The sequence below is a fragment of the Dipodomys merriami genome, unplaced genomic scaffold (assembly GCF_024711535.1).
Source record: "Dipodomys merriami isolate MVZ:Mamm:240054 unplaced genomic scaffold, mDipMer1.0.p SCAF_494, whole genome shotgun sequence".
Classification (NCBI taxonomy): Eukaryota; Metazoa; Chordata; class Mammalia; order Rodentia; family Heteromyidae; genus Dipodomys; species Dipodomys merriami.
The window spans coordinates 14,009-86,097 of record NW_027206062.1 but is presented as its reverse complement, the minus strand read 5'-3'; the positions used below and the strand labels follow the sequence as shown (position 1 = coordinate 86,097).

The following is a 72,089-nucleotide window of genomic DNA, read 5'->3' as shown; positions in this document are numbered from 1 at the left end:
TAATCTTCTTTTCTTTCCTTGTTGTTGGTTTTTTTTTTTTTTTTGTCCATCGTGGGTCTTGAACTCTGGGCCTAGGTATTTTCCCTCAGCGCTTCAGCTAAAGGCTAGTGCTCTACCGCTTGAGCCACAGTGCAACTTCCTCCCTTATCTTCTTGTTTTCTCTGTCTACACTCATAGCATCTCAACATCTATTTTCCAATCAACTAGCAATATATTTTCACAGCATAGACTAAAAGGGAAGGTAGTCAAATATACTTGTACAAATCAAACTAAGCATGAATCTAACAAATATTCTTGATTGATTCACTTAAAACTCTTGACTGGGATAAATAGTTCTAGTTGCAATTGTGGCATAAATTTCTTTTTTTCTGAAATCAAATGATGGAAGAGACATTTCAGCAAAGGGAAGTGAGGAAAGTGCTCACACCTAAGGAAGAAAGAGGGACCTCTCTAAGCTTATGCAGTACCATAGGAAAAATATTGAAAAAGGAACAGCTAACTTTGAAATTTATGACAGGTATGATATCAAGTACCCACTCCTCGTTAAAGTAAGCCTGGATTAACAGCATTAATAATTTTAAGCTAGTTTTCAGTGTTTCACACCTGAAATATCTAACCACACTTGAGGGTAAGATCTGGAGAACTGAGGACTGAGGCCAGCTTTGGCAGAAATTTCCTGCCAAAAATTATGAATTTTCACTATATTGATTATTCTCATTTTTTAGTTTCTCATCTGAAAACAAGACTAGTCAGTGTGATTTTCACATTAGTAGAAATATCACTGTCATATCATAATTAGAAATTCTATGAGAAGAACCAGGTATTTAAGATTATACCTTGTCAAAAGAGTCTATCCTTCTCATTCGCAGTCTTGGCCTTCACTTGTATCTTTGTTCCCCACTATGACCTTTCAACAATAATACTGTTCTATCATGGCTTTAAATGCCTAAGATTCTGACAACATCACAAAGAAAATATTTCTGAATTCAGGATAGATTTCTAGATAAAGGCTTTTAACAAAATAAAAATTAGATATTTTTGCTTTTCATATTATCTTTTCTTTTTAAAGTGTTTGTGATTGACACATAACAATTCTATACACATTAGAGGTAAAATGAGCTGTTTTATTTTTGCTTTGCTTTGCTTTCTGCATTTCTGAGATTAAACTCTGAGCCTCACACTCTCATTCTGGGGGCTCACCTGGATATAATATGTTTTGACTTGTGCCATCATTAGACAATTGAATCTGAGCAATCAGCATATTGATCTTTAAAGTTAAACATTTCAAAGTCAATGGGGATGTTACAAGTTCTTTTTCTAAATTTGAAATTTCTTAGCAACATAGAAAATAAATAAACATCAGATAACAATTCAACAGGTTGAAATACAGAGAAATATACTATATAAAGTTTTTCACAAAAGCCCACGTGAATAGATGAAATTCTAAAGAAAACAGTTTGAATTTACCCTGAAAATATATTCTATGACGCAACAATGCTTGATAAGAAATGTACTCATTACCTTGCTCATGTAATTGTAATGCCTCTGTACAGTATTTTCACAATAAAATAAGTAAAATAAAAATATTCTTTAAAAAAAAGAGTAAGGGAAGAAGTGACATTGTCAAAAAAAAATGAACTCTTTACCTGACTTATGTAATTGTAACCGCCCCCCCATATACATCCCTTATAACAATAAAAACTTTAAAAAAATCTATCAATTGTACTCAATATAAAGCAAACATAAAAACATATATTCACTAGCTCTTCTTAACCTTCCTGAAATTTAATGTGTCCTTTTTCCATGATATAGCAGTAAATATATATTGACTATAAATGTATTGATCACCAGGTGTAAGTGGCTCACAACATAATCATAATAATGAAGTGTGCTGAGATCAGAAGATTGTGATTTAAAGCCAACAGGCAAAAAAACCATCTATGAGACTCTTACCTCCAAATTAACCATCAAAACGTGTAAAGTGGAGACAGAACATTAGACTTGAGAAAGAATAAATAAATAAACAATAAATAAATGAATAGATAGATAACTCAAGGACAACATACCAGGATATTAGTTCAAGACCCATGATCAACACACACACACACACACACACACACACACACACACACACACACACATACACACACACTGCTTTCTGCTCTTCCATTTGTGTTGAAAATATTATTTAATGTGAGAAGCATTTAACATACTTTTTAAATTTACAAATTAAAACAGTATCCATTTTATAAAAAAAAACAGGTATTCTAGGCACTTGCTATCTGCTAGGAGACATTAATACCTTGATATAGTTAATGCCTTAATTAATTTTCCTAAATCTGACAGGTAGACATATATTATTATTATTTCTCCTCAACAAATATGGAAAAACTTGGAAGAAAATGTCATAATAGTGGAATTTCATAAAATTTATGTTTCATAAGAGGTAGTAATCATTGCAACTCCTAAACATGGCTTAAAATCAATAATGCAGTGACATTGAATTTCTCTGTAGTTTATATAGTGTGCAAAAAACATCATTGATTCTATAAAATGTTACCTTTACATTTCCTGGGAAGAAGCTAAATAATAATATATACAACTTAAAATCATAAAATGACATTTTGGTTATACTAATGAAATGCCCACATTCAAAATCATTAATAAGTTTATGCAAATATTACAGCTCTTAAATATTCAAATTTTGAAAGTTTTGAAACAAGTCATTCCAAAGTTAAAAACTATAATAAAAACAATCATTTTAATCAAACTAAGCATATCCTTGATTGGAACATCCACTTTCATAGGAATAGATAAATCTAGATAAATATTATCCTTGAGCATGTATGTGTTGTGTTTGCACAGGTATACAAGTACTTGTGGCTCTTTGATATTTATATTGCATTCTTCTCTTTGGTGTGTATTGATTTACGTTAATACTAGTTTTGCATAATTCATCATGCATTTAAAAACATGAAAGACCAAGGTATCCAAAGGTAGCCCTCTGTAGAAAAATGGTGGCATGTGAAGAGCCCATCACTTTGAAATCAAGCAGTGTGTCATTATTTATTATTCATTAGGACCATGTTGACACACAGCTTCAAACATCTCCTCAGTGTTTATATTGGAGAAGGGAAAAATGCATAGATGCATGCACAGACACATGTTGTTACCTAATATATCTCCTCATGCTTTTAACTGGCAGTATAAGTACCTGACCTCGGAAGCGACCTCTCATCTACAGTCTTTATATAGAGATGTAGGAACAGCTTTGACAAGCAAAATGAACTCTTGATACTCTCTGACACTGTTAGCATGGCTTAAGCCACACAGCCTTTCCTTCAATTTTACAAACATATTTCAATTTTACAACATACTTTTTAAAACTCTTAAATAGAACCATGCTGTAGAGGACTAAAAATGCTAGGCACACAAGAAGAACTAACTAGTCCAATAATAAAAGAATAATAATAATAAGCCACAGGAAAGACAATTTTAAATCCACACAAAATTGCAAGAGGGAAAGATTAGAGTGGCGATATCAAACCCATGAAATTATAAAGAATGAGGCAATAAAAGTAAAGCACTGAGATGAAAAGTAATGTTATTAATTGTCCAGTAGTTTTTCTCCCCACTGGATCTCATTTATTTTTGGAAGAAGTTTAAAGAAAAATCACAGACACTGCATAAACTTTGTTTTTCCACTGTCAGGTGTATCAGCAACATCTTGTATTTACAGCTGTCTTCACAAATCACAGGCAATTATGTATGTGTCTTTTCATTTACAACAAGTATCATCTTTGCAAAACTCTAAACTTTATTTTTAAATAAAGTTTTAAATAAAAGCCTGTGATTTATTAGCCTATGGTTTAAGAAACAATTTAGAAGACATTGAAGAGTTCATTGTTGCCACACCATGACAGGTTCTATTACTTAAAAAACAGAGTAGATTCCATGCTAATGTTCATATGGCCAAATTGTATATATTAAAGAAAATATTCTCAGTACATCTTAAAACTTTTGATGATACTTGGCTCTTTACTTATTACATTTCTTTATGATTTGTTAAACTATCGTTAAGAGAGTTATTATTTCTTTCCCAAATGCAAAGAAGAAATAAATATTTTTACTTAATGATATATCAGACATCAACTCATATTCTAAGTTGATTTGAGCAGAAAATTGATATTTCATTTCTCATTATGACAAAAAATGAACAGTTCATTCTTAGATGTACTTTGTTTTAAATATATATAATCACTAATGATTAAGTTTACCTGAAAATAATGGCGATCCAAAATAAAACTGACAAGAATAAGTAAAAAACATAATATTTTGTCGGAAATTTTGAAAGAAAGCATTCTGTTTGATTTTATTAATGCCTTAAAATCTGCAAATGAGTATCATGGTTCATCCTCTCTGAATTTCAATAGTCCAATCTAGAAACAATGGAACCTTTCCTCATTTCTAATCCATAAAAAATCCTCTTGGCTGTTTTTTCAAACTGTACACTAAGTCTAATTACTTCTTTCACCTTTAGTGCTACATTTATGTTGAAGCCAGAACCTCACTTACTTGAATTATTGCAATAGACTTCAATAAGTTCTTTGTATTGTTTCTCATACTTTTATAAATTCAACATAACAAACTGATACTTCTAAATTGTAATTCTGCTAATTTTTCCCTTCTACTCGAAACGATTCTGTGACTTCTCATACATGTAGAATTATAGGTAAGTTGGTCTTACATAAGTTTCACAACCATCCCTACTTCTTTGACATGTTTTCTCTTATTCTTATATTTTATAACTTCAAAAACTTTAACTTGCATATTGTTTACTGAACAAGACTGACTCCTTTACTGTCTTCCAGCCCATCTTTTTAGAATATTCTTATCCTAGCTATCAATTTGGTAGTAATGGGGCTTGCATGGCCTTACCATTGGTAGGGTAGACTTCTACCACTTAGCAGCAACTCCCAGGCTGGCTACTAATTTTGATTCTTCAATTCCTTGCTTAGGTCTCACTTTCTCAATGAGGACTGCCTTGAGAATGGTATCTCCCACTGAAACTTCATCCTCACTGGACCTCAAAATTTAAACACCACATTTATTCCATACCATAATTTATTTCAAGTATGCTATATGTTTTACTGATTTCATAGATATTTGTTTAAGAACAGTCTTTTTGTCTAGAGTCGTTTCTACTTTTGTCTATTATTTAGTGATTTTTTTGTGTGCCCTAGATCAATTCAGAGCACTTGCTTTATGTCCCATATTCAAGTGGTTTTGTTGATTGAAGACTTTTATTAGAATGGAAGAATAAAACTAGGGTTGGTGATAAGTAACCACTTATGACCACCAAATCTATAGTATGCTCAATTGATTAAATCTCTTTTCCTTGGCAACATTTAGCAGTGAGTTGGATAGAAGTAATATCCATTTCTGGATTCATGGAATTTTTTACAAATGAAGTTAAATTTGTCTTCACATATTTGATTAAGTCATTATTACCACTATTTCTTGATCAGTATGACTGAGACTTATGAGTCAGCCATTTTCCTAGATCAGAGAATAAAATCTAAAATTAGGTATTGAAATGTGATTTATAGATATGAGTAAATATACATTTTTCTATGTATATTTAATAATCAATGGCTATTGTCATGCATTCTTGCTCACTTTCTCGCTCTCTCTATTTCTCTGTTTGCCTGTATATAATTATCACTCTATTCTTTTATAATTTACCCTTTTCCTGTCAGTCATTGGGCTTGAACTCAGGGCCTACGCACCGGGCTAACCCTCTACAAATTAACTACAGTGCCACTTCTGGGTTTCGGTGGTTAAAGGGAGGTAAGAGTCTCATGGACTTTTCTGCACTGGAAGGCTTCCAACCACAATGCTTATATCTCAGCCTCCATAGTAGCTAGGATTACAAGCATAATCCACAGGTGCCCAGCTTGTATATTTCTGTTTTATTCTCTGCATCTAATAGAGAGGATAAGTAGGTTTGAGAGCCTTTGTGGAACCAGAGAGAGATCCAATCTACAGAAACATCTTACACTGTTCAGGAAATTTTACCCTGGACCATTCTCCATTATCCACAACAAAATCCCAAGTTAGGGTACTGGAGCTGTGGCTCAAGTGGTAAAGTGACAAATGGATTGAAAATGAGAGTGTGAGGCCCTGACTTCAAGACTTCAAGAAGCTCTACTACTGGCATGAACAAACAAACAATTAGTTAACTAACTAATTACCTGGTTAAATAATACCATAAATAATTACTTAAATTTTGAAACCTTATAAAATTGAAGCTAGAATGTAGCTCTTTCAAAACATTTAAGACCAGTTTGTTTAAAAATTTGAATATCTATAAGTTTTAAAAAGCAAAGTAAATAAGAAATGTTTTAGGTTTTAGAAATGTTTCATTTTAAGATGCAGAGTTGTACGATAGGGTCAAGTTGTACAACAGTTGTTCAAAGCTTATAATTATCTCCATGTTGAAAACAGTGTGATCTCATTGTTAAATGCAAATAAATATTGGAGAAATGTGGTATGGATTCTAATGTGTGTAGCTTAAATTGCATAATCTATGTGCTTCAAAGCAAATTAATTATCATGATTCATTTTTCACATTGGAAATAAATCAGTTGACAAAGGCTTTGCTTCTTTGGTTATAATTGTAAAAGAAAATAACTGGCAATTCTTGGTTTATAAAGATTGGAAGCTTAGAGCACCAATTACTCTAAGATAAAGCAGAAATATATATGCTAAAATAGTGCAGAGAATGTTCAATTAGATACATGGACTTTGTCAGACTATTGGCTTTTCAACAATTCATGTAAAGCTCTCTGACTATAAAATATACAGATTCGTAAGTATACCCTGCTGTGACTGGAGAGGGATAAGCCATTGTGAAGGCTGCTTGAGAAACATAAATCATTTCAAAATAAATTTTCTTACATTCTACTAGACAGCACTAATAAAATATGTTTATGATTAAGGACATTTGTCTTAGCTGAAAAAAGGGCTGAACTATACAATATAGACACGTTCACATAGATGTATGGACACATTATCTTAGATTATCTATCCATTCTGATATATGATGTTTCCTATTGATTTGAGGCCATAATTAAAATTCCCTATATGATTTCTGAATAACTAAATGTAACATTACATTAAAAACATGTATAAATTTCAACAATTTATTGAGAAGCATGCTTGCTTCATTTAATATTTGGGTCTATTTTATTGTCTCGAGTTTTGGAAGTTGTGTCGATGTCTTAAAACTTTAAATATATTTTCAGCTTCCAAACACATTGTGACCATTAATGTATACAATTAATCTTCCTTTAAATTTAATCTCTTACTTGCCTTTTCTTCCCTTCTCTGATTTATGCGTGGATAACTTTGCTCCTGTCTCCTTAACTACTTTTACTAACATTTGGCTAGTGATTGTTTCTCTATGTTTTACCTGATAAGAACATGTATTTTAGTTTTAAGGATGGTAATAGAAGGTTAGAATTGTAGCCATTTCCTCTGTTTTCATCATGTCTAAAACTGTTTTGAGATATTATGATCTTTATCCTTTGAAATAAATGTGCACCTAAAACTGCCCATTTTAGGATGCCCTATTTGTCTTTACATATTAGTGATTAGATGATGAAAAACAAACTATAGCGTTATGGTATTTGTAGTTAGATCGTCCAGATGAGACCTAACATCCCTGACCAAATCTGAAAATTTTTCAGTTGTTTTCCCTGTGATTCTCACCTTTAATCACCCTCTCTGTTGTATTTGTGCACATTCAACTTTTTATGTTTTATAAATTATCCTCATAATTCCATTTGGCTCTTGTTGCATTGTTTTCCCATCATTTTTGCCTGAGTGTTACAATGTAGATATTTTGCTGATATATTGCTTCTGGAATATATAATCTCTTACAAAATCTACCTGTTAAATTTATATTAAGTACATTTGTTCATTTTTTGTTTATTTATCTATGTTGAAGTGCTTGGGATAAGACTGTACTGGAGTCTTAATCAGCAGGGACACTGGATATAAGTATAAGGACACTGTACTACAGCATATCAGTGTCATATATTAATTATTACTATTACCATTGCATTGTGGGGAGAGTGTTATTGATATTGAGTTTTCAGCTCAATGATTCTTACTGTTTTGGCTTATTTGCACAGTGTACCCTACCAGTTAAATCACACTCCAGCCTGACATTTTTGTTGGTTCTTTTGGTGACAGAGTATCATGGACTTTACTGGCTTTGAACTATGATTGTCTGGATTTCAGACTCCTGAATTGCTTAAATTGGAAGCAAAGCCAAGGGAACCAGCTGTCAATGGTCAAACTGCAAAGATCATGTTTGAATATCAATAATTTTTATACTTGAATCAAATTCTCAACCTTTGTTTCTGAAGTTAATGCAGATCAGTCAATGTATGTGATGTGTAAGTAAACATAAAATATATAGAGCTACAATTAGAGCGAGTTGCTCTATGAAGAACATTCTCCAACCTTTTTTTTTCTTTTGGTTGTGGGACTTGAACTCAGGACTGGGCACTGTCCCTGAACAATTTTGCTCAAGGCTAGATCTCTACCACTTGGAGCCACAGCTCTAGTTCTGGTGGTTAATTGGAATTAAGAGTCACATGGACTTTTCTTGTGTGGTCTGGCTTTGAATTGAATCCTCATATCTCAGCCTCCTGAAGAGTTAGGATTACAGGAATGAGCCACCAGCACCTGGCTAACTATATTTTTTTGGCTTTTTCTTTTTTGATACTGGGGATTGAACCCAGGACATTGCCCTTGCTAGGCAAGCACTTTGCCACTGAACTACATCCCAGCCCCATCTTTAAGACAGTTCGTAATCATGTCCTAATTGATCTCCTTAATGAGATTGCTGTTAGGTTTCTCTTAGATACTACTTTGACAAGCAAACTTAGTTTAGATGTACTTTGAGCCTATTCTATTTTAGATGGTGGAATATCTACAGTGTTTATGTTTAGAATGAAGAGAATAGATGCTAAATTTTATTAATTTGTTCAAGCCACAATATCCACACTCACCTGCAGAATCATGACAATCATACTACATTTAACTATTCATATATGCCCATAATTTAAATAAAAATTTAAAATATAAGAGGATGTGTTTATTTAAAGTATAGAGTTTACTTACATCCTCATCTTCTAAAAAGTTCTCTTTCAATTTTTCCATTGATTATTGTGTGCTTCTTCATATATTTCAACCAGAATCTTTGGTTCTCCATTGACAAACAGATTCCATTTAACATAAAGTCACTCAGCTACAGGATTTCTTCTTGCAAAATAAGAGCTGCAACCTAGTATGTAAGGCACATTCTGGTTTCCAATAACCTTCACAAAATTTATTATGGCTACTTAACTTTTTTCAATCTTCAGTGTGTCATTTGTTTGACACCTAATATATTTAAAACATGCAATCTCATCATACAGGAAAGCTTGTCCAATTAATGTAAGCATTATCAATCATGTTGACTAGGCTAAGTCATTTCTGAATAAACATTGCATGCATGTATTATGCTAAAGAACAACTTAAGAAGATATAGTGTATTTTCTTGTAAAACTGAAAGAATGAAGTAAGTTGTTTAAAGCAATATTTCTTCACTTTGTAATTGTTTATTGCTTATAGAACATATGGTTAACATTTGGCTTATAAAATCTTAAATTACACTGTAGATATTGTTGTTATTTTGAAAATAGATTTTTCTACAGTCATATGATTTATGTATAATTAATAAATATTGAGTACTATGGTGCAAATAAATGGGTATTAGCCAGGTGCTGGCATTGATGCCTATAGTTCTAGGTATTCAGAAGGTTGAGATCTGAGGAAATAGGTTCAAAGCCATGAAAAAAATCCATGGGTCTCTTAGATATAATTAACTAGAGAAAAGATGGAATTGGAAGTGTGTTTTTTGTGGCTTTGATTGAAGAGGCCATGTGAGAGCTTGAAGCCTAATACACTGTTGGGAGGAATATAAATTAGCAAAACCACTTTGGAAGGCAGTTTTGGAGATTCTTCAAAAAAAAAAGAAAAAGAAAAAGAAAAAGAAAAAAAAAACATAAGCTTCCCCTACAATCCAGCTCTTGGTCATCTACCCAGAATATTACAAGCCAGTACACAGCAAAGCCACATACAACCATATTCATTGCTCATTATTCACTATAGCCAAGTTATGCAAACAGCATTAATGTCTTTAAATGGATGAGTGGAAGCAAAAAACTGTGGTGCATAGTTTCAGTGGAATTTGCTCAACTACTGGAAAGAAATGATTGAACCTGAAAAACATCATGTTAAGTGAAGTAAAACCAGCTCAGACAGCCAAGGAGCAAATGCTTTTTCTCATGTGTTTATAAATTAAATTATAAACATATTCAAAAACATGTAGGAGTTATGTAACATAAACCCCCCAAAAATTGTCTACAGCAAAGAATCCTTGGGGAGGATTTTAGTGATGTAACTCCTTGGAACACTAGCAAACAATTTCACAAAATGAAAACCAGAAAGTTCAGAAACCAGCTTTGTAGGGTGTCTGGAGGAATTGGTCAAAGGCAGTGGCAGATAAATGGAAAGAGGAAAGTTGAATGGCAATAGACATTATATTCAATGCACATATATGAAAATGAAATCATGTAAGCTGAGGAATGGATAGAGTTGGGAGATATGGGAGTGGGAATGATGGAAGGAGTGACATGAATCAAGATGTATTATACTCATAGGCTGACATGTTGAGTTGCAATCCCTTTGTACAACTACTTACAGGCAATAAAAATGCCTTGTCTTTGTTAGTTTGCCAGAAATATACAGTGTTTCTCTTCACTAATCCAGTACCAATTGTTTATTCTAGCAAGGAGTTATGCAGTTCATCCAAAAGTTTATTTCTAGGTCTCAGCTTAAGTGAGCATTTGTGTTCCAGTTAAGCTATATAAACTATTACTTGCCTTTAGTTACATCATTCCAAAGTTAATTTAATACCTCTGGTGAAACAAACTTGGCTATAAGCTGATGCCCACTGACTCACAATAGCATTTCTCTAGCAGTATCTTCTGCTCGACATTTCTTATAATGTTTAAGTACTAAATTCCTCAACAATGAGTTAATCATTTGAACAAAATGCCAGATTCAATATAATTTCATGAAAGTAAAATTTCTCTGTCTTGTTTAAACAATCTATCTACGGCATCTGGTTGCTCATTTCTGGAAAATGAATTCTATCCAGGAAGTCTATCTACACCTACCAGTTGATTTCTGATCCTCACATGATCCATCAGTTAACAATCTCAGTGTTTAGCATAGCTTATTAAATCATTTTGCTTACAGTATTTGTCTCTTTATAGTATGAAATCAGCAAATGTTTTATGTCCTTAAATAATTTTTCCAGTCTTTGAATTACTCACATTTTTCATGTTAATATGCACTACATACTGGTTGAATTGAATTCAAGGAGGATATTGTCACTATGAATGCAATGATTGCAAACAAGGAATGCAAAACCTTATTTCTATTTTAATTTTTTTTAATTCCAAAGCCAGGTTCAATGGCTCATGCTGCCTCTAAACTTAGATACTCAGGAAGCTGAGATTTTAGGATCTTGGTTTGAAGCCAGCCTGAGCAGACAAATTCAAGACAATATTCTTACCAAAGAGCTGAAAGTATGTAGCTTAAGGTAGAGCACCTGCATGAGTGACAATATACAACATGAGTCCCTGAATTCAAGTCTCAATACTGACAAACACCAAAACAAAGCAAATTAGTCAACTGTATAACATATAAAAAGTATTAACTTTTTATGCCATTATCCCTTTTTGTTTATTTTTGTAGTCAATAAATTCATTGTATATGAATCTGCTATGGTTTTGCAAGACATATCTGTACTGTAACTTATGTGCTGTTGTTCTGGAATCCACAATATTTCTCTCAATGTCACATTTATCTGAATAGTCTATTACTAGACTTTTAACTCTTCATCTATAATTGAGTCATTTCATTGTCATCCATACATTTTCGAAATAGATTCACTCAAACTTAAAAAAATACAAAATCAACATTTTTATGTATAGAGATATATAGTTATTCATTACAGGTCAATGACATATATTCCAGTAATATGACTATAAAATTAAAATATTTTTAAATTACAAAAGTGACTAAGCAATGAGAGCCATGTCTATGAATGGACCTCACAGCACAGAGTGAAATCCTCTGGTTACTAATTGAAAGTGTTGTACAGCCATTTTGATTATTAATGGGAGGAAAAGAGCATCAGTGGAAGTATTTCAAACTCAGTATCCAAGTATATTAGCACAAAGATAAACTCCACTGAATAGTTTTGAGCTTGGAAATGCCAACAATGGGTCTCAAATCTAATGACTTTCTGGTCTGTCATTTATTTATAGACTGATTTAATGGGGAACTTAATTCTCTTTGGCAAGCATTATTTTTTTTGTAAAATGGGAATACTATTACTTATTAAAAGAGTATAAAGGATAACATTTGTGTTCACATATACAAATATATTCAGCATGCAGTAGATTATATTAGATGATATTTTGTCGCTATTTGGAGGATTTTTTGTTTAGTTGCATTTAAATCACCATCCTGCAGACCTCAGCGCCTACGTAGTTATAATTACCAAGTCCTAATGAGCTTTTCAGTATGTATGTTTTGTATGGCATTATAATTTGGCCACATTATGTCAATTTATGATAAAAAACAATCTTTAGCCAAACACTTCATAAATGAAATTATCCAATAGGAAATTAGTGCAATACATTAAAGTATTGACACATGAGAATAAAAAAACTCATTCAAAAATCCAAAAATCATAAGGCTCATAATTTGGGGGGAAGGATTGCAATCATCAAATTCTTATTCAAGAGGAACTAAGGCTATTTGCATATTACTAGGTACATGATTGGAAATTCAGATATGCAAATAAAGCACTCCATGTTTTGTCACGGTTTCTGGGTTTTGGTGGGTTTAATTGCCTTGAAAGATTTTAAAATTTGAAAACACAGAAAATTTCTTTTCCAATCAACACACAGACAACAAAACATCTTTTAAAATGTTTATAAAAATTAACATACTAAGCTTTGGAGAGGTGACTCAATTAGTAAAGCTCCAGCCAATGACTGTCCTGATCTTGGACATAAAAATTAATAAACTATTCTATACATTTATGTAAATAATGGCTGTTAGTGATGATAGTCATAAAAATTACTACTGGACTTGCACTCAGGGTTCCAGCCTCGCTTGTATTTTACCACCCAGAACTTATGCTATACCACTTAAGTCAGGATGCAACTCCTGAATTTTGCTGATTACTTGGAGATGAGAGTCTCTTGGATTTGTCTGCCTGGGTGGCTTAGAACTTCTTTCTGAGCTCTCAACCTCTTAAGTATCTATGATTGTAGATGTGAACCACCAGTGCCTAGAAGGATAAAAGAATTAAATTTCTAATAGTTTGCAAATCAATTTTATATTCTACTAAAGAACAATTGAATAGGAAATATCTATCAGACACATTATCTTCACTTCTTAAAGTATTTAAGTACATGGTACAATAATTCAAGTCATAATCACATCACCATTTGTCAGGACACTAACCATTCTTTCTATATTAATTGTACTTTGAATTATCTAGATTTTGTGAGAACATGTTTATGTATTATCTAGGTATTATGAGAATGATCGTTCATACATGTACCTATATGTTCATGCATGTGCATGCATAAATGTAGCAAAGCAAGGTTGTTGGATGAAAATGAGCAAATACTTTTTGATTCTATTATAGTTCCATATGAGCATTTGGGATCTCACAGTAGTTCTCAAAATTTCTAAAAATCATTAGGCATATAATTTGGGGAGATGGATTGCAACCATCAAATTCTTATTCAAGAGGAACTAAGGCTTATTTGCATATTACTAGGCACATAATAGGAAATCTGGATATGCAAATTTAGTGCTTCATATTTTGGCCTTGTTTCTGGGTTTTTCTGGGTTTAATTGCCCTAAACGATTTTAAAAAGTTCAAAACATGGAAGACTTCTTTTACAATCAGCACACAGACAACAAAACTTGCAAGTACTGACAAGAGTCAATGGTTGTGACACTGTTTACATTATGTGAAACATTTGTATCGTTAGCCAGGAAAATTTTATTTTCTCTTTCTTACATTTTTCATTTCTTACCCTCTAAATTTTTACACTAATCACTATATTTTTATGAGGTGACACAGATAGGTATCGATTAAATTACAGTGGAATAAATACAAATTCGAGTATGTGAGATCCCCTGAAGATTATTGTGAGAGTAAGTTTATGAATGCAAGTGATGGCATCCAAAGGAACCTATGTCTGTGCCTGGGCTGAAGTGTGCCCCTCCACCAACTTTACTTTTTCAGCCCTCATCCCTCTTATCCAGGAATATGATACTTACAATAGAGATTTTGCACCAAGGAAAAAGTTAAAATGAGGCCTTTAGGGCATAACACAGTGAAAATAAACTATGATCCTTTATTGACAAGGAAATATAGTAGAGAAACAAGCCCAAGGAATAACAGTAGCAGGAAAACAAGTGCAGGGGAGGAGATAGGACCCCCATGGAAGGGAGGGGAGGATGCTTCCAACACCAGCATCAGCTTGACTTCCAGCCTCTCTAAGTGTGAGAATAAACAAATAATTCTGTTATAGTTCACCTTGTGTGTGGTATTTCATTTGAAAGCCTTAGCAAAGGAATGTAAAGCTTACAATGCTTTTTCTTAATGAGTTTTTTTTATTGTGAAAATACTGTACAGAAGGGTTACAGTTCCATGAGCAAGGTAATGACTACATTTCTTATCAAGCATTGTTGCCTCCTCCTTTGTTTCCCCTACCATCCCTTCCCTCCCACCCCACAACTCCAGTCCCCCCATCCCCCCACTCCACCCCCAGCCTAAATTGTAGTTTGTTTTTCAACATAGTGTCTTCTAGTTCTCATTGTTACAATGGGTCCACCTGTAACCCTATTAAAAATTTTGTTTTTATTCCCTTCCCCTCCCCAAATTATGCTAACATCAAATACAGTGAAAACAGGGGTTATACCATTTGGGAGGGGCATACAAAGCAACAAAAAAATCACCTTATAAATATGTTAGAAACAACAGCAAAAAAGAAAAACCACTTGAGTCCTTATCATGGGGTACATTTTGCCTAACATCAAATTATCTGTTCTTTTCTGCCTGTCTCCGAAATATACTAGCTATTGCAAATGAGGGAAACCATGGGACCTATGGTTCTTTGCGCCTGACTTACTACAATTAGGAAAGTAGTATGGAGGTTCCTCAAAAGACTCCACATAGAGCTTCCCAATGACCCAGCAATTCCACTTTTGGGCATTTACCCGAATGATCACAAACAAGACCATACTAAAGCTACTAGCACATCTATGTTTACTGCAGCATTATTTAACATAGATAAAATATGGAACCAACCAGATGCCCCTCAGTAGATGAATGGGTCAAGAAAATGTGATATATACACACAATGGAATTCTATGCCTCCATCAGAAAGAATGGCATTGACCCATTTGTTTTTATTATATGTTTTTCTTGTCACTAATCCTTGAGGAATCACAAACCAGTTTAAAGTAGAAGCTGTTATTTGAAATGAAAAGTATACTAAAAATCAATATGCTATCTAGTTACTGATACATGGTACAAAGTGTAGAAGAGTTAATTGTGCCAGAAATCCCTGCATACATTTCTTTCCTCATTTTAAGAAGAGAGAAAAAGCATAATGTAGTTTCCAGGCAGACCTTACTGCCCCTTTCTAAAACTAATCCATATAATAGATACATTTTAATCAAGATAATATCCTTTTATAGCACAGAAGTACAAGCTGAAATGCTTTACTGTTTTTTAGTCTTTTAAAAATTAGTCTCAGATTGACTCTCTCCAACAGTAATGCTTCTCTTCAGTTAGAACAAAAGTCCCACTGGCACTAATTTGATTTCCTTCTGAGCTGTTACTGCAAAGACACCTACTAGTGCTCTTATACCTAAGATACTTTTCTCCAGAAGTTTTCGTCTTTTTTTTTTTTTTTTTTTTTTTTTTGGTACTAGGGATCGAATCCAGGACGTTGCACTTGCTAGGCAAGCACTTTGCCCCTGAGCTACATCCCAGCCCTTCCAGAAGTTTTTGAAAACTGAGTCATTCTTTCATTCTTTTAAAATGGAGTCATATATATATATATATATATATATATATATATATATATATATATACATGCAAAATATACAGAGAATGTCTGTCAATTCTTTACCATATTTGTTACAATTAAACTTCTTCATTTTCAGTACAAGCAACTCACTGAAATACTGTATCAAGAAAGAATGATCTCTATTATAATTCCAGCTTACTGTGAAGTGTGTGCTTCTTGTCTTCCATGGCTGAAATTGCCGGGTAACTGCTGTGGAAAACCGTCAGAGACATCTTGGACAATGTAAATTTCCTACCAAGTAATGAAATCAATCAATGAATGGAGAGTCAAAATATAAAATAATCATAATAAAAACATCATGTATGTGTAGTATGCAAGAGTTCTCAAGCACAGAACATTTCAACTTTGTTGATTTCCCTTTCTCTTTTCCACAGCTAAATGTTTCCTATTATTCACTTGCTTTAAGGAAAAATAAATGTGGAGGATAATATTCCCTTCAATGAATCATCTTTTCAAAAGTGAAGAGAATGGGGTGAAATCTCCTGATTTCCTAAGTACACCCATGAAACTGTAATCGCAAAGTCGATGAAACAAGTAGCATGGTTTAGGATGAACCAAGTCAGAGCCAGGTGAATTATATTTGTACATGTCACTCTGAAAATCCCTTGTTCAAGACAAGCAAGTGATGCAAATAAAAATATGAGGGAAGGAAAGGCTATTGAAACTTAGAGAAAGTGTCATGGATTTGGGGAGCACATTTGTTGAAGAAAACTTATGATTGAAGCCATATTAAAATAAGAGGAGGAGGAGGAAAAGGAAAGAATATAGAGGAGGAGGTGGAAGAGGAGGAGGAGGAGGAAGAGGAAGAGAAGGAAGAGGAGGAGAAGGAAGAGAAGGAGGAGGAGAAGGAGGAGGAGGAGGAGGAGGAGGAGGAGGAGGAGGAGGAGAAAGATGTATACTAGTTTCTAGTTTTAGTCTCATATATTCCTGTAACTTCTTATTTGTCCATAGCCACATGTTCTAAATCAGAAACCACTTAAATGAATCAAAAGTTATTATATATGATATGCTATAAAAATAATTCAAAGAACATGATTATGGTGAAGAGTTATAAGGAATACAACAAACATAGCCAGGAAAATGCAAACAATAGAAATAAAATGTGAAGACAGTTCACTTGGTTAAAATGATTTGTATATGTGCCCAGTATTGTTAGGTGGAAGCTGGGAGAAAAGGCAAGAATTCAGTGAAGAAAAGGAAATATGATGTAAGAAAAGAGCACTTAATGCTTTGGTAACAACTTAGGAAGAAAGATAGGCTAGGGTGAAGACAATTATAAACTCTAATAGTAGACAAAAATAGTCTTCTATCTGAGCTCTGGTTGCTCACACCAGTAATACTAGCTAGTAAAGAAATTGAGATCTGAGGATTGTAGTGTAAAGCCAGCAGAAAACTCCACAAAACTCTAATTTCCAAATAACCAGCAAAAAGCTGGAAGTAGATTTGTGGCTTAAGTGACAACATTGAACAAAAAAGCTCAGAGATAGCACCCAGGCCTTGAGTTCATGCCCCAAAGACAGGTCCACGTATACACACACACACACACACACACACACACACAAAACTAGTTTTGTATAGAGTTCTTTTTCTCCGAATTTCTAATGCAGATGGTTTAATAAAGAAAAACAAAGACAACAAGCTAGTCTTCAGTAGGTAGCAACTAACTTTTTGATTTATACACTGAGAATGGTTTTCTCTGAGGACATTACAGATGAACAGAGCACAGTTTTCCTGCTAATCCAGTATGATTACAGCTTTCCCAAAAGTTGAAATGGTCTGTAAGAGGTTAAAATTATCTCAAAAATGAAAATTCATCGAAAATAAAAAAAGAAAAATGCCATATAATTTGAAAGCTGGATATTTGCTTTTTGATCAACAAAAAGGAAATATTTAAAAATAATTATATAAACCACATGTAGTCAAATATGACACTAGAAAATGTATAGATGGGAACAATAAACATTTAAATAAGTATATATATAATTTTTCTCAATGATTGAGTATTGGTTTTATTTATTTATATATTTATTTTCTGAAGCACACTTTTCATTTGTTTTTTTTTCAATTCTATATGTCAGTTTATGAGTCCATTGATATTGATCAATGTCACTGCTTCCACTCTTAAATCCTTCTGAAATATTTATATACATATAAAATATGACATTTGTAATAAGTTGATCCATTTTTTATGGTACTTATTGCTAAATGTATTATGCATTATTTTATATTACTGTACAATTAAGTTGTGGATTTAGTCTAATTTCCTATAATAATAATAATAATTATTATTATTATTTAATTATTATTATCATTAATATAATAATTATTATAATATATTATTATTATTATTATTATTATTATTATTATTATTATTATTATTATTATTATTATTATTATTATTATTATTATTATTGTCATTTGAGGGGCATGAACTCTGGGCCTGGGCACTGTCCCTGTGCTCTTCAGCTCAAGGTGAGCGCTCTACCGCTTGAACCATAGTTTCACTTCTGGTTTTCTAGTGGTTTGTTGGAGAAAGAGTCTCATGGATTTTCCTTCACACACTGTCACACACACATCCCACATTCCACACTATTGCCTGGGGAATTCCCTTATCTGTTAATACTCAGTACCCATGATGGCCTGATCCACGTGTATTTCTTTTGTACCATTAATCATTTCTGTCTAGGAAATGGAAGACATATTCACTTATATTTTGTTTAAGAACACTGACACACACACACTTACATATATACTACCTATAACATATATTTGATACATAGATCTCTTCTTTTCACAGAGAATTCAAGATGTATAAAACCTGGAAGAAATAATCTGTTAAGGCACAGGAAGAAATTTGGCTGGGGAAACTTAAAAGTTTATAGTTTGGAGAACTTTACAGCCAATAATGTTAATGTGTGTGTTAATGTTAATTTTAGGTGTGATGTCAATACGATAAAAATTAAATGTTGTTTTTTTTTTTTTTGACTAATAGTTACTCTGGAAGTGGCTAATAGGACTAGGGAAACAATTCAGAGACTACTTGAAAAGTAAATAATTTAAAGGATACAAGAAGTTGTTCCAAGCTGGGCCCTGGTGGCTCACGCCTGTAATCCTAGCTACTCAGGAGGCTGAGATCTGAGGATTGCGGTTCAAAGCCAGCCCGGGCAGGAGAGACCGTGAGACTCCTTTCTCCAATAAGCCACCAGAAAACCGGAAGTGGCACTGTAGCTCAAGTGGTAGAGCGCTCGCTTTGAGCTGAAGTGCTGAGGGACAGCGCCCAGGCCAAGAGTTCAAGCCCCACAACCGACAAAAAAAAAAAAAAAGAACTTGTTCCAGGTTTATTAATTTAAATTGAGACTGTGGTTAAAGATTATTATTGTCCAGGATATTATTATACTAACTGAATATAACCGCATGTTTATTGAGAAATATTCCTTTGACAAAATTTTGTCAACTTTCCATTGTGTTTTTCTTTTTGCTCAACTTTTAATAGTGGCCTCGAGATCTTTTCCCAAAGGTAGTTTTTATTTGTAATATTTCTTCTTTTTTCTTTTTCACAATTTAATTTCATGTTTGTCTACAGAAAAAAAAAACCTCCATTTTTGTCATTGATTACTTCAGATGAATCTAAATTAGACTGGCTCATACTCAGTTAATTTAGCTAAAAACTATGAAAAAATCTATGAGAAAGGGCTGTTTATTAAGTAAGAAAAATGACAGAATATTTGTGATGCTTGGCAGTGATTTCTCATTTAATTCCACAAGCAAAGTTCTAAGCATTGCACAGATTTTCATTCATTTTGCATGCATTTAAAATAAGCAGATTTGGAATCAGTTCAGAGAAAGGCAGAACTGAATGAAAAAAAGTTCTCAGAATTTGATACTTCCGTGGTAATTGAATGGAGTGTATAAACAGAGGTTATCAAAACACATAGCAAACTGTGACATTAAAATGATAACCTCACCACAATTTTTTTTGTCTGTTGTGGGGCCTGAACTCAAGGCTAGAGCTACCACTTGAGCCACAGCATCACTTCCGGCTTTTTCTGCTTATGTGGTGCTGAGGAATCAAACCCAGGTCCGCATGCATGCATGCAAGGCAAGCGCTCTACCACTGAGTCACCTTCCCAGCCACTCACCACAAGATTTTTATAAGAAGGAAATTAAAATATAGAAGTTCAAATATGTAAGGAATATTTGATATATGAGCTTGTAGCATAATCATTTACACAGTCATAATTAAAATAAAAAGATTCATAAAATATAGCAAAATTCATAACATAATAGATTCATAAAAATATCAGTAGATAATTACAGATTCAGTTAGTAAATAATTTTTAATTTTAGTGACTTCATTTGCTACTTATATATATATATATATATATATATATATATATGTTCAAGTTCTTTTTTCTTTTTCCTTCTTTCTTTCATTCTTTACTTCATTCCTTCGTTCCTTCTTTCCTCCCTCCCTCCCTCCCTTCCTCCCTCCCTCTCTCTCTCCCTTTCTTTGTTTCTTTCTCTCTTTCTTTGTTTCTTTCCTTCTTTCTATCTTTCTTTCTTTCTCTCTATATCTTCTTTCTTTTTTTTTCATTCTGGTGCCTGTCAGGTCGTGGTGGTTTTGCTTAGTTTTTTCACTCAAGGCTAACATTCTACCACTTGAGACAAACCTCCACTTTCAGCATTTTGCTGATTAATTGCAGATAAGACAGTGATGGATTTTTCTGTCCAGGCTGAATTTGAACCAGGATCCTCAGATCTCAACTTCCTGAGTAGCTAAGATTACAATTTTTAGATACCAGCTCCCAGCTTATTATCTTCACTTGTAGACACCATGGAATTATTAAGAGGGCTAATTTACCTACAATATATAGAAGCATATTTTAATTCCAAAAGCATAGTATAGGGTAGGAGTCTGAAATACGAATGTTAATAATAACAGGATAGCATTTGTGTGTTGAATATACCTAAATAAATGACAGTTAAATGAAAAAAATTAGGCATGCAATGCATCTAAATATTTCAATGCTATATTGTCTAGGTAGTATCTATTTGGGCTTTGGTACAAGTCATACATGCACTATGATATTTCCATTTCCCTCCTAGTTATACTTTCTCTAAAAGCAAGTTACTACTACATGAGTTGATTTTATTAGCAAGTTAGGAGCTTTCCCTTGGCAATTTGCAAAGTTCCAGTCTTGTGAACTGTTTTATAAAAATATGGCATTCTTATGAAAGAAAATTGTGAACAGAATATAATAAATCACTATAACAGTAAAGGCAGGACAAAAGTATATAATATAAGGCAATGCAAGTTTATATTTAGTATCAAGCCATTGACTCCCATTACAATTTGTGTCACTAATTTTCTTTTTTTCTTTTTTCCTTTTTTATTGTGAAAATACTATACAGAAGGGTTACAATTAAAAACTTGAAAAAGGAAATCAAAACAGAACTTAGAAAGTGGCAAAAACTCCCATGCTCCTGGATTGGAAAGATCAACATCGTGAAAATGGCAATACTTCCCAAGGCTATCTACAAATTCAATGCGATACCTGTCAAAATTCCAACCTCATTTTTCAAGGAAATCGAAGAGGCAATCCAAAAATTTACATGGAACAATAAAAGACCCCGAATAGCAAAAACGCTCCTCAATAGAAAGAACAGTGCTGGAGAAATATCAATACCAAATTTCAAACTCTACTATAAAGCCATAGTAATCAAAACAGCTTGGTACTGGCACAAGAACAGACCTCAGGACCAATGAAATAGAATTGAAAACCCAGAAATCTTATTCTGCCTGACTCAGGATGCCTTTGGGATTTAAAAAGTTGTGCCTTATTTTTTGAATTCACATCTTGAGATGCAAATAACCTCTTCTATTTTTGGCTGCCTCGAAACTAAATATATTTCTCCCTCATTCATCTATCCATTAAGTGTATAATCCAATTATTTCCTTGCTGTATATATTTCATATCAACTATTATACATATATGCAACAGTAGCAGAAATGGTTCGTGCATATTAAGGATTGATTCCCAGGAAAATTTATCAAGCAGCTCCTTCAAACCTGATTGCACATAATTTTGTCTTATCTTCCTAATGTCAATTTTTTGAAGATAATTTAACTGGAATGAGAAGTTTTGTCGGAGAAAAACCCTGCTAGAAAGGTTGAAAGCTGGTGCTAGTGACTCACGCTTATAATCATAACTACTCTGGAGGCTAGGAACAGAGAATCATGATTCCAAGTCAGTCTAATCAGAAACTCTTATCTTCAATTAACCAGCAAAGAAGCCAGTAGAGCTGTGGTTCAAGTGGTAGACTACATTTTCCAAAATATTTTTTTACCTTCCTTGTATGGCTTTATTGGCTATAAGTATATAGTTCAAAAGTAACAGATACAATTGGAGTTCTTTTTGGTTTCTGAAGGGAGTGAAAATAAATAATCTGTAAGATACCTTGTCAACCATCTGTACTTATAATGTAAAATCTGATATCATGATAACATTTCAGCAAAAATGAGGTAATAATATTTAGTCCTAATTAATGGGAATTTTCATGACAATATCTGTTGTTCATATAAAATCTATAGAAAGGTATAAGATTTCATTTTCCAGAATTAATTGCTCCTAAAAAATGAAAAAGATGGCACCAAAATGGGTTATACTCACGAGTTGACATTGACTTTAAATTGTACGTTACTTAAACATAATAAAAATGAAAAAAATACAAAACAAAGAAAAAAATACAAAAGCAATTTATGTTATATATAATCATAAATTACAAAAATGGAAAATGCTAAATAACAGACTCTCAAAACACGATGGTTTACCCTCAGAAACAAGTTGGAAAGCAATCGCTAGACAGTCAGGAGTGTTTTCACCCCGCTCATTTCAATTGCATTATTTAGCGGCTTGATTCCTATTAACAAAAGGGACACTCACACAGCACGGGTTTAGGCCAGGTCACGTTCACATGCTTCGATTCTCACGTCCAGCACCCATGGCAGGGTGTCGGGGTAGGATATGGAGGGGAATCCATGGCACTGGGGTGCTGACCGATGTGTGGGATACCTCTCAACTCAGCCCCTAAATCCAATAGCTAGAATGGGATCTTTTGGACAATCCCACTGGTATTTAGCCCAACCACGTTGTGCTGCTCAACCTCCAGATGAGGGCCATCCCAGGTCTGAGAGGAGCCCTGGAAATGTGAAGTCTCTGTTGGTGGAGAGCTAGTGAGCCCCATCAAGAAGGCAGATAGCAGCCAAGATTACAAATGCAAGAATGGCCTCTGTCTTCTGAAGCCTCAGAGGTCAGGAAGGAGACCTCTCTAAAGGCATAACAGATTTGAAGCCATGTCACCAATGAGCCATCATATGTATTACTGGCTGGCTGTTGTTTTAATAAAGAAAAAGAAAAGAACCAAGGATATCTAATTGGCGCAAACCACTCTCTCCACCCACCTCAGGGCAGCTGATAACTTTGTGTTTGAACCACGGTGATTGTGTTTGAGAAACACTTGATTTATGGATCAGTAGCAACAGAGACATAGGTACAAAGTACTAGGCTGCTGTGAGAGAGAGAGTATGGGAGCAGAGGCATGGAGTACAAGGAAAACTCATAGCCTGTGCCCAGTATCTCTCTTCCCCCCTCTCTCACACACACATACACACACACACGTTTGCATGCATAGCACATTTTCACACCCCAGAACACAAGACTGACTTCCATTTCTCTCTGCCCAGTCCGCATCTTCATGCCAGCGTTCAGGGCAGCAGGCCATAGGCCATTGGACCTAGATAAAAATCCCAGCATTCCTTTGACCTCACCCCCAAAATAAAGCCACTCCTGCATCTGGGAACAACTGGCACCCTGGCTCCCACTTCAGTTTCTTTTTCATATTTAAAATTCTACTATGGGAACGGTATGATGGATATCCAGAGATCAAACAGCCCCAACTTTTGAGCCAGGCTCTGCTGAGATGGTGTTGATTGAGACAAGAATTTGCAGCGAAGATTTTCCTGTGATATGGAGTTTTTCTGCAAGGTTTACTGCTGTCCTTTCCATGTACATAAATACAGTCTTTTCCAAGGTTCTGCCTGAACTTACTTTGTAATGCCGTTGTTGGGACTTAGAGATGAGCAGAGCCAGATGAGAACTATAAACAATTATTAGACTGCCTTTACAAAAAAAGAAAATGTGCATTACAGTATAAGCAAATCAGCAAATGTACTTTAAAATTGGAGAAGGAAAAACTTTCTAATGAGGTTTCCACTGGCCCTTCACTTGTATAGTCATTATAGAAACTATATCATTTAATCTTTAATTCTTAGTAGCATATGTTAGCTCCCTAGAAGGTTTATTTATACATATACATGTATGCATGCAATGAACTTCAGTTTCACAAGGGAGTGGTATTGATTCATATCCTCAATTTTTTATAGTTTCTTGAGGAAACTACATATATTTCCATGAAATGACATTCTCATGAATTGTGTATAAGTGTTCGATTTATTTCATTTTGCTAGTATTTCTTATTTGTGCTCTTGATGATAGACATTGTCACTGGAATGTGATAAAATTCAACCTCTTTTGGCTTTACGTTTCCTTTGTGCCAAGGATGTTGAACACCTATTTTTGTTTTTTGTTTTTTGTTTGTTTTTTTGTTTTGGTCGGTCATGAGATTTGAACTCTGGGCCTGGGCGCTGTCCCTCAGCTCTTCAGCTCAAGAAGAGTGCTCTACCAGTTGAGCCACAGTGCCACTTCCGGTTTTCTGGTGGTTTATTGGAGATAGGAGTCTCACAGTCTCTCCTGCCCGGGCTGGCTTTGAACCGCGATCCTCAGATCTCAGCCTCCTGAGTAGCTAAGATTACAGGCGTGAGCCACCAGCACCCTGCTGAACACCTATTTTTGTATTTTCATCAGCCCCTTTTACTTCTTGATTTGAGGAGCATCTTTACCTTTGCTTGAGGTATGGGCTTTGTCTACAGGAGGAAGAAGATACAGGATGGTGTGTTGTTTCTAAGCTCCATTTTAGCCCATGGCTCAGAGATGAGCCCTTTCACAACCTATTCTCATGACAGTGAAAGGAGGGCATGGAACATTCATACAAAGTTAGAGCTGATGACTCCTTTTTATCCCTTAATTCCTCCTTAGATGTTATCCTTAGTACCTATTTGGGTTTCCTATAATGTCACTGACAAGGCAGAAAAGGGACTTAGATTTTGTTGTGCTAGTCTTTGAACTGATAGCAACAATCACTGATGCCAGCAACCATAGGGTGATGAGGGAGAATGAGGCCTTCTTTTGGTGTCAGGTTCTCTTCTATCTCCCTTAAGTGTCATCGGCTCCATCTTTGATGCATAGCTGGATTGAATACTCAGAGGCCTAACAATCCCCACAGTATACCTGCTCCAAAATCTCCTTACTCACCTGATATTCTATAAGCCTAAGTCAGACCTGAAATGCTGTGTCCACCTTCTACTAGTCCAGATGGAGTTCCAAGAGCCCTACAAAGCCAAGCATGATGGTTCAGATTCTGGAGCTGGCCAGGATATTTGGGCATGGATGATGCAGGGCACCACTAGGAAGAGGCTTCAACACTGTTGTTGATCCAGGAGTAACTAAGAGCCTGAAATCCAAAAGAGTGATTTTGAAGAGTTTTCTCTATGAAAGGTTGCAGATTGAGTATTATGAGTCTTTTCTTTGTCTTTTCAAAGACTCAGGAAATAGCCATAATGTTAGCACCATGTCACCTTATGTAGCCCTATCCACAACACAGTATACACTCTCAATGCAAAGATAGAGCTGGATTTAGCTCCATCACTGACACTGACACTTATCCTAGTGGGAAAACCATGATCAGTGACATCTTCACACTCATTTTGATGTCCAGTCAACTGAGGTATTCATATTCTCATGCAGACAAAAAGAAATTTTAGACTCTTTCTGGTGCCCACTCTAGTGGGAACACTAGCATGAGTTCAAGAGCTAAAGCCAGAGCCAGCTGTAGCACCTTGTCTTGGCTGACAGGCTGAAACTGTGCAATTAATGTAGTGCACTAATCATCCACAGTACCTGTTTGATAGCCAAAGCAGATTTTCTGACTTTATTTATTATCTGAAACCAATCCAACACTAGTTCTGTCAGAAGAAGCTTATGGGCTGAGTAAGGAGAAGCCTCATCATTTGTCTTGCTGCCCCTATCTAATATCACATATTAGTTTATATGGTGAAGGACAAGACAGGGAACGATGGGTCAGAGATTCCTCTTATTCTTGTGTCCTCTTACTTTGTCTAGGATGAGTTTCCTTTGAAAATGTTTTTAGTGATACTATAAAGGTGATTCACAGAGGTGTTACAAGTACACAAGTTAGGACAAATACTGAAAGATTAAACATTAAAGTAGAGAGATGAGACCTTTTTCACTCCCAGTAGCTGTCAACAGTCAAGCACAGGAACAGAGCCAGGCAACCACTCAGATTCATCTGCTGGGGGATTTTTCCAAGCTCAGCATTGGTTGTGTCCCTGATATGTAGTGTAGCCCAGGGCACACACAAGGCTATCTGCTAGTAATAGGAAATATGTACACAGACCAGGAGATAGACAATTGCTTGATGGGCAAGGGCAGAAGTTTCTTCCATGGCCAAGAAGTCACATCTCCTCCCTGTGTTAGGATCGAGATTAGGGAATGAAAGTTTTGTTGTTCCTTTCCTATTTGCATTTCCTTCTGGGTACTCTTTTGCCAGGAACACTCTGTAGTTGAAATAATCTTGGCCAAGGAGGCAGAGTGAGCACAGTGACAAAGGAGTCTTTATTGGAGTGCTAGTGGTGTGCATGTGGCCAATTACAAAGACCTGCAGCCATCAAATACACATAACTCAGGAAACAGACCAGGGGGAAACAGGACAAAACAATACTAACAAACCCATTCAGCTCCAATGGAGAGCTGAATTGGGATGCCATGGTGACTGGAGAACAGACAGGAAACAGAAGACAGGACATGAACATGGAGATCCATGACATGGTGTAATGGCACCTGAGCTGGTCCACACCTAAATATAGTCAGGGGGCTGGGTCAAGAAAATTCCCAGTACCAGGCCCTGGACTGACCCAGAATTTCAAATTCTGCCATTACCAGTTTACTGTCTTATCAGTAATTTTTATACATTCTTTGTATTTTCCTTGTTTATTAATGTGTGTATATTTTGGACTAAAAGACTTACTTCAGTTTTTTTTTTTCTTTGTCAGTTGTGGGGCTTGACTTCTGGGCCTTTGCGCTGCCCTTCAGCTCTTCAACTCAAGGCTAGTGCTCTACTACTTGAGTCACAGCAACACTTCCAGTTTTCTGAGTGGTTTATTGGAGATAAGAGTCTCATGGACTTTCCTGCCCAGGCTGGCTTTGAACCAAGAACTCAGCTTCCTGAATAGTTCGGATTACAAGTGTGAGCCACTGGTGCCAGGCTTACTTCAGTATTTTTTGTAGAATAGGTACAGTGAAGATGTATTCTCTTAACTGCACCTGTCTGGAAATATCTTTGTGTATTTGTCCCTTATCCTTCACTTGTGAAAGATATCTTTGCAAGGTAAAATAACCTTGGTGGATAGAATGCATTTTTTTCAAAAAGGACTCCCTGCCATCTGGTAGAGAAACAGAGGCACACCTAAGTGTTAGTTCCATTTCTTTTCTAGTCTAGAGAATCGTCCATACAAAATTCACTTTTGACAGCGATCATACATAGCTTGCTGTAGATGTGTAGATGTCATTGTCAAAAACTTGATTAACCTTTTATTTTTAAGTATCTTGGTATCATATTTTTTTATCCTTGTGTATGTAGGAATTTTAAATTCTGTCATTACTTCTTAGAATAAAAATCTTAACTTGTTGGCACCCTCAAACATTTACTGAATCCACAAAACACTAATACTCTTATATATACTTTATCAGCTTTTGAAAAAAACTTGGTCACATGACCTCATTCTTGGTTTTAATTTAGTCCTCCATATTTACATATTTGATTAGATTTTCTTCAACATACCTAATTTCTTCTGTTTAAAAGACATAACTAATCTGACAGGCATAAATTGAGAAAATTTAACTTTATATATACACTATATGTTGAAAAAGTTAATATTCTCATTTGAATTTTCATGTTGCCTCTAATGTTTTCTTTGAACAATTCATTTTGACTTCCTTATATTAATTCCCTTAGAATGTGCACACATACATACATACCTACCAATGCATGCATAAACATGACAGAAGAGAAAGAAATGTACTTTAATCCTCTCTACTCTTCTGTTTGCTTGCCTATGCACTTTCTCAAATTAAAAATATTGTGAAGATAATAATGATTACTACCTTTTATTATAGTGGCCTTGGAATTGGGATTTCAATGTAGAGTTTGCTCACAATTCTTTCCTCATCCCCTAGGTTGGATGTTCCTCTGTTCAGAATGAATTTCTTAGGGTTGAATGTTTCCTTTTGTTTGTGTTACATGAATGAAAATAAAATTCCCTCACCTGATACTTGAATTCTTGTTCTGGTTGATATTGCAGGAAATGTTGGTCACTATGTTGGGTCTGTGAGCAGAGCTTGCTATAAAATCATCCTTAAATGATACTTTGCTTCTGAAAACAATGTTCTTAAATTGAAAATTTGTTACTTAGCCTGAGCTCCCATGTAACCACATAACCGAAACTGGGTGACGAAAACACATGCTTTTCTTTTCTTTACTTTTCTTTTCTTTTTCAATACCCTGGCTTGAACTCAGGGCCTGGCTGTTGTCCATGAGCCTCTTTGTATTCAAAGCTAGCTATCACTAGAAACACGGCATCACTTCTGGCTTGTGAGTGGTTAATTGGAGATTAATATCCCAGGGGACTTTCCTACTCCTCCTGAGTAGCTAGAATTACAAGTGTGAAACAATGGTGCCAGGCAAAACAAATTTTTTTCACACACATGGAAATTTTTACCCTGAAATAAAGAGAACTGAATACTTGATGTCTAAAGAAAGTATCTTCCATATTTAAGAGACTGGTTTGTGCTGTGTTACATAGGGAAATGGAGATAAAACAAGCTCCCTCACAGCTTAAGTTTCTGAATCTCATTCATGACAAATTTCCTTCATGTCCTTACCTATTCCTATTTACAAACATAGGTACACTATTTGCATTCCATCCTTATTGGGGGTAATGTTTTAATATATTCATTGGCAGAGAAGTAAGCATTTAATCCATCAAAATCTTAAGTTTGAAATATTCCTAAATTTCAGTGCTCATTATGCAGGTTTATTTTCAAGAATTACAATTTGTTTTTGGCTTGATTTTTGCTAGTCAAGAGATTAAAAATAAAGTATAATCTTTTACATAACTTGATTCTGGGATTTGATATCTATGAGGTTCGATATGGAAGCTGCACAGCATTTAAAGATTCCCTTCATTTGCCTTGTTAGGAAGTACAAGATCTCTAATTACTCTTGTATGGAAGAATGTAAGACTGTAGCATTATTTACATGACTATCGGGATTAAAAGTTGCCCAGACTGGGATACTACTGGACCTCTACAGGTTTCCATAGGTGTAAGTGGGATGAGTGAAGTGATATTTTAAAATGTCTAACTTGGTGCCCTTTCAAGTGTTAGAAAAGAATGAAAGGAGGCTGAGAAAACAGCACTGCTATGGAGAGGCAGCACACATCACAGCCATTAAGCCTCAAAAGTGTGGCTTAAAACAATTTATTGGACCAGAGCCTCAACTCCTGGCCAGTTTCCTTGCCAGTGAACCATTCACGAGTGAGTGATACCTGAGCTTGACCACCTCCACAGCCCTTGCGGGCTGGAGCAGGGCTACAATGATGATTACAAAAGGAAGAAGCTAGCAGCTGATCAGAATTATTCATTTTTCAGCAATAGTTGGATTTATCTAGGTGTACATGACCAAACGGTTCAGGTGGGCAGTCTATAATTACAGCTAGATTTGCTTTTTTGTGTTTGGTGACAATTCCTCCATGGCCCATCTATTGACGACATCCTCTCAAATGGTTACCTATTCAAGACTCAGGAACAGAAGACAAGAAAACAGAGGGCAGAAAAATTAAGAAGCATGCTAAAAATAATTGATTGATGTTTCATGACTCAATGCTTACTTTTGTTTTCTCTGAAGTGAGTTAAATTGCTATCACAACCAAATCATGAGCTTAAAACTCCCTATGCTCATAAAGTTTTCTTTATGTTTCAAAGGCATTTAGATCTAAGTCAGCTGTGTTTGACTTAGAAATTCTTTAGACCGGGCTGTGAAGATGGCTCAGTGTTATAGCGTTTGCCTTGCATGCCTGAGGCCCTGGTTTCGATTCCTCAGGACCACATAAGCAAAAAGAAAAAAGCCTGAAGTGGCGCTGTGGCTCTAATGCTAGAGTGCTAGCCTTGAGCTGAAAAGTTGAGGGACAGCGCCCAGGCCCAGAGTTCAGGCTCCATGACCGGACCCCCACCGCCCCCCAAAAAAAGAAATTCTTTAGACCAACTCTTCATTATCTTGTTATGAAATGGAAAACAAAAAACACAAGTATGTAATGTTTCTTCCAGGTATAAATAATAAATGCTGCATAAATGACAGCAAAATAAAGAAAAGAAAGGAAAAGGGTTTATTTACAAACATTTCAAAGTCTATAATATCAAAGAATATGCATTCAAAGATAATGAGATATCTATAATCTAATTGGCTTGGAAAACAAAATGGAAAAGTTACAGCACAGTACAGCAGATTATTTGGAGTTTTATGCCTTATCAATAATTTCCTTTAAAAATTGGGAAGTTGTAAATGACTTTAGAGTTTTTGATAATATGATGAACTGGATGGTTCATACCTATTAATACTAGCTACTCAGGAGAATTATCTATAATTAACCAGCAAAATGCAGGAATAATCAATAGTTGAAGTGGTAAATTGCTAACCTTGAGGGAAAAGGCAAAAAAATTGAATGAGGCTCTGAGTTTGAAACCTGAACTAACACACACACACACACACACACACACACACACACACACACACACACACACACACACACAGATACCCACACAAATAAACATTCATGCTCATGTGCAAGGTATGTTGAATGAAGTAAGTCACTCTCAGAAAGAGAAATGGAGTGCGTGTCCTTTCATATATAATATTAGCTCTAAGATATGAACATGAAATATGAAAAATTAAACACATATCCATCTTCCTAAAGTGTAGTTCATATGGTGGTAAAATTTTATGGTGTAACCTCTTTGAACAACTAACACAATCAAATGTGAACAGTACAAAGATGAAGCATATCTTGTCTCAGCAGGGTGTTAAAGGAGATGTGGAAAGAGGTAAAGGAATAGGGAGTAAATGTCTAGGAAAATACAACGTAAGATTCAATGTGCATATGTGGAAATGAAACTAGGAAAGTAAGGGGATGGGTGCCGTTTTATAGATTAGAAGAGTTGATGGAAACTGCGACAAATTCTGAGAGGCATTGTACAAACCAATTGATACATTGTACAACTGTTTAAAAAATTATTCCAGGTGCCAGTAATCCTAGTTACTCAAGAGGCTGAGAACTGAGGATTGTGGTTTAAGGCAGCCATGGCAGAAAAGTTCATGAGACTCTTATCTCTAGCAAACTACTCAGAAAAGGCTGGAAATAGTGCTGTGGCTCAAGTTGTACAGGGCTAACCTTCAGCCCAAAGAGGTTCTTGAAAAGCACTCAGATCTTGATTTGAAGTGCCAGGACAGGCACAAAAACAAAAGAAAACAAAAGAAATAAAGAAACTCAAACCAAATACAACAAAACATCTTAATTTTTACATTTTTGAAACTTACAAGAAAAACCTATGTTCCACATACTTCAAACAGTTATATAATATACATTATGATTGTGATTATGATGGATGGAAATTTTCTCATTTTTGTAGCCATCCAAAATTCATTCCCTTTAGCTTATTTTGGAACTTTTTATCATGCCCTGAACAACAATAATATGTTTCCTGTTCTCTATCATATTGCTTAAAAGGAGACACCAATAGCCACTGCGCCGGTCTCATTATTGCGTCACTTCAGCTGGGTGCGACTATTGTACAAGATGAGAATGGTTTGTGGATTCTTCCTGAATTGAAAGAAGAGTTGACTAAGAAATGAATTTTTATAACCTTTGAGATAGATAGAATTCCCAAACTCTGACATTTTATATATTTTCAAAATCATAGAATGTTGTAACTACATTAACACATCTTCATCAAATATCCTCATCATATATGGAAATAATGAATTCCTGCAATATTTAATGGTCTGTTTTGAACAATTTTTAATACAATGCAAAGTTTGCATTATGAACTCACATTGGGATTTAACAATGAGAAGGAAGTGTTTCATGCTAGGTTCATTGCATGGACCTCATTTTTTTTGCACCATCACCCAGATATTTCTGGATTCAGAGATTTTCTTAAGGCAGTTATTCCTTCCAGATACCCAGAATTTTTTTTTTCCTTTCTGGGATATGGTTTCTGTTCTGATTGTGCAGATTCTAAGCCTGAATTTCTAATGTTTGAGAAATGTCCTCCTGATAACTCCTTTGACACAACTATGTGTGGACACAGTTACAATATATACAATGCTGTTCATGCTGTGATCCAGGCTCTACAGGATATGATTCTTTATCAAACAGAGTACAAACAATGGGAAACATAAAAGGGAGCATTCCTTTCCCTGTAAATGTAAGGCCTTCTGTTATGGATAATACAAACTGACAGGAAAGTCACTTCCTAGAGAGGTTTCTTAGTGTATAAAATTAAAAAAAAACTTAGGGTATTTTTCCAAAACCTAACAAATTATACTTATTTAAATTTCTCTGAGATACTCTAGACATGGGTTCATGTGCTCAAGTAAAAACAGAACTTTAACAAAGACAAAATGTATTCAACCTTTCCATAATTCCTTTTAGCTACAAATAAGCTCAACATGCCCATAGCTAATGTTTTGAAAAGTAGTAACTCACCCTTTCCTTATGAGTTTCATAAGTAAAAACCAAAGACAACCTGCTAAAACTAATGATCCATATTTTTCAAAAGTGATCTAGATTCGTTCTATTATATGTATTAAAATTTTACAAATCTCACACTGTAGACATACATAAATTAGTTATTGTGGAAAAGTACAGCTGTGAATGGTCTCAGTCATGATTCTTTACATGGAATTGGCTTTTCTTGAAGAGAATATTTTACTTCTTGGCTGAGTGACCAGGAATTCAAAAGATTATTTTGATTATTCTCCCAAGAATTTTTTATTTTATTAATAAGTTTTTTATTGTGAAAATACCATACAGAGAAGTTAACAATTACATGAGAAAGGAAAAGAGTACATTTCTTTTCAAGCATTGTTGCCTCCTCCTTTTTCCCCTTACCATTCCTCCTGATCATCTTACCACCCCACCAAAGTTTTAAAGTTCTTTTTTCTACATAACATTTTGTACATTTCATTGTTACAATGGGTCCACCTGTATCCCTATTTAGACAATTTGTTTTTTCTCTTCCTCTCCAAAAATTATACCAACATCAAATACAGTGAAAACAGGGGTTATACCGTGGGGGAGGGACATACAAAGCAACAAAGAAATTATCTCATAAGGGGAGCTTGGAAAGTTGCTCAGTGATAGAGTGCTTGCCTTGCATGCATGAGGCCCTGGGTTTGATTCCTCAGCACCACATAAGCAAAAAGAATAAAGCCGGAAGTGTCTTTGAGGCTCAAGTTGTAGAGTGCTAGCCTTGAGCTAAAGAGCTGAGGGACACCGCCCAGGCCCAGAGTTCAGGCCCCAAGACCAGACTCCCCCAAAAAAGAAATCACATTATAAATATGTTAGAAACAATAGCAAGAAAGTAAAAACAACCCAGATGCCCCTCAGTAGATAAATGGATCAAGAAAATGTGGTATATATACACGATGGAATTCTATGCCTCCATCCGAAGAAATGACATTGCCCCATTTGTTAGGAAATGGAAAGACTTGGAAAAAATTATATTAAGTGAAGTAAGCCAGGCCCATAGAAACATAGGTCCCATGATTTCCCTTATTTTCAATAACTAGTATATGTCTGAGTCAAGCAGAAATGGTCAGACAAGTTGATGTTAGGTGAAATGTACACCAAGATAAGGACTCCCTAGAATTTCTTTCTTTCTTTCTTTCCTTTCTTTCTTTCTTTCTTTCTTTCTTTCTTTCTTTCTTTCTTCCTTCCTTCCTTCCTTCCTTCCTTCCTTCCTTCCTTCCTTCCTTCCTTTCTTTCTTTCTTTTCTTTCTTTCTTTCTTTCTTTCTTTCTTTCTTTCTTTCTTTCCGGTTGTGGACCCTGAACTCTGGGCCTTGGCGCTGTCCCTCAGCTCTTCAGTTCAAGGCTAACACTCTACCACTTGAGCCACAGAGCTACTTCCGGCTTTTTTCTTTTTGCATATGTGGTGTTGAGGAATCCAACCCAGGGCCTCAGGCATGCAAGGCAAGTACTTTACCACTGAGCCACATTTCCAGCCCTCCCTAGAATTTCTTACATGACAATTCATTAGAGATCTCTGCTATTTTCAAATTATGAATCTGAAATTAAACACAATCAGATTTTCTCTAGGATGTACTTCAATGTAAGATGGTATAACTCTTTTAGCTACACCCTTTCTGCTGAATATCCAATTTTACAATCCTGTGGGAGATCAAGAAATTTTTGCATGAGAAAAGTAAGTTAGAGGCAGAGTATGACATTGTGAACATTTGGATTTTTCCAGGTCTTCAACTTGAGGTGAAAGTAGGAAAATTTTCTCTGTATGCACTACGTGGTCATGACCTGTCTTTATTTGAAGATACGATAGAGTGGGCCATTGGAACTAGAGCATGTGTTGGATCTAACTCTAATGACGCAAAATTCACCCTTAAAATTTATTCTTGGTTGGTTTCCAGTAAATTACTCCTGTAATACAAGCGATTTAGATTGCTGAGATAGTAATATGATTTAAAATCATTAATAGAAGGGGAGCCTGTAAGATTCTTATCGCCAATTAATCACCAGAAGCATGGAAATGGAGCTATGGATCAAGTTGTTCAGGTGGTGCTGCCTTGGACAGGACTCATAGCCTGGCCCGGACTGGAACAGGCAGTGCTGTCTTGGACAAGAATCTGTGAACCTGGCCTGTGCCGGTCCAAGTGCCACTGGATTGGACAGGGCTTGTGAAGCTGACCCCGGGCTGTTCAAGGAGGAGCTTGCTTGGACAGGGCTCTGTGAGGTTGGCCTGGTCTGGTCCAGGTGGCGCTTTCTTGGACAGGGCCCTGTGAGCCTGGCACAGGCCAGTCGAAGAGGAGCTGGCTTGGACAGGGCTCTGTTAGCCTGGCTCAAGCCAGACCGGGGGTGCTGGCTTGGACAGGGTTCTGTGAGTCTGGCCCACACCGGTCCAGGTGCCACTGGCTTGGACAGGGCTCATGAGGCTGGCCCAGTCCTGTCCAGGCAGCCCTGGCACGGACAGGGCTCTGTGAACCTGGCTGGGGCCGGTCCAGGCAGCGCTGTCTTGGACATGGTTCTGCGAGGCTAGTGCAGGCTAGTCCTGGTGGCGCTGGTTTGGCTCAGGCTCTGTGAGGCTGGCCAGGTCTGGTCTAGGAGGAGCTGCCTTGGACAGGGCTCTCTTAGCTGGCCCAGGCTGGTCCAGGTGGCCCTGGCTTGTACAAGACTCTGTGAGCCTGGTCCAGGCCAGTCCATATGGGGCTGCCTTAGACAGGGCCCTGTTAGACTGGTCCGGTCTGGTCCAGGAGGAGCTGGCTTAGACAAGTCTCTGTGAGGTTGGTCCGTTCCAGTCTAGCAGGAGCTGGCTTGCACAGGGCTCTGTGATGGTGGCCTGGGCCAATCCATGTGGCACTGGCTTGGACAGTACTCTGTTAGCTTGGCCCACGCCAGCCCAGGTGCTGCTGTCTTGGACAGGATTCTGTGTACCTGGCCTGTGCTGGTCCAAGTGGTGCTGGCTTGGACAGGGCTTTTGCATCTGGCCACGGGCTGGTCCAGGAAGAGCTGGCGTGGACAGGGCTCTGTGAGGCTGGCCCAGCCCAGTCTAGGAGGAGCTGGCTTGGACAGGGATCTTTGAGGCTGGCCCCCATCTGTCCAGGAGGCTCTGGCTGGGACAGGGATTGAAAGGCTGTCCCCAGTCTGGTCCAGGCAGTGCGGGCTTGGACAGGGCTCTGTGAGGCTGGTGCAGTCTAGTCTAGTTGACCCTGGCTTTGACAGGGCTCTGTGAGCCTGTCTCAGGCCGGTCAAGGAGCAGCTGGCTTGGACAAGACTCTGTGAGGTTGGCCCCGGCCAGTCTAGGAGGAGCTGGCTTGGACAGGGCTCTGTGAGGCTGGCCCAGGCTGGTGCAGGTGTGGCTGGCTTGGACAGGACATTGACTGTCCCGCGCCAGTCCAGGCAGTACTGACATGGACAGGGCTCTGTGAGCCTGGCCTGCGTCGGTCCAGTTAGCGCTGGCTCTGTGAGGCTGGTGCAGGCCGGTCCAGTAGGAGCTGGCTTGGACAGGGCTTTGTGAGCCTGTCCTTGGCCACTTCAGGCAGAGCTGGCTTGGACAGGGCTCTGTGAAGCTGGCCCTGGCCAGTCCAGTTGGGGCTGCCGTGGACAGGGCCCTGTTAGGATGGCCCGGTCAGGTCTAGGAGCAGCTGGCTTAAACAAGTCTCTGTGAGGTTGGTCCATTCCAGTCTAGGAGAATCTGGCTTGGACAGGGATCTGTGAGGCTGATTGGGCCTGTCCAGGCAGTGCTGGATTGGGCAGGACTCTATGAGCCTGGCCTGGGCTGCTTCAGTTGGAGCTGGCTTGGACAGGGCTCTGTGAGCCTGGCCCGCATTGGTCCATGCAGTGCTGGCTTGGACAGGGCTCAGTGAGTCTGGCCCAGTATGGTCCTGTTGACCCTGGCTTGGACAGTGCTCTGTGAGGCTGGCCTGGTCCGGTCCAGGAGGAGATGGCTTGGACAGGGCTCTGTGAGGTAGGCCCAGTCCAGTCCAGGCAGTGCTGGCTTGGACAGGGCTCTGTGATCCTGTACAGGCTAGTTGAATAGGAGCTAGCTTGGACAGGGCTCTGTGAGCCTGTCCTGTGTCAGTTTAGGAGGCGTTGGCTTGGACAGGGCTCTGTGAGTGTGGTGCAGCCTCGTCCAGGTGGCACTGGCTTGTACAGGCTCTGGGAAGCTGGCCCCTTCGGGTATAAGAGCAGCTGGCTTGGACAAGACTCTGTGAGGCTGGCCCAACGCAGTCTAGGAGGAGCTGGCTTGGACAGGGCTCATTGAGGCTGGCCCCCACCAGTCCAGGTGGTGCAGTCTTGGACAGGGTTCGAAAGGCTGTCCTGAGGCTGGTCCAGGCGGCCCTGGCTTGGACAGGGCTCTGTGAGCCTGGCTCTGGTCAGTCCAGGCAGCGCTGGCTTGGACAGGGATCTGTGAACCTGGCACAGGCCAGTCCATGTAGCGCTGGCTTGGACAGGGCTCTTTGAGGCTGGTGCAGTCTGGTCCAGTTGGCACTTGCTTGGACAGGGCTCTGTGAGGCTGGCTCGGTCCATTCCAGGTGGTGCTGGCTTGGACAGGACTCTGTGAGCCTGGCCTGGTCCAGTCCAGGCAGTGCTGGCTTGGACAGGACTTTGTGAGCCGTCCCCGGACCGGTTCAGGCTGTGCTGGCTTGGACAAAGCTCTGTGAGGCTTTACAGGGCCAGTCTGGGAGGAGCTGCCTTGGACAAGGCTCTGTGAGGCTGGACCAGTCCAGTCATTGAGGAGCTGGCTTGGACAAGGCTCTGTGAGCCTGGCACAGGCCAGTGCACGTGGTGCTGGCTTGGACAAGGCTCTGTGAGGCTGGTCTGGTCTGGTCCAGGAGGAGCTGTCTTGGACAAGGCTCTGTGAGCCTGGACCGGGCCAGGCTAGGAGGAGCTGGCTTTGATAGGGATCTGTGAGCCTGGCCCGGTCTGGTCCAGGTGGCGCTGGCTTGGACAGGGCTCTGTGAGTCTGGCACAGGCCAGTCATGGAGGAGCTGGATTGGACAGGGCTCTGTGAGCCTGGCCTGAGCCACTCCAGGTGTTGCTGGCTTGGACCGGGCTCCTTGAGTCTGGTGCAGGCTGGACCAGGTGGCGCTGGCTTGGACAGAGCTCTATGAGGCTGGCCCGTTTGGTTCCAAGAGCAGCTGGCTTGGACAAGACTCTGTGAGTTTGGCCTGGGCCAGTCTAGGAGGAGCTGGCTTGGACAGGGCTTTTTGAGGCTGGCCCACATCGGTCCAGGTGGCGCTGGCTTGGACAGGGCTCAAGAAGCTGTCCCGGGGCTGGTCCAGGTGACCCTGGCTTGGACAGGGCTCTGTGAGCCTGGTCCGTACCGGTCCAGGCAATGATGGCTTGGACAGAGCTCAGTGAGTCTGGCCCGGTAAGGTCCAGGTGATACTGGTTTGGACAGGGCTGGGTGATCCTGGCCCAGGACGGTCCAAGTGGCACTGGCTTGGACAGGGCTCTGTGAGGCTGGTGCAGTCTAGTACTGTTGGCACTGGCTTGGACAGAGCTCTGTGAGGCTGCCTGGTCCAGTCCAGAGGAGTTGGCTTGGACAGGGCTCTGAATTTCTTTTATTTTTACTAGGCATAAACAACTGTCCTATTTCTGTGATGCATACTTATAAAGCATGGTTCCTTTACAAAATGTTTGGCTTTCAAAAGCGCTTCCCTCAAGGCAGAGTTTTAAGTCAAAGCCTTCTGATAACAATGAATGTCTTATACAAATATGAACTCTCCAAGGAACTGAAAAGTTTCTACAGTTAAGTAGGCCTTCAAAATATTTGATCACTACAGCCCTGTGAATGTATTATTTAAGCTATGAGCAGTTTATTTAACTTAACAGTTGAACACTTATTTATTAACTGTAGTTAGCTACACTTAACAGTTTACTTATTTAAGCTATATACCAAGTTAAATGTTGAGGACAAGTGTCTTGTCCTAGGTCACCATATGGTTTTGTCCCACTATCTTCTCTGTAAATATAACCTATAGCTCACATATAGGAACATACACACAATGAAAAAGTTTAGCTCAAGCATATATTATAAAGAAAATTTCCCATGTAGTCACTACAAAGTAAAACATTTCTTATAAGTAAAAGACATGTCATGCCTAATTTTTAAAAATGTAGGCTATGCCCCTTGACAAAAATGATTATTCACCTAACTATTATGACAACATTTTCTCATTTTCTTTTCTACTTTTGTCACTTATACATACATATTTGCATTTTTTGCCAATACTGGGACTTTAACACGGGCCCTAAGCACTATTCCTTACCTCTTATCATACAAGGCTGGTGTTCTGTCACTTGAGCCACAGATTACTTCTGAAATTTTGGTTGTTAATTGAGGTAAGAGTCTCATCGACTTTCTTACACAGGATAGCTTTGAACATCAATCCTAAAATCTCAGCTTCCTGAGTAGCTGGAATTACAATCTCAAGCCACCAGCACCCAATGTCTTAAGCACACACTTTAAAGCAGTGTATTTTAGTTTTGTCTCATTAAAAATTACATAAATGGAAACACATAGGATGTTTTTGCTTATCTGGCTTATTCCATGCAACATGTTTATCAGACCTCATCCATTTGGTTGTAGTTCACTTGTGCACATTACTGTACCATATTCTATTGTACGGGCCTATTATTGACAAGCATTTTGTGCATTATCTTTGCTTTGGAGAGATATTCTTGTGTATTTCTCTTGGTACAGAAGCATACACATTTCTGTCAGGTATAAACCTGAAAATAAATTACCTGAATCATAGGATATGCCTATATTAATACAATTCCAAATGTTTTTCCAAGTGCCTATACCATTTACTTTCCCACCAGCCCTGTGAGTTCTTACTGCTCTAAATCTTCAGAACTTGCATACTTCTATAATGAAACTAGTTGCTTATGTATGGCATACATATATGCTTTTATATATGATTATATATATCTATATATATATAATCTATCTATCTACCTATCTATCTATATATATATTATATATATCTACCTTTGAATTACATTTTTACTCTCTTGATCAAAATTTTAATGAAACCACATCTTGTCAGGAGGATTGTGAATTCAACACCAATTCAAGCTAAATATTAAAGCCAACTTTCAAAAAACAAAAAGATTTTCAAGTGTTACCAAACAAATGCAAGATTTAGATTAATCTAGGTATTGACTTATACCAAGAAATCTATACAGTTTCTATCTTGTTAGTGGATTACCCTCTCCCAGTCCTTTAAACTTCTTTTCTGACAGAAATAGCACATATGTAAACAAATGTAGAGACAGCCAATTCTTCCTTAAAAGAACTTCATCACTATACTGAGAGAAATGTTCATATATAGATTATAAATTGCTTTCCTTTTCACAATCACTTGTTTAAGACCTTGATTACACAAATTAAGCAAACACCAATGCAAACTAAAGAAATCTGAATTAAATTTGAGAGTATTTACCATTTTTAAAGTGATAAAAACATGAAAACTATGTCCCAATTTACTTTCCCAATTACACTGCCCATCATTAATTTAAAGAATATTAAAAATGTAATGTATACAAAGTATTCACATTAACTCAAGGTATGCATTGTTTATTTCTACAGTCTTTTGGCATAGATATGTTTTATTTTCTAACCCAGAAAATGAAATCTGGCCTATTGTATATACTTAATATGTGATTATATAGTCACTCTTCAAAATGCTAGAAAATGTTTTGTCTGCTTTTGGGACAAAGAATGTTTCCTATGGGCAATTTTACTTGTTTGGCTCTTGGATATTGTAGATTAAGAGAGACTGTGTAATGGGGAGGTTTTAGAGTAATTGTAATTATTCATTGATCATATGGGCTTTGCTAAAATGCTTTGGAGACTTACTATGCCATCTTATTACTTTAAATCAAACTTGGTTTGTTTTTTTGTATGGCTCACTCTCTTGTATTGGTTATGTTTTAATTCAAAGACTTGTGCCTGCCAGGCAGGCAGTCTAACACTTGAGCCAGAACTCAGTGCTTTTTTCTTTAAACTTTCAGATAAGGTCCCATGCCTTCACCCAGGTGACATGAAATTGCAATCCTGAATGGCTGGGTTAAGATGTGTACCATATTTGGCTTGTTCTTGGTGTACCATATTGTGTACCATATTTGGCTTGTTAATGAGAAAGAATCTCACTAAATTTTTATGGCCAGAATAGCCCCAAATCACAATTCTTCTATTTCCAACTCATACGAATCTGGGATTGCAGGTCTGTACTTAGTTATGTTTTCTGACATCTCCATCCAGTATGCTAGCTGGCATAATGGCACAATATTTTTTGGCACACAGTAAATATTTGGCTTTTATTAAACTTCTAACCTCTTCCTGATGAGAAACTACCTTTTTTTTTTTTTACAAAAGAATAAAATGAAGAACAAACTCCACTTTTGAAAGGGTCCTGAGCAGCCAATAGCTCACTTCTCAGTATCACAAGAAAGAAAGAGGCTGTCAGTAAGGTTCTTCAATCAGATCATGATCCCACTGCTACCTCCTCTCTCCACATCTTTAATTTGTAGGATGAAGGCTTGTCACCCTGCTTCAAACATGACTAATGGATGAAGCATGTCTAAGAAAACCCCAACAGGTATTTTCTCAAAATTTCCTGTCCATCATGAAAGTAAAAATAACTCAATCTTACAGGTTTTGTAAGTAAGGCTAAAAGAAGAAATAGTAGTCACATTCCAGAGAAAGTGTAATCGATGTATCTTCATTGACCATGTTAAAAAAATATTCAAGAAATGCTAAGGAGCCACCTTTCTACAGCTGGGATATAAAAGTCATGCAGTTTTAAATACTAAATAGAAGTTTCTTTCCTTCAACTGTTTAAAGGCTGGGAAAAGAGCAAAGTCTACTAACAAAACTGAAGATTTAGAAAGTTGTAACTTTTTACATTTTTGGTACCATAATTGTTTCTAAGAAAGAGTATAGTGAGTTTTTCATCATATATTCTTTATTAAAATTTCTCAATTCTTAATATACCAAATCCAATTCTACTGTAAAATTTCCATCAAGGGGGAGAATTCAGTCATAAAATTCAAAGCATATACAAAATTAAGAAAACAGAAGGGATGGCATTGGGAAGGATGGGGAGAATGATGACAGGGGTAATACTGATCAAGATGCATTGTATTCAACATCTTTGTTGAATAGCAGCTCCTTTTTACACTACTTAAAGATTATTTAAAAATGTTTCCATGCACTTGTAGCTTATGCTTATGACCCACCTACTCAGGAGGCTAAGATCTGAGAATTTCAGTTGCAAGGAAGCCTGGGCAGGAAAGTTCATGAGACTCTTATCTCCAATAAACTAAACCCCCAAGAGCTGGAAATGGAGCTGTGGCTTATGTGGTAGAGCACTAGCCTTGAGCTAAAGAAGGTCAAGGACAATGCCCAAGCCTTGAGTTTAAGCCCAACACTGGGGCTTAATGTCTCATGATTGAAAAAAGTTTTAAAAATGAACAATAATTTTTAGTGTTTTTAAAATTTTTCCATCATGGATAGGAGAAGAGAAATTTTGTCTAGATTTTGTAAAGTAAACAACTATCATGAAATATGAGTGAGATGAGAGAGAGAGACAAAGAGAAGAGAGACAGAGAGAATGACAGAGAGTAGTTTAAATCTTCTGCTGACCACCTATCTACATCAATAGTTTGGTTAACAGTAACCAAAAAATAATTCCTTGCAAGCATAATACCTATCAATTAAATTTGACTGGTACCTAAATATATTTTGTTTTTAAAATAAAACTACTATATCCCTTACAACACCAGAACTACAAATCTAAAACTTAAGTGTTAGCCAGGTATGGTAATCTCATTAATTGGGGGCTGATAAAGGAAGGAGATGAGTAAAAGGCCAGCCTGGGCTATGTAGAGAAACTCTGCTTCAATAAATAAATAAATAAATACTAAATCTAATACCATACCTCCCATTAAATTAAAATTTATCTAAAAATGCTGTTATTTTAGCTCTCCAGCTACACTACATTTTTTCAACTAAGTATAGATCAGATCATATAATTTCATTTGATGAAATTTGTGGTGTGTGTTTGTGTGTGTGTGTGTGTGTGTGTGTGTGTGTGTGTGTGTGTGCATGTGTGTGCTGTGTGCGTGCCACACGCGTTTGTGTATGTGTGTGCTTGAACTTAGCAGCTAATTCCACCCCCCGAGTTTCTTTTGCTTAAGGCTAGGCTGGCTGCTAACTGCAATCCTCAGATCTCAGCATGAGTATTTTATGTAGCTAGGATTAGAGTCATGAGCCCCCAGCACCCAACTTGAAACACATCTCACATCTCTCTCTCTTTTCTTTTTGTCCATCTTGGAGCTTGAACTCAGGGCTTGGCTGCTGTCCCTAAGCTCTTTTGATTAAGTCTAGCGCTTTACTAGTTTGACCCTTTCAACTTTACTTCAGGTTATCTGGTAGTTAATGAGATAAAGTCTTGGAGACTTTATTGCCCAGGCTAGGATTACAGGCACAACTCATTAGCACTCAGCTTGAAACACATTTTTGACATTCAAAACCAATCATAAAATTATTCATTAAACACATGATAAAATCATAAAACAAGTATATCTTCATTTTAAATTCACACCAGTCTCAGAAACATTTCCATAGCTACAATTTGAGCCAAAGAAAAAGCAGAATCCTAATGTGGAATTCAGCACTGAGTGCAAATCTAGATAAATAGATACAAGAGTGTAAGTTATCAGAAGCCTTTTATCAGGAAGCTGACAAATGATTTGGCTGTGGAGGAACAGGGAAGAAGTGTAAACAAATAGAGGCTTATATTCGATGTGAAGTAAGTAAAAGACTGAACTATGTCACCTGAGAGTATGGATGGGTAGGGAAACATAAGGGAGAACAATGAAATAGTTGTCATTGATCAATATGCATTATACTCATAATTTTTTGTGAAGATACGTTGCTGCCTTTTTTGTGGTTTTGAACCAGTAACTTTCTGGTGGTCTGTTACAGAAGCAATAGGAACTAACATTCTTATCCACATAATCATGTATAAAAAATAATTACAAAAATATTTCTCATTGGAAAGAACCATTGTTTTGTGTATCTAGTTTTCCATATGTGCAGCTTTAGTTCCATATGGTTCTATAAGATTAGACACATTTAAAAATAGCTTAATTTCCTGACTTCTTTGAAAGGCATTTGGCTCACAAAATGGATTGACCTCTGATACACTCCACTTTTTACCAGAAGTGAAAAGACACAAAGTTTATTTCTTTTCCTATTGAAAGTAGAAAGCCTCATTCAAGAAGCTTATGTCTTTCAAACTTCATGCAAATTATAGTATGTGAACTCAATAAAGATGCAGTAGATATACCTTACAATATCTACCTGTTCTTAGCTATCCATTCCTTGTCTTTGGCCAGTATTATTATTTAGCTCATTACCAGCCTGGACTTCATAGTTCAGCTCTGCTCTCCTGAAGTCCTCCTCCTTTTTTGTCACTTGTGGGGCTTGAACTCTGAGCCTGGGAGTTGTCCTTCAGCTTGTCAGCTCAAGCCAAACACTCTACCACTTGAGCCTGACACGCTTTCCTTGCCCAGGCTGGCTTTGAACAGCAATCTTCAGATCTCAGCCTCCTGAGTAGCCAGGACTACCACCAGTAGTAGGAACCACCAGTGCCTGGCTGGAACTCTTTTCTTTTCTTTTTTCTTTTTCTTTTTCTTTTTTTTTTGGTCGGTCCTGGTCTTTATTAAGTTCTTAAATCATGTTTCGCTCCGCCAACATCTATATTAAATTAAAATTGGAATGTAATAAATACAGGCCTCCACTTCTACTAACATATTTATTGTTATGATTCTTGTGGTTCATGAACTATGCAAGTACCTCCAATTTCAGCTTTTTAGGTTTTGCTGGTTAATCAGAGATGAGTGTTGCACATGTTTTTCAGCACAGGGTATAATCTTATAGACCAAGGCCCCTGCCACTTCCACCTCACTTCACCCAATCCCCACACTCCTGGACCCTTCTTCAGTTGACCCTCACTCCTGAACTTTGTTGTTGGTCTCAACTCATGGAAGCCTCCTGCAGCCATATCTGTACCTTTTCTCTGACTAAGAAGCTTTATCAATGAGCATAGGAACCCTAAAATTAAACTGCTATCAGTCTGGACCACAGAGTTTGCTATTTAGCTGAATCTCTGCTCATAAACTAAGTTTCCATAACAGGTACATTCCTAAATATTCCTACAATTCCAATTCTTTCAGCACACAAATTTTCTTCTGTATTTTCACTTGAAACAATCATCAAGAAATCACTTCAACTTCCTTATACTCTTCCTGAAAAAGCACACTGATGAACAGTTTCTGTTTCATCATTCGCCACTATTTTTTCTCCTGTTGCAACCATGTTTCATTTTATGCCTACAATAATTAGCCTGTATCAACCTTTTCCTATTTTTCATTCATTCTTTTCCTCCACTAAAAATGTCATATTAAATTAAAATAAAAAAGTAATACATATATCACCCCCAATTTATTTTCCCAATAATAATTATTGTTGCATTTTTATGTGCTTTGTGAAGGCCATTTTCTTCCTCTTATTATTTTCTTATTATTCTTTCCTTCTGTTCTCTCATCTCTTCTCTCTTCTACCTCTGTCTTCTCTTCTCTCTACTCTTTCCTACATCTTCTATCTTCTCTCTCTTCCCTTCTCCCATCTCTCTCTCTTATCACTTCCAAGGTATACTTGAAGCTCCCAAATTCTCTTATTGCTTTTTGAGCTAGAACTAAAAACACAAACTATACCACCAGTCAAGTTCCTTTTTTGTTCTTCCTTAGTTTTTAGATTATTGGAGATAGATTCTTATGCATTTTTCTGAACAGGCCTGCTTTGAGTTCTGTTCCTCCAGTCTCCATCTCAAGGCCTCATAGAATGACAGACATCATTTACCAGGGCCCAGCTTGTGCTAATTATCTACCACAACCTCTTATGGGCTGATACAATTTTTCTGTTCTTTTCACACGCTGAGCCTTGAAGGGTATTCATAAATGCTTCATTCCAAAATCTAGTGGATTTTGTGAGGTTCTCACTGGAATGGTCTTTTGGCCATTACTGAATTCACAAATGTTGCCCTGAACAATTTCTACATTCTCTGACTTATCTCATTTTCACCTTCACTTATAACCCTTCTGATTTTATCTGTTCTTAAGTTTTCCTTACAATGATTCTAGGAAGTATGAATGACAAGTTTCCAGTAGGGTATACTTTACTGTGCTTAATAAAAATAGAAAGAAGAAAGTTAAGACTATCTTGTGAAAATTTTAAAAACTCAAAATCTTATGTTGGCATAAAAGAAAATTCTTGACATTCTGAAAAAGTTTAGTTTTCTCCATAAGAAGAATGCTTCTAAAGAAAGACATCATGAAGCAAGGTGATGATGGCTCATGTTTGTAAACCTAGCTGGCATTCCAAGAATCTTAGATCTGAAGATTATAGTTCACAGTCAGCCCAGAGTAGAAAGACTGTAACCATCAAAAATCTGGAAGTGCAATGTGGTTTCAAGTAGTAGAAGTGGTAGGGCACTTGTGTTGAGCAAAAAAGCTCATAGAGACAACAGTGAGTCAAGACTAGGCACAGGCTTAAAGCTACTTGCAAACACTAGAATAACTAAGAGAAGACCCATACTTTTCAAGTGGAAAAAAGAAGAATCCAGGAAGAATTCCAGAATCAGGAACAGATAACTGAATATGGTCACACTGTAATTTTATCTCAATAGCAATCTATTATGCTTTAATTCTGTAAGTTTTTTTATTGTGAAAATACTGTACATAGGGGTTACAATTACATGGGCAAAATAATGAGTACATTTCTTATCAAGCGTTGTAGCCTCCTCCTTTGTTTCCCCTTCCCATCCCTTCCCATCCTCCCCTCGCCACCAATCCTCCCCGCTCCGCCGCCCACCTGCACCAAAATTGTAAAGTTCATTTTTCGACATAAGGACTTGTACATCTCATTGTTGCAAGGAGTCCACCTGTATCCCTATTTAAATGATTTGTTTTTCCCCTTCCCCTCCACAAATTATACCGACATCAAATACAGTGGAAGCAGGGGTTATACTGTGGAGGAGGGACATACAAAGCAACAAAGAAATAATCTTATAAATGTGTTTGAAACAATCACATGAAAGAAAAAACATTTGAATACATATCTTAGGGTTAAATTCTGTAAGTTTTTTTTTTTTTTTTTTTTTTTTGTTTTTTGGGTCTGGTCATGGTGCCTGAACTCTGTTCTGGGCGCTGCCCCTCAGTTCTTCAGCTCAAGGCTAGCGCTCTACTACTTGTGAGCCACAGTGCCACTTTTGGCTTTTTTTTCCTGCTTATGTGGTGCTGAGGAATCGAACTCAGGGCCTCATGCATGTAAGGCAAGCGCTCTACCACTGAGCCACCTTCCCAGCCCCAATTCTGTAAGTTTTAAGAAGATAATTTTTCTTTTTTTCTCTCTTCTCTTCTCTCTCCTCTCTTTCTCATACTTTCTCTGCCCCTACTCTAATCCTCCCCTTCACCTCATCCCACACACAATGCTCCACGTGAACGACTTCAGGATTGTCTTTAAAACTCCCAGAAAAAAATCCTTATTTTACTGATCTTTGCAATAAAAGAACATATAGCACAACAAGGAATTAAACCGTAGATAATAATGCCTGCCTGGCTTGCACATTACAAAATAAGGGTAACCCAGAGCAAGATGATTAATACATAAATGGTATGTTAAATTTTAATTTTTTCGTAAAAACATTTAAAAATTACAAATTTGTTTCCATTATTACTAGACGCATTTAGTTCAGGGGAATAAATTTCTGGGTATCAAAGATTGAAACATATGAGCCTGTGAGTTAACTACATTAACTGCAATGTGCTATCCTTGGTTTCCAATATCTCTTGGCCATTTCATATCACAAACTGTATTTCATACACACTTCCAAATTTACGAAAATTTCATTTGTTTTATCATTGTTAAAATTAACACCAAAGCCTTTAACAGACTTTTGTAGTATCCAAATTTCCCTAGACTATGAATACAGTGGCCTCTAAGTGTTTGGGCAGGTCCAACCAGAAAAATACAGCTGAAGATAGTCTTCTAGAGCAATTTCCAATACAATCCTTCTTCCATCTGAACCGTGTCCATATTTCTGTCTGTAGGCTGATTTCCTTCAATCCCAACAGATTTGCCCATTAATCTCTGGGGACATTATTTTAGTGCATCTCTAGCCAACATCTCAAAACTATTCAAAATACTTTCTGTAAAACAATTCCAAAGACTTCTCAACTACATCATCAAGAATCACTACAACAACACAACAACTATATTTTGGACACCAACTTCCTTCATTAACTACTTCTCTATTCACTGTTACAAAACGCATCATAAAACCACTTAAGAAACAAATTATATTGGCTTCCAATTTTCATTTAACATCTATGGAAAAGAATGATATAGTAAAGCAATTCATACCACAGTGGCCAGGAATCAAAGAAAAGGGAATACAAAAATGGGTTAGGCATAGTATACCTTAAGAAGATATTTCTTGGTGAACTACTTCTAGCTATGACCCACAAGAAACAATTTTGAGGGAGAGAAAAACCTGTTAGGTAAAAGTTTTTTTTTTTAAGTTGTGAATTGACATGGTAGGGGATAACATGTGTGCTCTCCCATGTTTCCTGATGGCTACCTATGGGGCCCCTTGAAACAAAGATTTCCAGAGCATAAAATAAAAATCTTTTATACTTAAGGTTGGCCACATATCCCCTGGAGGAAAAAAACAAACCACTAGTGGGACTTTCTTGCCTGAAAATAATATTGTGTATGTCGTCCTCCTCACCCTCCTCTTCCCGCTCCTCTTCCCGCTCCTCCTCCTCCCTTCTCCTCCCGCCTCTTCCTTCCTCCTTCTTCTTCTAAACCAGAACACTGTTAATTTCATTGTTGGGGCAAAAGCTCAGACACCTTGAATGCAGTGGTTTAATGAACACATAAGGAACCAACATCCCCGTCTCCTTCAAAAACTCCTTTTTTAAAATGTTGTTAGCCAGAAGCCTGTAGCTTACTCCTGTAATCCTAGCTACTTGGGAGGCTGAGATCTGAGGCTCGAGGTTCAATGCCAGCCTGGGCAGAAAAGTTCGTGAGACTCTTATATCCAATAAACCACTAGAAAACCGGAAATGGTGCTGTGACTCAGGGGTAGCGCACTTGCCTTGATGTGAAAAGTACAGGGACAGCACCCAACCCTAGTTCAAGCTGACTAATAAATAAATAAGTAAACAAGTAAGTAAGTAAGTAAGTGAATACATGTTATTGTAAATATGATGTACAGAGGAGTTACAGTTACTCAGGTAATGTGCACATGTTCTTTTGAATTGTGTTACCCCCGCCTCCTTCATTCTCTTCTGAAAGACCAAGGCCTAAACCAGAGTATACTTCCCTTTCTACCCGAGGAAACAATGTCTGAATGAAGAAAAGAATCCTATTTCAGTGTACCACATACTCTCTGTCATTAAAAAAAATCAGAAAATGATCATAATCTTTCCCTAGAGATATTTTCTTCATGGTTAAGTGTCCACAGAGGCCATGTATCCATCTTTCTGAGAAATTAATCATGTTCTATTGCTCTAACTGTGGACAGACTTTGTGGTTCCATGGATTGACAAAAGTTAAAGCACAGGCAAATCAGTCATATCTTGGGTATTCAACAAGCTAATTCTCCCTAATTCCAAAGAACCCTTTCTCTAAAGAATAGTCCTTTATCTTCCATGCTCAGGCCTAAATTTAAAAAAAAAATAGTAATCATCTTTTGATGACCAAAAGGTCTATCTAATAATACTCTCAACTAATATTTACATGTATCATTCTTGTACACTGGTCAATCAGGCAGTAACTGTGAAAAAGGCTTTCTTTGCCACCAGAATTATAGAAAGCAATTGACTAGTTGTTATGGACAGCTCCAATTTGGAGCTCAACATTTATGCATGCTTAATGCAGTTAGACCCACACTTACTATGCACACTTATATTTTAATATGAAATGGCCTTATCATAAAGGTCATTATCAATTTAAAGTTTGGACACCATATCTCAATCAGGTCTAATAAAAATACTGACCTTTTAAAACTAACTCTGGGCACTGGTTGCTCACACCTATTATCCTAATTATTCAGGAGACTGAGATCTGAAGATCACAGTTCGAAGCTAGCCTGGGCTAGAAAGTCCCCATAACTCTTATTTCCAATTAACCACCAGAAAACCAGAAGTGGTTCTGTGGCTCAAAGTGGTAGAGTGCTGCCTTGAGCAAAAGAGCTCAGAGACAGCCCCCTGCCCCTGTATTCAAGCCAAACAACTCAAAACAACAACAACAAAACATAAGTCTGGCCAAACCAAGGGGAAAATAGGGGACAATTTTAAGTTCAAGTATCAAACAAAGTTTTGAGATTTGGTTAGTGATAGTTTATGGATTTTGATAAATATGTTTTCTAACTTTTACAATAAACATACCAGTAATATTGCTTTTCATTCTAGATATAGGGTTATTTTATTTTCTCTAAAACTGTCATCTGATCCAGGAGCCAGTGGCTCATGCCTGTAATACTAGCTACTCAGGAGGCTGAGATCTGAGTATCACAGTTCAAATCCATCCTGAGTACAAAAGTTTCTGAAACTCTTATCACCAATAAACCGCCAGAAAACCGGAAGTGTCACTGTAGCTCAAGTGGTATAGTGCTCGCTTTGAGCTGAAGAGCTGAGGGACAGCACTTAGGCCCAGAGTTCAAGCCCCACGACCGACAAAAAATAAAACAAAACAAAAACAAAAAAACTGTCATCTGAGTTCAAAAGTTTTAAAATACCAGCTTTACAAAGTATAAAGTTTTAAGAATACAAACTAAAGAAAGAAAAAGATCGTGAAGAGGAGATGAAGACATATGATGGAGAAAATTTTTGGAAAAGGTTTCATGATTTTGTATAAGAAAAAAATCCTGGGAAGTGGCACTGTGCTCAAGTGGTAGAGTGTGACCCTGGAGCTGAAGAGCTGAGGGACAGTGCCCAGGCCCAGAGTTCAGGCACCATGACTGACAAAAAGAAAAAAAAAAATCACGAAAGAGTAAGGTTACTAAAAGAATTAAGACAAACCTCAGAAAGTTCAAGGAGATAATAAAGGGTAGGAGAGTATGTTTTCAAATATAGGTAAATAGATAGATAGAACTTACAAAATAATTACATGTGATTAGATTGGCTATAATTCAAATAATTGTCCACGGGTCTTACTTAGGTCATATTATTATGAAGCAAATGAGTTCTTACAAATATTCCAAAGTGACTTAGAAAATATTATCAAAGTAATTTCTTGTGTACTATTGAGTGATATCAATCTTTTGACTACTTGAAAAACTGTATCCTAAGTCAATATTCAATCAAGTGACATCTATCTCAGGATCTTTTATTGATCATCATACAACTAAGTATGTAAAAACTGTTGTTATGGGGCTGGGAAGTTGGCTCCGTGGTAGAGCACTTGCCTTGCATGCTCGAGGCCCTGGGTTCGATTCCTCAGCACCACAAAAGAAAAAAGAAAAAAAAGCCAGAAGGGGCGCTATGGTTCAAGTGATAGAGCGCTAGCGTTGAGTTGAAGAGCTGAGGGACAGCGCCCACAAAACAAAACCAAAAATATTGTTAATTGTTGCTGTCTTTATATTTTAGTTCCTCTATATGAACCCATTTTAGGATACAAAGCTGACAAAGATAGGACACCAAGCAGGTACCCTTAAATTAATTATACCACACCAATCAAGCTTTTGTCCATGAGTCCCTATTGCAGTGATAGCTTTTCAAACTTAATGGGTTCAAGGTAATCCCTGTTTGGGAGTCATTTCTATTTATCATACTGTTGCTGCAATTTGGCCAGTTTTATTGACAGATTCCCTCCTTCCTGGCCTGTTAGTATTCTGACTGAAATGTAGAATATTACATGAACTGAGATATCTCATCACAGCACTGAACAAAATCACTTTCTGGATACTTTCTCAGCAACAAGAAAGATCAAAGTTTATCATGGGACAAAGTTTATCAAGGGAACAAAGTTTATCAAAGGCCAACACAGAGCCACTTGAAAGAAATAACTGCTCAGGTAAGAAGTGATACTCCAAGTGAAATCACTTGTGCTTGTAATTTCAAAATTAACTAAAGGTCGAGAAAAATATTTATAAGCATAGTACCTGATGCTGATGCCCCAACAAGATGGGAATTTGTACCCTTGCCTTTCTTTTTTTTTTTTTTTTGTATGTAATATATTTTTATTGTGAAAACACTGTACAGAGGGGTTACAATTACATGGGAAAGATAATGAGTACATTTCTTATCAAGCATTATAGCCTCCTCCTTGGTTTCCCGTTCCTATTCCTTCCCATCCCCCCCCCCCAATCCTCCCCATTCCCACCCCTCTCACCAAAGTTGTAAAGCTTGTTTTCGACATAACGACTTGCAAATCTCCTTGTTGCAATGGGTCTACCTGTATCAATATTTAAACGATTTGTTTTTCCCCTTCCCCTCCACAAATTATACCGACATCAAATACAGTAAAAGCAGGGGTTATACTCTGGGGGAGGGACATACAAAGCAACAAAGCAATAATCTTATAAATGCGTTAGAAACAATCGCATGAAAGAAAGAAAATTTGAATATATATCATAGGGTTCATTTACCTAACATCACATTATCTAATCTTTTCTGCTTCACTCACACATATATTAAATATTGCAAATAAGGGAAACCATGGGACCTATGTTTCTTTGGGCATGGCTTACTTCACTTAATATAATTTTTTCCAAGCCTTTCCATTTCCTAACAAATGGGGCAATGTCATTCTTTCTGATGGAGGCATAGAATTCCTTGTCTTTCTGTCACCAGCTATTAATAAGGCTCCACAAAAAAAAAAAAAAAAAAAAAAAAAAAAAAAAAAAAAAAAAACCTGAGATATTCCTTTCCATATACGGTGCTAACAACTTGAAATACCATGAAGCCTAGATTAAGAAATAGAAGACATTTTTCATGTGATCTAGTCAACAATAATTTGTAGCTAATTTCTTAGTCCAAATGTTTATAGATCTACAGTAACAAACTGACTTCCTAGCAGCTATGATTTCATTTTTAAAAATTCTCAATTACAGATATGTGGATATAGGCAAAGGGCATGTCAAAGGGATGTCAGAACAAATCTTGTTCAAACTAACATCTAGAATAATCCCCACAACACATATCAACTTAGACAGTAAGATCCTCAACATGGGTCTCAGGAGAGATACCTGGTTTGGGTTGCCTTGACTATTACCTTTCCTGAGACCTCTATCTAATACAATAATTCTGGTATTTGGCCCCTCTAGTTTCAAGCTGATTGTTAAGCTTGAGATTGGAGCCTATCAAGCTACAAATTGCCATTAAAAGAAACTTAATATAAATTGTCCTTTGCAGTTTTAATGTATTCCAAAAGGACAACACACAAACTATATGCTATCTGCCTAAAAGACCCTTCCTTCTAGGAGGATGACAAACAAACTTGCTGCACTCTCCTCTCAGCAAAAGTGGCCTGGAGAAATCATTGCCAAGAGAGGCAGCATTACAGGGCAGGTCTCTAACAACCTGAATCTAATGGTTAACAAAAATAACAGCTTCCAAGATTTTTCCAAACTTCAGTTTACCTGCACAAAAATAACAGGTTTAAAATTTCCCAAACTTCATTTTTATCCTGTGGAACTTTATCCACATGTACATCTTAGCAATAGAACGTAGTTTCAAAAGAGCCACAACACTTCCTCTCCACCAGAGGAAATACACTCATTGAAGCCCAACTATAGAATGAATCCTGTCACTGAAGTACAGATTATATAAAACAAAGAATTTAGCCAACCTACAGAAGCCCGAAGTAGATAGAGCACACCAAAAGATAAGAAAAAGTCACATCTTGTTGAAAAGAGATTCACTATGTCACATATTATTTAACAAAGAAAAAAAGGTACAGTTGCAGATTGAGAAAACACTATCCAAGGTCTGCAGGCTTGGGAATACCTGCCTGAGAGGAAAGACCAGAGGGCTGTGAATCTTTATCACTAGGGCGCTCTAGGAAATCTGTGTCTATGAGAAAAACAGCTCAAATAAATCGAAGAAATGGAATCATTTGAATGAGAATGAAGCTGGTTTCTGCCAAACAGGCTTGGGACTCCCTGCTGAATCAAAGAATAGACACATAGCACCAGCCAGCAGCAAAATCTCAGAGGTCCTTTCCTCCACCTAAAGTTTCAATTGAAGTTTATAATACACACAGAGGGCAATATTGCCAGAACCAAAACATCAAAATTTCTGTGTTTTATTTATTGACTCAATTGTTCAACTCTGGTTTTTCCAAATTGTAATTTATAATAAGGCCATTTAACTTCACCAATCATTTAATCCATTTAATATTTGATTTCTCTCTTCTTTAGTCTCTATTTTGTTTATTTTTAAACTGAAGCTATCATATCTGAATCACATCCTAACAATCCTTTCTTTGAAATATATTTCCATCCCTTCATTGCCACTTCTCCTCATCTATACTACCCATACCTCATCATCCAAGATATGAACAAATTCAGAGAGGATGGATGAAAAAAGACCTTACAAACAAACTCATCAGGAATTAAGGAGTAACTATACTTATAACGAAATCAATTGCAGGTCAAAATCAGTAAGAAGAGACTAAAATATTATCACCTCGTATAAAAAATGAAATGAATGTTCCATGAAGAAGAAATTATGGGGGTCAACATGTATTCACTTAATAGAGGAACACCAATTCAACAAACAATCCTGGACTTACCAGTACTGACAAAATCCAAAATAAATAAAAAATAATAATAAAACCCATTTTGTTTTATTATTATTCACATCTAAGGTGAATCTCTTCTTTAGTTAACTGGTTTTTTGGTGTGAGTGAAATATGGATATGAATCTAAGTAACTTGACTGACATCTTGGCATCTTGCTATTAATTATAGATGGGGACTTTCCAAACGCTAGAGGTTATAGAGGACACTCTTTGGACTGTCATAACTGTCATGGGCTCCAGGAAACTACCACTTCATCTAGGTAATTGGGGTCCTGATTGTCCTTTATTTTCCCTATGAATCATCACTTTATTAAAATTAAGTATCCCCACCTAATCATTTAACCTATATATTATCACTTTGTTAGAGTTAACTATCCCCACCTATTTTGCCTATGTATAACCATTTTATTAAGAATAAGTATATTCACTTTGCCTTTGTATAACCACTATTATTAGGAATAATATCCTCATTTAGCTTGTTTTGTTTTATGTATGACACTTTTATTAGATTGTTAAGATTTGTTCTTCACCTGAAGTACACGTCCTTGTCTTTAGAAACTATGTGCTAGCTCTGTTTTGGGCTTCTGGTCTTTCAGACAGGAGTCCACCATGCAGTCACTGGCTTTTTAATAAATACTCCAAATTCGACCTTCTAAATTGTGGCATCTCTGAATCCCAATAATTGAGAGTACCTTACAACAAGAGTACATAAAGTCTTCCATTAACAAACACATTTTACAAACATATATAAATATAGATATACCTATATATCTATATGTATATATACTTATATATCTGAATGTATATATATATATATATATATATATATATATATATATTTCCTCTAAAATCAGGAAAAAGACAGGATATTCATTTTCTCTACTAATTTCCAATAAAGTGCTGAAATTCCTAACCTCAGCAATAAAAGGAAATGATACAAAAGGAACCCAAAGAGGGAAAGAAGTAAGGAAATTATCCTCATAAACAGATAAAAACTTACTTCTGAAGTACCTAGATAAACCCCTCATTCTCAGGTGCTGAAGCCAATGAATACTTACAGCAAATGAGCAGCAAAAGAAAGGAAAAGTAAAGGAAGGAAAGAGAAAAAATCCATTCTTTCCCATATATGAAAAAAAATGAAGTTGAGGATTAAATTGGGAAAGAAATGCTGTTTGTAATACTCTGAAAAAAGTAAATTAAAATACCAAGTAATCAATATATATATATAGATAGATAGATTACTTGGTATATATATATATTATATATATAATATATTATATATATATAATATATATATTATATATATTAACAGCTGAAGGACCACTACAACTAAAACTTATAAAATATTGAAGAAATAAACTGAAGAAATGATTAGGAGTGGAAATACCTCCAAGTTCTCAGACTTGCAAAATTAGTATTGTGAAAATGGACATACTGCCAAAGGAAATCTACAAATTCAGTACAACATACATAAAAATCCCAATGTCATTTTTGACTGAGATAAAGACAATATAAAAATTCTAATGAAAGTTCTAGAACAACAGAAGGAATTTTGGGTAAATTAGCAATAATGAACAAAGGTATGACATTCCAAAACTTTAACTTTACAACGAGCTACAGTAGCAAGTAAGATTGGTACTGGCACAAAAATAGGTTTGAAGACCAGTAGTATAAACTAGAAGTCGCATTAATAAACCCATATACTTGCATGCATCTGGGATTTGATAAAAGTAGTAAAAAGTACATGTTGGAAAAAATGGCAATCTTTAACCAATGGGGTTAGGAAAATTGGATATTTGAATATGGCTGGCACCTTATTGGTTACAAGGTTGGGTGGCAGGACCTAGCATCTTGTCTTCTTGCTGGGGGAAGGAAATGCCCCCACCCATCACCTACCTCCCAGGTGATGGGCATGCCTGGAACCATGGAGGCTGTAGCCAGCACTTGGCTGAGAAGTTAATGAATCTGTCAGTCCATTGCCTGGGACTGGGAATTTCCTGTGGCCCTGCCCTGGGCTTGGGCCCTATTTAGGCCCAGACCAGCCTAGCTGCCTCTACCAACATGTCTCCATGATCCTGTCCTGTGTCCTGTCTTCTGGCTTGTCTCTGGTCATCATGGCATCCCAAATTTTGTTCTCCATCAGAGCTGAATTAGCTTGCTGGTATTGTTTTTGTTCTTTTCTTCCTCTCTCTCGTTTTTCCTAATTCTGTTTTGTGTAGTTGAGTGCTGCAGGCCTTTGTAACTACGGTCTGCCTGTAGCCTGCTAATTGTATAATAAAGACTCCAATATTTTATATTAAAAAATGTGGCTTCTGGGATGATTCACCTTATAACACATCCATATGTAAAAAAACCAAAGCTGGATCTCTTGACTGTCACACTGTCTACTCAAAATGGAACAAACACTTCAATTTAAGACCTAAAATCTTGAAACAAATACAAGACTGGTTAGGAGGAACATTAAAACTACTGGCATATTAGGAAGGAACTTTCTGAATACAGACCAGGGGTTCAGCTTATTGATAATTGAGAAATCATTTTGTAACAAGGCAAAAAATGTCTGTACAGCAAAGTTTGAATTTAATCAAGAAAAAAAAAATCAATGTACTGATAGCCAAAGTACAGCCATTCTGGACTTTTGAAGGCCTTTACTGAAAGTATCCATTGTGAAGGCCTTTACTGAAAGTATCCATTGTGAGGACTTTTACTGAAAGTATGAACTCAGGTTCCTGGAAAAACTGCAAAATGTCCTAATAACATTCTGCCCTAGCTACAGCCTAGCAATAGCCATCAGTGGATGACAGGAAGGTACCTAAAGCTCCAGATGTTTCTTAAGATAACATAGTTAACATAGTTTGCTGCTTAACAACTTAGCTCATGCACGCCAGCCAATAAGATTGTTACAAGATTCACTCATTAAATTTCAACCAATCATGTAACCCTTAAGTTGGAAACCCCCTACCCTTGCTAAACTGGGAAGTCAGGGCTCTCAACTCTGACCTGCTCCACAGGTGCCTGTTGTGAGTCCAGGCTGGAGTTTGCAATAAATGACTCTCGTGTGCTTGCATCAGAATCAGTTCCTTGGTGGTCTTTGGGAATCCTTATCTGGGCATAAGATCTCAAAATGGAACATCTTTATCAGCTATACATCTGACAAGGGCATAATATCCACAATAGACAAGGCACTCCCAAACTAAGCTGTCCTAAATTCAGTAAACCAATGAGTGGACAAAGAAATCACATAATTTCTCACAAAAAGAAGAAAGAATTACCAATAAAGACATGAGGAAATGCTCAAAATTCTCATTTTAATATGAATCAAAGTTATATTGCGATTTCATCTTACCCCTGTGAAAGCATCCTATATCAAGTATACAAAAAATAAATGCTGGTTGTGAGTTGAGGAAAAAGGAGCTTTAGTATACTGTTAGTGGGAATGAATGTAGTGTAATATTCAGGAAGACAGATTAAATATTCCTAAAAACTCAACATAAAACTAGCTTGTGATCAAGCAATACCATTTTTGGTCATCTATCCTGAATATTACAAGTCAGTTTGCAGTAAAGACTCTTGAACATCTATGTTTCTTTTTTCACAGTTTTCTATAACCAAGGAAATCAAACCGCCCAATGCTTTCTGAGCGGATAATGAAAATGTTGTGTGTATTATATATGTATATGTATATATATATATATATATATATATAAACACTTTTAAATCAAATGTATAGCATAAATTATTACTCCTTTTAAATTCTTTGATAACTGATTAATAAGAAAAGTCAAAGGAATAAAATTGTTCTCTTGCTTTCCCTTACCTAGTTTTCCTGAATCATGTCTCTCTACTTTGTGTGATCACCTCCAACCATAGGATACAGAGAATTACTAAACCTGGAAACTTGCTACTCTCTTCTTGAAAGGTTCTTCAGTTGTTCCACTCAGTATGATTATATCATCTTCTGCCATCAAAATAAATATAACACAATGGCTACCACAGAGTGCTATTTATTCATTCATTAGTTAACAGATTTAGCTGAGAGTAAAGCACTGGGTAACTGTATTCATACACACGCCTGTTCTCCTATGTCAGTTGAGGCCTCATTATCAACCAAAATAAAACCTTAAGTTCTATGACAAACAGCTGCTTGTCTCAAAACATGGCAATTGGTTCTGAGAAAGCAAATATTTTTAAGCGGTCCACTTAAGAGGACTTCTTAGGGTAACAAAACTAAACATGTTGCAATGTACAGAGAAGACATTATAAAATCAACTAAGACTTCACAATTGCTGTATGAAAGACAATCAGTCATTGACACTTTATTGGTTCAAACGTATTGGGTGGTCTATTTGTTCGTTGCCAGACTTATCAATCACACCAATCAACCATCTATGTATTATTCTTGACTTCCATATTGCACCCTCCCTCTCTGTTTTCTTTCTCTTTTTCTTTTTAAAATGGAAACCATCACATCTGAACCATAGTTTCTACAAGTTAATCCTCTTTCAAATTGGGCTGTAGATCCCAACTGTGTAAAATGTTAAGGGATCCCAGAAACCTAAAGAGGAGAATGGGCAGCCATCTTACAACAGCCTGAAAAGACCACTGACAGCAACTACTATAGGAAAAGTATTTTGGAGAACGACAGTACACTATCTTCTAGAGTCTGGTTTAACAAGGAAAGCTACAGCTAAAGATTCTTAAAATTACTCTTTGTAAGCCTATTAGCTATTAATCTGTATAAGATTATCTCTGGTTTCTCCAAGTTGTAAATCAGAAGGAGGTGATTCACCTTTCAATCTTACCACACTTTTCCCCATTTTTTCTTCCTTGCTCTTCTTAAGGGAAATGATTGTATCTGAAATATAATAGCCACCAATTATTCCTTTCTTCCTTTCTTTTTGTTTCTTTCTTTTTTTTTTTTTTTTTTGCAGTCACAGGTTTTAAACTCTGGGCTTCGGCACTGTCTCTGACCTCTTTTGTTCATGGATGATGCTCTACTACTTTAAGCCACAGCTCTACTTCTGGTTTTCTGGTGGTTTTAGAGATAAGAATCTTACCAATCAACCTTCTCCATTTAATCCTTGAGCTTCATATCACCAAACTTTTCCCCCTTTTTTTCTTTTTCACACTTCTTTAATGGAAATCATCTTATCAGAACCATATTTCCCAACAATTATTGCTATCATATCTGAGTTTCAATCCCTGTATACAGTAATATATATTACTCATGTATCTCCCACCTCCATTCCCTAATTTTTATCAATAACAAACTACCTCCTAATAATCTGCTCAAATAATGATCATTTGTTTTTCTGTTCTATTTCCTTTGCTGTGTTTTTTATTTCAGCCTTCTATTTCCTGTTTCTGAATGTCCTATTGGCTAATGTACTTCTTTCTCTTCTTCTATTATCCTTTCGCTTTTTTCCTTGTCATTCCTCAGACTCCTTATTGCTGAAGTTTGCACCTAAACATCTGTGTATGCATTTATTCTTTTCTCCACAGTTTCACAATACGGGGTCAATACCACATTAGATACCTTTCCCCTCCCCTGAATAACTCATTTCATCTCCCCACTAACCTGTGCTGTAAATACCTACTCTCAATACTTCCCAACCAATATTGTAAAATACTTCCAATTATTCCAACAGAACTTCCCCTTCATCTCTGAATTACTCCTACTCTGTGAATTATAACCTTCTAGAACAGGAAGTCGCTCAGGAAAATTCATATATTTATACTAATTACTTATTTTTTTTCAAAAGTCAAGGGTACAGGATAGATTCTATTAGTGTTACAGGGTACAGGAGAAATCATGAACAAATTTCATGTACTTGAGTTAAAGTAAATTGAATATTGAGTGATGTAATGACAATAAAAGTAAGAAGAGTTGTACATATATTTAAGAGATGATCCATGACACACACACACACATAAAATGAATTCAAACAACACTAAAGTTCTAAAAATGTCATATCCTGTATTTTAAAAAGTCCTTGATTCCAACACAATAGTATGATATGTACAAAAATTGGTAAATAAGTACACAACAAGCATGAAAATAAAAAATACAAATAAGAAACCACTATGCATGGTGACAAATGCTTCTTATTTTCAACATGCTGGGTGCTAAGGCAGAACAATTGAGTGTTTATGGACAGCCTGTGCTAAAATAATAAAATTCTGTGGGAAAACAAAACCAAACAAACATAAGAATAAAAAAGTTTGTATGTGATCAACTCAAAGAAAAAATAAAAGTAATAACTCAGGGACACATAACATAGCAACAGATTCTCAAGGGGAATAAGGGAAGATAAAATTTGGCATATAACCAAGAAACCACACAGAAGAAAGTCAAAGTAGAAAAGTACATAGAGGGGGAAGAATGCTAACAGTTCTCTGGACCAGGAGAGGGAATAAGAAGTCAGCAAGACTTTTGATTTTTATCAATTTTTAACAAGTTATCCAACCTAGGGATCCGTAAACTCAGTGGTAGGAAAAATAAACCAAAATAAAGAGAAAATAAGTGAAATGAGGCAAAGCCCTCAATCAATTTTCCTATTTTTTAAAATATGTGGTTTCAACTAGAGAGAAAATAATGCTAATAACAATACCTAACTGCTAGCCAGCTACTGGAGGTTCACACATGCAATCCTAATAACTCAGGAGATAGAGATATGAGGACTGCAGTTCAAAGACAGCCAGAAGGTCAATCAGACCTCTTACTCCAATTGCACAGCAAAAAACTGAAGTTGTGATGCAAGTGGTAGAACTCCAGATTTGAACAAAGAGGAAATGAGATCCTGCATTGAGCTCCAGTTCTAACATAAAGCACACCCCAACAAATAACTAGTATGTTGCTGGCAATGATAGGAAAGATACTACATTTAAATCTGTATTTCATAGCTAAAATATAAATAAATTCATATATAGTTTAAATGAAGTCATGAAAGCATTTGAAGAAAACAGACATCAAGTTTTCTAACTGTGGTGTCAGGGAAAAATCTAAAAGCAAAACACAAAAATAAAAAGTAAGAAAATACCAAAAAATATTTGAAAAAATCATTTTTATATGCATGATAGGGTGACCTCTACAGTGATTGGTTAGTTCCTTTTCCTCCCCTTTTATGCCATGCAGGATTTTTTGCTTTAAAAATGTTTGTTGTGTGATAATAAATTCCTGCTTGACTTGACTCCCTGCTGCATCTGTCTGTCTCTGAGGCTAAGGGAGGCTGGGGAATGGGCAAGTGGCCCACTTACCTTTCCTCGGACCCTGTCCATCTTCCATGAGATGGACAAAAACCCAACAGATATGTTTATGGTTTATAAAAATTAATTTGCAATACATTTGATAGTTAATATCATAAACTTTTTAAAAGGTTTTAAAGCCTTTACATACAAGTGTGCAGGCAGCAAAATGAATACTACAACTTTTTTTAGTTGTTTTTCAAAACTCGCTAAAATGAAATCTTTCTATTCTACAGTAGTGGCTCACACTTTTAATCATAGCATCTCAGAAGGCTGAGGGTCTTAGCTCAAAGACAGCCCAAGCAAGAATGTCCTTAAGACTCTCATTTCTAATTATACACCAAAAAGCTACAAGTAGAGTTTATAGCTCAAGTTGTAGAGGACAATAAACTACAAAGCACCAGTAAGGCCCTGAGTTTCCTCCCCAGTACTGGCACAAAAGACAAAATAAAACATATTTGTAATCAAATGAAATAAATTCATGTATTACTGAGAGTAATATAAATTGTCATAAATTTTCTAGAAGGCCCATTGAAAATATGTATAAAAAGTACTAAATGCACAAATGTTCTTTAATCAGTTGGCCTTTTACTCAGTGTAGCAAACATTAAAATTAAGGCAGCTTGGTAAGATAAAGTAATACTTATCTTAACTTAAAAGTACTATTCTAAGATATTAAAAGTTGCTGCCAGTATTTCTCATTCTCATTTCTTGCTTCCTACCTCAACATATAAGATTAATAAACTAATATTATTAAATAACCAATATTATCTACTGGTTAGCAAGAACTTTTCCAGCGACTGAAGGAAAATAAACTCCTCCAACAGCTCACTCAAAAAGTTCACTTCATCTTCTACCACAAAGTACATCTATTCACTTTCAATTCACCTATTGCCTTTATAAATATAATCCCTTTCCTGCTTCTAGTGACTAAAAATCCAAATGGTCATCTTCTTCATAAACAACCTCAGTAAAGATACAGCACAATTACATCCTTGGACTCACATGACTTAACCAAAAGAAAACTTCAATTAAAGAGGTAGCAAGGCATTTGTTAATGGAATATATAAATTAATCTATTCCATTACCATTTGCTCTATACCTGCTGCATGAAAGCAGGACACATTTTCTAGAGCTAGGATTAGAACTCAGAAATCAAGACTCAAGTTCAAGAATAAATATAACAAGCACTTTGGAAAAACGAGGAATGGAAGGGTATCAATTCGTTATCATCACAGTGATTGAGAATTGTATCCTCCCTTCCCTCCCTGAGTCTCACTGAAGATTATGTGACAGGGAATTAGTTCTTTGCAAAGAGCACAGAGTTCATTTTTGAGATTCCAGCCAGCAACATTTTCTGGATTATGAGGGAGATAGGTAGCTTAGGTGCTACCTGTCATCTGTACCTAGATACTGAATCCCCTTACATAAAATCCTCTGTATTTATTCAACATTTTCAATGGCATGCTAATTTCTTTTATTGTTTCTTTGTTCATTTTTTTGGTTTTTGATTGTAAAAATACTGAACAGAGGAGTTACAGTTACATGAAGATGGTAATGAATACATTTCATATCAAGCATTATTAGCTGCTATGTTTTTAATATCTTAAATTTCTTAATTATTTTATTCATGCCTTAAGAGGACTAGAATGGAAAAAATAACATTTTTCCACCATGAGCTCATATTTACTCTAAGATACCAAAACTGCTTATAATTGTATATATTTCTCCAAACTCATTTTTCTGCTATGGCTCCATGGATTGTATATCTTTATATGCCAATTAAATTTTGTATGCCACACATGCAATAACTGACCTAGGGTATGAGGTTGCCATGTTTCTATTTCTCACTGTATATGTATAAACATATGTATGTTTATACAGAAGCCAATTTCTTTTCATTCTAATTTATATGAATTGGACTTTTGTCCAATTTCGTCCAAGTTTTCTGGTGTCAAGTAATTTTTTCTACTTTGAACACAATGTGAATCACATGTCATACACTCAACTTTTATGGAGAAATTTTTGCCAACTGTGATGTGGTTTATCTACCAGATTCCATCCATGCGGGAACCATATGGCAAAGGTGCTTTCTATCTATGCTACATTTCATTTTGTTAGTCACTGAAGAGTTAGTGACTGCATTTTAGGTACAGGTTCAATAGTAACAGTGGGGCAATAAGATGCCTTAGAGAATAAGACTATTAACATGTGATAGTTATACTGGCATAAATTTGTGTGCATATGACATCACAAAGCTGATAGCTCATCACAATTTTATCACAGCTTAGTGTTCAGACAAACATGAATGCTAGAGTTGTACTAAAAACTGCAGATGCTAATCTTACTGAATTCTGTTCAGGATGTGACACTGCTGCTTGCTATTATAGCTACAGTAATCCAGAGGGCAGTGGATTTCAGTATGGCCAAAGATTACTTCATTTGTGAATCTAGTCATTCGGGTTGAAATCATTGACTATTTTTTGTTTCAATGCTCATTTTGATAATGCTGCTCCATAGCTATTTTCACCTCTTGGACCACCAAGACTTACTGAATTAATCTATTTTCATTGAGAAGCACCATATAAGGTACTGTATTATTTTGTTTCTGATTATTTCTATTTATTCATTTATTTAAAAAGCTGCCAGAAAGAAAGTTTCCACTAAAGGAAAAGGGTGAAGACATATTTTTATTTTTATTTTATTTTATTTTATTTGTGAACATACTGTACAGAGGGGTTACAATTACATGGGCAGGATAATGCACACATTTCTTAACAAGCATTGCAGCCTCCTCCTTTGTTTACCCTTCACTTCCTTTCCCAACCTCCCCGCTCTCCCCCACCCAATCCTTCCCCCATTATCCCCCAAGGACATTGTAAAGCTCGTTATTGACATGAAAATTTGTACTTCTCATTGTTGCAACAGGTCCACCTGAATCCTTAAACGACTTGTTTTTCCCCATCTCCTCCACAAGTTATACTGACATCAAATATAATATAATGAAAGTGGGGGTAATAATGTGGGGGAGGGACATACAAAGCAAAAAAGAAATAATCTTATAAATGCGTTAGAAACACATGCATGAAAGAAGAAAAAAAACATTAAAATACATATCTAAGGGTTCATTTTCCTACCATCACATTATCTGACCTTTTTGGCTTGACTCATACATACACTAGATATTGAAAATAAGGAAAACCATGGGACCTGTGTTTCTTTTGGCCTGGCTTACTTCCCTTAATATAATTTTTTCCAAGTTTTTCCATTTCCTAACAAATGGGGCAATGCCATTCTTTCTGATGGAGGCATAGAATTCATTGTGTATATATACCACATTTTCTTGATCCATTCATCTACTGAAGGGCATCTGGGTTGGTTCCATATCTTAACTATGGTAAATAATGCTGCAATACACATAGTTGTGCTGGTAGCTTTAGTGTGGTCTTGTTTGTAAACATTTGGGTAAATGCCCAAAAGTGGGATTGCTTGGTCATAGGGGAGCTCTATGTGAAGTCTTTTGAAGAACCTCCATACTGCTTTCCAAAGTGGTTGAACAAGTTTACATTCCCACCAACAATGAAGTAAGGTTCCCTTCTGTCCACATCCCCTCCAGCATCTGTTGTTGTTAGAGTTCTTGATTTTTGCCATTCTAACTGGAGTGAGGTGGTATCTCAATGTTGTTTTGATTTGCATTTCTTTTATGGCTAGTGATGTTGAGCATTTCTTCATGTGTATATTGGCCATCCTTCTTTCTTGTTCAGAGAAGTTTCTCTTTATGTCTTTAGCCCACTTATTTATTGGGCAGTTGTTTATTTGAGAATTTGTTGTTTGGGGATTTAATTTTTTGAGTTCCAAGTATATTTTAGATATGAGACCCTTGTCGGTTGTATGGCTAGTAAAGATTGAAGACATATTTTTAAATTAAAAAATCCCATCAGAGCTCCTGAATCTGTTTCCACCATCATCACTGCAAAATCAATGTTCTACAACAGAGTATATTACCAAAATGGTGATGATGTTTCTGTGATTGATAATCAACATGGAAAGCTCTACTATGCTCAGATCAGGGGTTTTATCTACGACCAGTATTGAGAGAAGAGCGCAGCACTGATGTAGCTCATTCCCACTCTCTCTAACCCCACAGATCAGTTTGATCCTTTGTCTCATATCATATGGCCAGAGGAAGACCTTCCCAGGAAGATGGAATACTTGGAATTTGTTTGTCATGCACCGTCTGAGTATTTCAAGTCAAGGTCACCACCATTTCCCACTGTCTCCACCAGACCAGAAAAGGGCTATATATGGACTCATGTTGGACCTACTCCTGCAATAATGATTAGGAGACAGTTACCAAACACTTGTAGTTACAACTAAATCCGAGGCTGGGAAACTCAGTAATATATCCCTTACCCAGCATGCCTAAGACCCTGGGTTCAAAACAAACAAACCCAAAAGTGGATTTTTCATTTTCTTATATTTATACAACTCTGAAGAAGATAACTTCTTCCACGAATTGCTTTTTTTAGTCGGTCGTGGGGCTTGAACATGAGGCCTAGGTGCTGTCTCTGAGCTCTTTTTGCTCAAGGCTAGTACTCTACCACTTTGAGCCACAGCTCCACTTCCAGTTTTCTAGTGGTTAATTGGAGATAAGAATCTCATGGACTTTCTTCCCTGGCGTGGCTTTGAACCATGATCCTCAGCTGCTAAGTAGCTAGGATTACAGGAGCCGCCAGAGCTCAGCCCATAAAATTCTTATATGGGAAACTAAAAAGTGTGTTCCCAATGACCTAGTAATTGTTAACAAATTCTGCCAACTCTAGCATGGGGCAGATTCAGCTCAACCAGTCATGATGGAGGTTCTTTGATCAGGCAGGACCCCATTTCCCTGTTTGGGGTGGATATGTTCTGCCCTCAGAACAATTTCCAACAAGTCTTTCTCCATCTTCTGTATCATCTCTATGAGGAGCCCTGGTTGTCCCTTTCAAGCTAGCATCCCATCTTTGTGTCTACTATTTCCACACAGACATTTCTTTGTCAGTACGTGGGCTTGAACCTCACACTTGGCATTGTACTGCTTGATTCATGCCTCAAAAAGTCATGACTTAGAGAAAACAAAATGTATTTGAAGGTGAATGTTAGCTTTCTGTTTGTGTATCTTCCCAGGCAAAGGATGCAATTTCTGAGAGACCATTAGGAGTAGGCACGATCTGTTTTTATTCATAATTTACTTCCAGAAACTCAAAAAATGGATTATATTTTTATATAACTACAAAATATTCAGTTTTAAACTTCTCTTCAAAGGTTTAATCAAGTAAAATGTTGCCTTGATCAACAATAAAAAAAAGTAGTGTGGGCTTCCTTTAATGATTATTTCTAATTCAGATTAAAATAGGCCTGAAGAAAGTTTATCTGTAAAGCTGGAAATTCTGATAATTACTCTAATTCTCTTATAAATAAAATATTAAAGCTTTCTATACATGTTACTAATAATTAAATGTACCTGATTTGTATGTAAAGTTCTTCTTTTGAAATTTTATTCTATACAATGTTTTCTATATATGACATTCATATTTTATATCTATTATACTATTTTATTATTGAATTAGATGTGTACACCTATTATGTTATGTTTTTTATGACTTTATTCTATTTAAATTTCAATTTTATCAGTAAGATTTTGACTTCCTCACATCCTTACTTCTGATCTTATGCCAGCTACTCTTCTTATTCTTACTGTCCTCCACAGGTGCTCATACGTACTATGTATAGTTGAAATCTCCTATGGTGTGATCTTACCTTATGGTCCTTATTCATTGTCCCTTTGCTTTCTTTCCTTTGTATTTTAATACTTGGCAGCTTAGGAATTTTACTTGTGCCATCTTACCCTTTTTGTGTGTTCTAGATGAAAGTGTATATCTGTGATTATTTGTGTCACTGTAGGTTTTAATATTTGGCTCTCTACCTTAATATTTTGTGTTAATATAACTAACTGGTTGCTGTAGTTATTTTCTGAATTATAAATTTGTTAGGCCAATTTGAATTTGATAATTATGCTACATATTGTGAGCTTCTTCTAATTCTAAATTCTTCTAACTCTAAAGATCTTTGCCACTGATTTCATAAACATTATGTGTCCATTTGTGTGATCACAAGGCTTCACCATCTGTGACAGCCTGTAAATACATACCGCCTGTTGCTCAATTACATACTGAGTGCAAGTACCACAGCAATGATTTCTGCATGTCGTGCAGACAGTGAGGTGCCTTACTCCATGAGGCATGTGCCGTTCTGAGGTTTGGGGCATGCTGCTTTCCTTGGGCCATGGGGGCTAACCCATCTCAAACAGGGATTAGGGAGGTTATTTGACCAGGCAGGACCCCATTTCCCAGTTTAGGGGTGGAGTTGTTCTGCCCTCAGAACGAATTCTGGCAAGTCCCACTCCTGGCTGATACAGCTCAATCAGCCATGATGGGGGATCTTCGACCAGGCAGGACCCCATTTCCCAGTTTTGGGGTGGATATATTCTGCCCTCGGAACAATTTCTGGCAAGTCTCTCTTCATCTTGTGTATCTTCTCCTCTATGAGGAGCCCTGGCTGGCCCTTTCAAGCTAGCATCCCATCTTTGTGTCCACCATTTCCAGGCAGACACTTCTTTGTCAGTATATGAGCTTGAACTCACACTTGGCATTTTACCACTTGAATCATGCCTTTACTTTTGACATTTTGCTGGTAAATTGGAGATAAGAGTCTCTGGGATTTGTCTGCCCATGTTGGCTTCAAACCAAGATTCTCAGATCTCAGCCTCCTCAGTAGCTAGGATTACAAGCATGAGCCACTAGTGCCCAGCTTTTTAGCTAACCAGGTTTTGATCAATCTGGATACCAGCGAACTCTTCAGGACACAGCTCTATGTACTGCAGCAAAGGTACCATACATCATATGGTAATAAGTCTCGCTTGTTTTTATCTTGATCAGCATGGGGTTTCAGCTCAGGGCATGGGCACTATCCTTGAGCATTTTCCAAGGCTAGGGCTCTACCACATTGAGCCACAGCTACACTTCCAGTTTTCAGGCAATTAATTGCAGATACATGTCTAATGGTCCTTCCTGCCCTGGGGTGGCTTTGAACCTAGATCCTCAAATCTCATCAACTTGAGTTGCTAAGACTATAAGCATGAAGCATCAACACTCAGCATCCATATTGTTTAATAACTCAAAGCTAGCCAAATATATTTTTCAAAAATATGTACGTTTTGATGTATGTGGAAATTGTCTTCTGTGTAACCCTTCTGGAAGAAATTATTTTCTTGGTCCTTAATGACCTGGGGCCATAATCTTGTGTCATCATGATATCTAATTTCAATTGAGCCACAAGTGTTGCATAATGTAGAGTTCTGTTTGGAAGGAAAAGATATATGTCCTTACTGCATATTGTTATTTTGCTCTCCCTGTGAAGTACTGTGACTTCTTTGCAGTTTTATATGTAGTAGTTTGTCTGGCTTTTGTTTCCTGGTTAGATATAGTGCCTCTATTGCCATAGATTTGTCAGTCACTGTCTTTGGTGTATCTCTGAAATATGATGACCATGTAACTACTAAAAATTTGCAAGTGGTATCTTGTCAGATTTTCATTCCCTCAATAATTCACATTCACTTTCTAAATTCCTCGATAACGTGCATTTTTATGCTGCTAATATTTCCCTGTCTTGCTCATTATTATATTATCTATCTATGATAAGATGAATTAGTTTTGGAAGAATACTATTGAATACGCTATTGTTAAATAGCTAGTGGGAGTATTATAAGTAATATTGTTTATCATATGGAAATTTGATTCACTATAAGTATTACAAAGCACTTCCCAATTTTTTGACAATTGTTTAATTAAACTTATTGTACAATAAAATGGAATTCTAATTATACCAATCTATCCTGAACAAACCATGTGAGAAGCATTGATGGATCTTTCTACAATGTCAGTGTTAAGTATTACTTTCTAGCATTAAAAAAATATGAATGAATTATTCTATATGAAGAAAGACACATGGGAGTTTACTGCCTTGTTTAGTTTTCTCCACTGTTCTGTTAATATTTATCATCTATTAGTTTGCAAAACTTTTTTTAATGTGTTACACTTCCAGGTATTTATTTTTCCAAGGGCTCCCATAATCTATATATAAATAATTTCACAGGAGTAGGAAATGTGATAGGTACTATATTTTTGCTAATCTACATTAAACAATTTTACATATTTTATTGGCCATCTTTTTTAATACTATTAGTACAAATTTAATATATATTTCTACCTTCGATGATATTGGGTCACTATTACAGCAAATTTTCCTATTTTTGTTGGACTATGGATTTTCTTAGTGATACTATGGCTTTTATCAGGGATACTGTACACTAAAAATATGTGTGTGCTTATTTTTTCTTCTGAATTTCTATTGCGAATTATATGTCAGGCCTATTATTCACTGACATTATGAAGCTATTTCTGAACTGCATCTCATTTGGCTTTTGAAATTTTTTTCATGTTTCTATAGCTCTCATTTTGCATATTTCTTTGTTGATTACTCTAAGAAAGGAACTTTTTCTCTGAAAATTATCTCTATTTTCCTGAATTTGATTTCACATGTAGTTATTTAAGGTCCAGTTTGCCTTGGTTTTAGGTTGTGCCTCATAGTGTTTTCTCTGTTGAGACTTAGTAGTAAATGTGAAGAGTATAGGACCTGATTTGGGTGTAAGTTTCTCCTAAATATGATCTGGTGTTGTGTAGAGAGTTGTGATAATAATTTAAAGGCTTGTAATATATCATAAATCATCTGGCATGGCCAATTGTTTTAATTTTTTTTGAACAGTTGAATTAATTCTACATGGATAAAATTCTTAGTTCACCAATCTATTCTGAGCAAATGATGTCAGAAACATCAATGGCTCTTTCCACAATGTCAGAACCTATCAGGTAACAAACATATTCAAAAGCTGTATCAGGGGCTGGGAAGGTGGTTCAGTTGTAGAGTGCTTGGCTTGCATGCATGAGGCCCTGGGTTTGATTCCACAGTACCACAGAAAATGCTGGAAGTGGGGCTGGGAAGGTGGCTCAGTGGTAGAGCACTTGCCTTGCATGCCTGGGGGCCTGGGTTCAATTCCTCAGCACCACATAAGCAAAAAGAAAAATGCTGTAAGTGGCAGTGTGGCTCAAGTTGTAGAGCGCTAGCCTTGAGCTAAAGAGCTGAGGGACAGCGCCCAGGCCCAGAGTTCAGGCCCCACGACCGGACCCAAAAATAAAAATTCTGGAAGTGGCATTGAGGTTCAAGTGGTAGAGTAGTAGCCTTGAGTTGAAGAGCTGAGGTACAGTGCTCAGGCCTGCGTTCAGGCCCCACGATTGACCAAAAAAAAAAAAAAAAAAAAAAAAGCTACATCCATTAACTTTGGAATAACTTAAATTTCCAAGCATGACTGAGGTTACATGATAGTCAAGATATTGACAATACAAAGCTCTTATTTCCCCAAACTTAATTGCTAATATTAACTCTCAGATCATACAGTAAAATTCATCTTTATATGGTCACTGCTATAATTTTAGCAAACTGT

The 72,089-nt window shown here is 36.6% G+C and overlaps 1 long non-coding RNA gene and 1 pseudogene across 1 annotated transcript; one reads left to right on the top strand and one right to left on the bottom strand.

The window, feature by feature from the left end:
- Nucleotides 1-14,641: 14,641 nt before the first annotated feature.
- Nucleotides 14,642-25,922, bottom strand: LOC138809353 (uncharacterized). Its single transcript, XR_011366817.1, has 3 exons — nt 25,748-25,922; nt 16,456-16,547; nt 14,642-14,715 (listed from the first exon to the last, which is right to left on the bottom strand). It is a non-coding gene; the product is annotated as an uncharacterized lncRNA (long non-coding RNA).
- A 5,698-nt stretch (nt 25,923-31,620) lies between these two features.
- On the top strand, nt 31,621-66,868 carry LOC138809354 (GATA zinc finger domain-containing protein 1-like; annotated as a pseudogene).
- Nucleotides 66,869-72,089: the final 5,221 nt, after the last annotated feature.